The sequence below is a fragment of the Phaethon aethereus genome (assembly GCF_964289735.1).
Source record: "Phaethon aethereus genome assembly, chromosome: 3".
Taxonomy (NCBI): Eukaryota; Metazoa; Chordata; class Aves; order Phaethontiformes; family Phaethontidae; genus Phaethon; species Phaethon aethereus.
The window spans coordinates 73,586,673-73,658,761 of NC_138576.1; the positions used below are offsets into that span (position 1 = coordinate 73,586,673).

General features: G+C 42.9%; 1 protein-coding gene across 1 annotated transcript; it reads right to left on the reverse strand.

The window, feature by feature from the left end:
• Positions 1–5,265: 5,265 nt before the first annotated feature.
• On the reverse strand, positions 5,266–59,184 carry PPP1R14C (protein phosphatase 1 regulatory inhibitor subunit 14C; the record flags this gene model as incomplete). Its single annotated transcript, XM_081998142.1, has 4 exons — positions 5,266–5,340; positions 18,193–18,225; positions 19,574–19,657; positions 58,909–59,184. The coding sequence occupies 4 exons, from the start codon at positions 59,182–59,184 to the stop codon at positions 5,266–5,268; spliced, it is 468 nt and encodes a 155-aa protein (XP_081854268.1).
• Between the last annotated feature and the right edge of the window lie 12,905 nt (positions 59,185–72,089).

Genomic DNA, 72,089 nt, shown 5'->3' on the forward strand with positions numbered 1-72,089 from the left:
GACACACCTGAAGCCTACCTACTTAGCCTACCACAGGGGTAGTTCACTAAGTCAATTCTAGTGCCTTTGTCTCAAGCACCATCATGGCACACTGTCTGTAGTCCTGACACGGCTCTGACTCAGTACTGGTTGCTGGACAAGCCTGAAGCATCTGTTGAAGCTTTGTGAGGCTTCCTGCTGCTCACTGCAATAGTAGAGGCTGCACAAACAAACAGGAAGGCAGCCCCGACCCAAAGCCAGGTTCAGACGGAGCTGTGGGGAGACCTGCCTGCAGGGTCTGCACAGCCACCGCTGTCACAAAACGGCTTCTCTAACTAGGAGACAGCAGATACTGATGGGAGTTTCAGCATACTACCCCTACTGGGATTCCCTCTTTGCTATGTATCGGTATATTAAATAAGGGTTATTCCAATCTGGTTTTGCCTCAGGTCAAGCAACACCAAAGCGCAATCCTGTCATAGACCTGCATGCTCTAATTCTTCATCTACCTGATAGTACTCACCGCTCCACCTCCCACAAGCCCCAGTATGACTATGGGCTACAGGAGGGGACACAGACCCATCCACAAAGCCAGGGCAAGAGTCAAAGCCTTGCTGACACCGATGTAGGATCCTCCTGCAGGAGGCAGGAAGACTTCTTGTGCTGTTGTGCCCCTCTGACCCCTAGAAGGGGTGGTCAGACAAGTCCTGAAGTGGATCGTCCTCTACACTTTGATAACGAGTTATGTGCTTCAAGTCCAACCCAGTATTATATAGTTGGTCAGACTGAAACCTCTGCTAAGTGCTATCCCAGGATATTTTTGATTTTGAAGTTAGAACATAAAGAAGTTCAACTAAAATACCAATGTGGTGAGAGAAGACATTTGAGTTTACTACCAAACAATACCTGTTAACTGCACCTCCAAAAGAAGTCTCAGTCTTAGATACATTGTAAAAAACTAAGTTTTCAGGTAGCTCAGTTTCTTTAATTTTAAACAGCTAATGTCAATTTTTGTTGGAAAACAGAGAGGTCTGTAAGTAGTGTAAGCTAATAGTTCAGAGAATTTGGTCATCATTCTACTGAATAAAGCAAATAAAATCCCATTGGCATCAGGTAAGATTATTATAAATAGCAATTTCAAAGCTTCAGAAACATTCTGTATTTAAGTTCAACTGTTTGTTCAGAATGAGACCTGTATCATCTTCTAGTTTCCAAGCAACAGGCTCTCTGTTGATGTGGCCCACAATTTTTTTTTTTTTTTTTTTTACCCTGGAGATGCATGTTTGTATTAAGGCTATCTTAAATCAGCAAAGTCATCATAGAAATAGATTGCACACTAATTCCAATTTCACATACGCTATTATACTTACCAGGGTAAAGTGCTAAAGACTCTTTACCAAGACTCGGTGTCAAAGAGTTTGAAGCACACAAAAGGAACACTTTTGCTCCTTTTTTTGCAGGCGATATTTTGCTCCCGCTTTTCTTGGTCATGTTCTCTGAGAATAGGGAAAGCCTTCCTCTCACGTTTTCCCCAGGTGTTCCCTGCATGAACAGCAACTTTAGGAGTAAAACCCACTACAGGAATAATGGGAGGAAGGGGCAAAACCAAGGCTGGCAGTAGAATGGCTCGTCTCCTTTCTTCTTGTGCCGCAGGAATATACTAACCTGTTGCTGCAGCCTGGTAAGGCACACTAAATATGATTACAAGCACTTTCCTCCTCTAAGCCAACTAGAAGGGCAACCACAGGAGACATCACATTGTCAGTTCCTGCTGTAAAACACACAAAGGCTAATTATGCCATGAAGCAGACCTGAAAAACACAGGCTCTTGCAGGCAATCTTTGTACACTGGAGAGGCACTTCAATACCAAAACAAAAACCTCAGCTTCACTACATATTTATAAGAAGCAACTTCAGTTCCTTTCATTAGCCACTTAAAAAGCCCAGAGGAAGCTCTCATTGCAGCCAGACTTGGCCCTTCTCAGGAAAGCTGTCCAGCCAAGGCAGCGAAGAGCCTGGACTGTAAGATTTAATTTCAAGTTGTTTCAGTTACAGTGTACTATTGATATCCCCCTTGAATATTGCTCAGAGCCAAGAACACCCACACTGCATAAAGACATAAAGCACAATGAAATCTTAAATGAATGGGACTATTCTCCCCTCACTTACACCAAGGCCAAGAGTATCTCCATTAAGTAAAAAGCAGCAAGAATAAGACCCTTTAAGACTCCAGTAGAATCAGGCCAGCTGCAGACAAAAGCTCTTTAGAGTTTGGTTTTGCTCACTGACACTTGTAAAATAGCAAAACATGTAAAGCTGGAGGAGAGAGATCCCTTCACAGAAGTGACTGTCCCAGCCACATACGACAAGAAAATAGTAAGGACTGTCCCAGTCTCCGTTGTTTCCAAGTATATTACCAAACCAACTGGTTTTAGAAGGTGCTCCGCCCCCCCCCCCCCCCCCCAGCTACTTCAGTGCAAGACAAACAGGACAAAAGATGCAAATGTGTGATGCACACAGTTGGGCAGGCATGTTTTAGCCATGTAACATGAGGGAAAAAAATTTGTGGAGTAGCATTTTGTTGTAGGAGGTGATAGAACTTCTGCAGTTGCCATTACGTGACATTTCTGGTTTTGCACACCATTACTATAAGGGAAGAAAAAAGTTATATTCAAAATAAGTGAAACCACAAAATACATGTGTGGATGTGGAAATTACTAGAACCTTTATGTTCAGACCTGGGGTTGTTTCTAAATATCAACTGCAAAACGCAGGCAGCTTGTAACCACCTCAGAAGTTGAAAAGGTGCATTGCACACTCTCAGTTGTTTCAGCCCCTGTGTTACATGCGCATGAATAAATGTAGTCGGGGAACCGTACTCATGAGGAGACAGCACTTCAGACACCAGCTCAGAATTGAACATCACTAACAAGTCTCAAATCTAAAAGTTGGTTGGGTTTTTTTTTTTTCTCTCTCATTTTGGACATAATAGATAAGTGTATCTTGGTGCTCATAAAAGGCTCCCAATGGTTTACAAATCAAAGGCTTTCCAGAAAACGGCTTGTGAAAGTACCTGCCCAAGCATCAGAAGTTTGCTAGTAACTAAGACTTCTTTACTAACACCACTGATTACTGTCTCCAGAGCCATGTGAAAAATCTGAAGGCCCCTTACCTCAGGAGTTAAGGAAGCTTTTCCTGTAACTCTCTCCTTTAAATGGTGATGTTAATAGAAACTTGGTCATTTAGATCTAGCTACATCAGATCCTCTACAAGCAGCACAGGCCAAGAAGAGACAATCACCTTGTGGCAAGAGAGGTCATTCACAGGGGCCTCTTTCAGAACCAAAGACATCTCACTGATAATGCTGACAATGATAGTGGGAAATCCCAGCACAAAGACAGATGAAATCACAAGCTCCCCCCAATTTCCCTCGAGCACAGATTTCACCTCACAACTTTAAAAAAGTTTGCTGGAAGACTCCTTAGGAAACCAGAGCTGAATTGCACCTTCAGCAAGGTATAAGATTTAAATTTAAGATGCTGCAGGCAAACCAACCAAGTCTTTTCTTAGGCCTGCTGGAATTTCTTGAAAATCCAGAGACACGCACAAAAGAAGAAAGGTAGAGTGCCTCCTGCTGAAAGACCCCCTTCTGCCACACCTTCAGCAGAGAACTGACAGTCACCCCGTCACCCAGTGGGTGCCCTCCCCTACACCCACCTCCAGTAGAAGGCAAAACAGGAAGCAGCAAAATTTATCCAAAAGATAAATTATTTCCAGGCTTCCGCCCCGCTTTTTTTAAATCCCTCAGGGCACAGGGAAGGAAGACATCATCTGCAGAAGACTTTCAAAAGTGAAGCTGTGCACCAGGTTACAGGAGTTTGAGTGACACCAGGCAAGGGCCAAGTGATACTGGGCACATTAAAAGCCAGTTAGGGTGTGTATAGCTGGGTTCTGATGTACTTACCACCTCACAGGCCTCTTTTGTTGACGAGCAAGTCCATTTACCAACTTACTCAGCAACAGTACTCTTGTAAAGTGTACATGTAACAAGTCACAAGTTGTTCCATTTATTTGAGTAAATATCTGGTAAATAAAATCATCGGTAAACATTACAAAATTAAATACATTAAAAAAGCTTGCCAGTACACATAAAATTCACAAACATGTACTTCTTTTGAAAAATAAAATATGTTCAGAGCACCCTTGATATAAAATGCCTGACTAGTGTCACCTACCAGCGTGTGGTAGCTTATTGAATATTTCAGTTAGGACATTTTCCAAGAGGGAGCAGGGATCTCTTCTGTTCTTGCTTTTACAAGTAAGAGAGCCCACGTTAAGAAGTCTCCCCACTTCTCAGGGCAGAGCCATAAACAAAGACTATAATATTCTTTGCCTACCTTAATAGGAGAGGAATCTGCATTCAGTGAAGATCACATCATTAAATGCAGGACAGTACTTGTAATTCATTTTGGTAGCACTGCCTTCCCTCCACTGTGAAGCAGCTTTTAAATGGTGACAGACATTTCTCCAGATATCACTGCAGGCCCTTATTCAGTACAGGATAGCACAGTTCCAAGACACCATGAGGTGAGAGGAAATGATCTGGCAAAGCAAAGTCAATCAAATAACTTTAAGTCTACAAATTAAGCCCTTAAAATTCCCAATTCTCATATGCCACAGCCTAAACAAGGAGATATGATTAAATTCTTCACTGGGCAGCTTTAAGGGTATTAGAAAAGTGGCAGTACTCATTTTAGTAATCTAAATTGGTACCTTCTGGTAGCAAATTTGCAATAACCACCATTTAAATAATTTACTGTAACAAACTTTTCCTTCCATCCATGTGAAACAGTATTCACAACCAACTTCATAATTTATGTACAGACAAGCACAAGAAACTTGACATCCATGAGTTAAATGTACAACCAACTTAAAAAATGTTATCCAACTAGTAGCAAGGAGAAGTCTCCTAGCTTTGTAAATTTACAAGATCTTCTGGTTTACCACATAGGCTTGCTGCCCCTCATCACTAACTCTTGGATTCTTCACTTGCTTGCATAATCCTCAAGTGAAAGTTGAGCAGCATCCAAGTTGTTGATATTCTTGATTAAAAAAAATTGACACTTAAAAAAGAACCCTTAAAACACACAAAAGAAATTTCTTGAGTCAAAACTGAGTAAAATCAAAAAAGTTGTGGAGAAAGACAGCTATTTTAATAAAGGTCTTGTATTCAGAGTCCCATTTCCTTTGCCATGTCTTTTACAGAGTGCTACTACTTTGAGTTATTTATATACTCTTCTTTTGAGGGGGACTGAGTTTCCTCATTCCTCTTATCCGAGTTAGCAGCTCTTTGATAAATTCCTAGAGAAAAAAGATTAGAAAACATAAGTAATTTTTATGATCCCATAAAACCGTCATTTTGAGTAAAAAAAATAATCAAGGCAGACTATACATTTTTATTTAAGCTTTTGCTGCTAACCTGGAATTTCTCTGGCCTGATCTCCAGGAACCTTATACCCATACTCTCAGCACACAGAGGAGGTGCAAACAACTAGCTTTTCTTCTGCATGAGTGTTCAGGCACAGTTGCTAGCTGTCTTTCAGGCTTTTACTACACAGGGCCTTCTACCAACTGTTGAATCAAGCAAAATCTATGGCTGGATACAATGCAAATAGTCAAAGCAGACTTTCACAGTTTAAGCCTGCACAGAAATCAGCATTCTTGCCAAAAGAGGCGTTTCTCTCGCCACTCTCCACGCTGGCACTAGCATTTTGGTTGGCTGCATACTCAGCTGGAACAGAGAGCTGATCTGGCTAAAAACTCATCTGTTTTTCCTCTTGCCCTGCTACTTTCAAGCTGGCTCAGCTCTGATCAGGCTCACCACTCAGCTCCACAGCAACACTTATGCCAGTCTGAGGCAAGGCAGGAACAAGGAGACAGAGGAAGCACCACTGGCTTATGCTGGGTGAAACTGGTTGTGGAGCTCAGTGAATGACACTATTCGAGAGAAAAAAAAATATTAATGGACCAAGTCTTTATTCACTGTGATATTTTCCCCAGCTTCAGCAAATTTTCTGTTTTTAAATTGTGGGAGAAAAGAAGCTTACAGTTGCACCATTATCTGAAATCCTTCTGGTATACAATTTCTTGCAGTAACTGCAGATGCATTAAGAGCTAAACCACCCCCTTACTGTCACATTGGGAGAACAATGTTTACCCACAGTACTATGTATACACCTACAAAAAGGTTCTTATCATGAAATCATTTAGTTATAAACATGGAATGTAATTATGGATTTAGTCAGTCAGGTTGATGTGAAAGGACAAAAAGCATGACTTCCTAGCTAAATGCTTGAGGCTAAAAATTCCAGTGAAAAAGGTCACCACCCAAATCACAATACGGTACCTTTCAAAAAAGCCACACTGAAACATGTATTATTCAGATGCTACATTGTGCATAAGGAAAGTCTAAGTGTGTATTTCAACTTGAAGATGTCAGTTTTTTGTTGTGGGACCGCAATCTTGGCAGGTATCACCCCCACTGAGCAATTTCCTTTCCTGACAGTTTATGCACAGTAGTACTGCATGGTTATTGCACCATGGTTATTGTTACACCATCGCTGCTGTTAGTTGAAGCCACAGCTAAAGGCAGAGCAGCATACACATCAGTGAGGGCTACAAATGCTCACTGACAACCTTTTATATTCTAGCCTCCACTCCTGAACTAACTAGATCAAGGCCAGCACAGGAACACATCTATGCGTATCAACATTGCGCCTCCCATCTGGCCAGACAGCTATCCTAAATCAATGATCAGAACGGCAGAGTTGTTAAGACCCCAAATCCTCCCCCTCCATCCTCAAGAAGCTGTCTTCTTCCACATGGGCATAAGCCACTGCAACAATATCCACTCTAAACTTGTCAAGTGTACAGTACTTATCCATTCAGAAGTTAGAAAAAGGGAGACGGGTTTACTCTAAAAATTCATAGCTTTCAATGCACTATGCATTGGTTCTGCATTATCCTTTCACCATTGTAAAGACTTGCCAGAATGCAACTCTAATGCGGCATGGTGCTGTTCAAAACGTATAAATACACGTCAGGATTTTTTATTATCAAACTTGAATGAAGATCTGCAGTGAAATCATAGAAATAAACTCTCTAAAGTGATCTTAAAAGATTTTTACTTGGGATTAATGCAATTAGTATTGCCTTTCAAGAGCTCTTCCCATAAAAAGCTATACTCCCATGCCAAAACATCAGACTAAGACAGCTTTGGGAAGGAACGGGCTGAAGTTCAGTTCTTCCCTTTGTAAGACTTTATTAGTTGCCTGTTAAAGCCACAAATACTCTACACCATCTTCACTCACCATCAAGGCTACAACAAGTCCGTGCAACTGGAAACTGTCCAACTGCGTCACAGAAGTTGAAAGTAAGAGCATTAGGGGAAGGGGCATCTGCAGAGTGGACAGGGCAATCTATGGTACCGTGACTACACCCATCTGGGATATCCCTGTTTGAGAGGCACCTCTGCCATTTCTCTGTCCATTTCCCCCCCTCCCCCCCCAAATCAGAAGAGTTTGGAGCAAGTTTCCCTTGGATATGAAACACAGCCAGGGGTCAGCTGATTTTCAATATGACATTACAGCAAGGGAGGGGAGTTCCTTCTCTTATATGCCGAAGTGGTACCACAATCACCTTCTTTTGCAAAACAAGCTGTTTGCTTGAAGTTTTCAAGCAAGTTTCACACCACCTAGAAACTTCTTAGTGTTGCCAAAATAAACCAAGCTGTAGGGGCAGCCCCATAAACAGGTCTGAGGTAGTTGAGGCTATTCTTAAGGAAGAGGAAGGGAGCTGTATTCACTTGAAGTACATACAATAATTGCAAATACTCTGCTCCTCAGGAACTATTTTTCTTGTAATAAGGGTCTGCAGTACCAAATAGTAAAACCCAACAAGAGCATTTGGTATGTGGCAGACATTTTACATAACGCAGTAGCGCTGTTAAGCACATCCCACGGGTGTGCAAACCACAGCACTGGTTCAGTACGTTTCTGATTTAAGTATCATTTTACATCTGACACTTGCATGGACCTGGTTGTCATTAACTCAGTTGTGCTCCAGTGCTTCTGCCTTTCTCGTTTTGCAGCTCCCCATCAAGGAAAGGCAGCATTCTAGAAAAGATGCACATTTTCCCTCTTAGACACAGGAAAGGAGACTTCAAAGCATTTCAATAAGCCTTTGCTTTATAACTAACCAACTCAGCTTTATGACGGTAATACCCATTTGTTTTCTTTAAACACCACTCAAAAATTGTAGTTTTATTCCTTGTGGACATTTGATTTGAGGCTTAATATCCACATCTATCTCAATCTCATACACAAAAATAATTTTACACAGAGTGTTTTATTGAAATCCCCTCTAGGAGATATGCTGAAGTTTAGCATCATGCATTTGAAAGCTGATCACGTACCAATCTATGTTAAAAGTAGTTCTGTAACACAGGTTGGATACCTACTTATATATACTTATATAATACTTACTTAATTCACAGGTTGGAAAACATTTAGCAATTCTTGAATCTTTAGCCAAATTACTTATGAATTATTCCTTGGAGGGCTACAGCCAGAAATGCACAGGCCACATCTACTTTTAATAGAAGAAAAAAGTCTCATACCAGCACTTTGGGCCTCAGTAAACAAAAACAAAGCAAAAATGTACACAAATTCAGTTTAAATTCTTTTTACAGATTTTTCTGCAAGGAGACCACCTTTAAATGCAGTTTTGTTACAAGTATTGAGAGTCCTGTTAGTGTATAATACAAAATCATTGTTTCTAGAAGATGTCTTCAATTCTAAAGACAAATTTAGATGAGATACAGAGACTAAATCTATAGTCCATTTGAACTCATCTATATTCAGCCTTCGGCATTTGTCTTCTCCCTTTTCTAACAGCTTTGCTTGAATCAAAGGCATTCAATTCAGCAAAAGCATTCATCTAACACAGAACAAAAAAATCAAGATGACAAACAAAGGTGAAATGATAATTCAGGAAAGGGGAGCAAATCACTTCACCTCTCTGCTTTGGAGGTGTGATTCATTGTTTTAATGAGGTCATTTGACAGACAATGAATGCCAGGCTTCCTAGTCAAGTCTTCCAATTAATTCTGGAGACTAATTAGACTCTGTCTCCCCAGATTTCTCTTCTACAAGCAGTACACATGTAGTAGGACTAGTTCTTAAACCAAAATTTAGGGTTTCTAGTCCTCCTGCTTCATTAGAGCATGAAATGAATCCTAAAACAGCTTTCTGCCACAGCTTTACTTTCCTGCAGCCAAGTCAAAAATCAAGATTCCCTTGACTGTTTGCCCAAGGCTATTTCCCAGAGAGAGCCTGATTGGTTGCATGTAAAAAAGTGAAGTCAACCTGGAGAGCAATCCCCACAGCTACTTGGGGAAGAAACTAAACAATAGCTCAAAAATGTCATCTGAATGGGAAGAAAAAGAAAAAATAAAGAGGGAACCCTACTGCCAAACACCTTCCCTTCCACACAGGCTCAAACCTGAAGCTGAGTACACAGGACAAAAGGAACTGATGAGGCACACATGCTTTGGGAGAGCGGGGCCAGAAGCTGCTTTCTATTAGGCAAGAACTGGTGCAGCATCTCTGTAGACTCACTGAATACTCCCCATCAGCACAGCCTCTCCAGTGAGGCCACGGCACCATCAGTGTCCAGGGAAGGACAATACGCAGCAATTTAGCTTCTCGGTGAGCCCTGTATAAGGCATTGATGACACACCACAAAGCTTAGCTATAGTCAAGGCACGCGGCCCAGTTATTCTCCAATTCAGCAGCATGTAAACAAGCACAGCTTATTCTTGTCAAATCACCATTTTCTCCTCTATTCTTATAATATTGCTATGAGTATTTGTAAGTTGTATTCATGAGTACTTGCAGAAATGAAAACATGCAAGTCTAATTGCCCCCAACACTGTAGTACAATATAGGGCAGATCTCAGCAGGCCTATAAACAGTTTTAGTTCACTGAGTTCAGAATGGTCAAATGGATGAACAAGAAATCACGTTTTTCTAGAAATGCCTGTCTGCACGGCTTTTAAATATGCATGTTTCTTAACTTTTTTCTCTACAAAGCACCCTCATTGATTTCAAGTAATATGGACACATAATACAGTTACTGTGGCTTAATAATTTACCACCCATCAGCTGAGCTGCAATAAATGTCTACGAGCTCCTAGGCTCACCAGATGTAAGGCAGTACATTGCACTGAGGCTTTAGTACACATCTTTGGTTACTATTGCTTTGAATGGGTATCCTATGTATCACTGCCTTGCGATTATATTAAAAAAAACAAATAGTAACAGTAACATGAAATAATTCATAACATAATACGACCAAAAAAATATATGATCTTTCAAAACTTTATAGGGGTTCCATTTCAGAAGGGTTGAGCTTTCTATTCATGTCTGTATACTAAATACATACATTATCTGAAGACATACCCAAAATGTACCAGGCAAAATCATGGAGTAGATCCTCCTGGAAACTATGCTAAAGCACATGGAAAATAAGGAGGCAATGGGCAACAGCCAACATGGCTTCACTAAGGGCAAATCATGCCTGACAACTTTGGTGGCCTTCTATGACGGGGTTACAGCATTTATGGATAAGGGAAGAGCAACTAACACCATCTACCTGGACTTGTGTGAGGCATTTGATACTGTCCCGCACAATGTACTTGTCTCTAAACTGGAGAGACATGGATTTGATGGATGGACCACTCTGGTGGATGGATGGTCCATCCATCAAATATCCATTCTAGATACAGAATTAACTAGACAGTCACACTCAAAGAGCTGCGGTCAACGGCTCAATGTCCAGGTGGAGACCAGTGACAAATGGCATTCCTCAGGGGTTGGTATTAGGATCAGTGCTGTTTAACATCTTTGTCATCAACATGGATAGTGGGATCAAGTGCACCCTCAGCAAGTTTGCCAAGGACACCAAGCTGTTTGGTGCTGTCGACATGCTGTAGGGAAGGGATGCCATCCAGAGGGACCTTGACAGGCTTGAGGTGGGCCTGTGCAAACCTCATGAAGTTCAACAGGGCCAAGTGCAAGGTGCTGCACATGGATCAGTGCAATCCCAAGCACAAATACAGGCTGGGCACAGAATTAATTGAGAACAGCCCTGAGAAAAGCTTGGGCGTATTGGCTGATGAGAAGCTCAATGTGACCCAGCAGAAAGCCAACCATATTTTGGGATGCATGATTTTCCCCCTCCTCTCTGTTCTCATAAGACCCCATGTGAGGCACTGCATTCAGCTCTGGGCCTGCCTGCAACATAAGGAGGAGATGGACCAGTTGGAGCAAGTCCAGAGGAAGGCCATGAAGATGATCAGAAGGATGGAATATCTCTCCTATGAAGACAGGCTGGGATCACTGGGGTTGTTCAGCCTGGAGAAAAGAAGGTTCCAGGGAGACCTTATAGCAGCTTTCCAGTACTTGAAGGGGGACTTACCAGAAAGCTGGAGAGGGACTTTTTACAAAGGCACATAGTGATAGGACAAGGGGTAATGGCTTTAAGCTGAAAGAGGGTAGATTTAGATTAGATACAAGGAAGAAATTCTTCACTATGAGGGTGATGAGGCACTGGAACAGGTTGCCTAGAGAAGTTGTGGATGCCCCATCCCTGGAAGTGTTCCAGGCCAGGTTGGATGGGGCTTTGAGCAACCTGATCTAACAGAAGTTGTCCCTGCCCATGGCAGGGGAGTTGGACTAGATGATCTTTGAGGTCTCTTCCAACCCAAACCACTCTGATAGTTTTTAGTTGTATAAACCACAGTGCCTGGACCACTCTAAAAAGCTGCATCACAAGCCTGTCATTTACTCCAACTTGGATTTAAACTTAAGAAAAATAGAGATGCATTTGCTTAACTATGTTTCCCTGAAATTGTTAAAAGCTGCTGAAGTAGTCCAGCCACTAAAGTAACTCAAGTAGTCAGTGACTTAAATTTCTGCCCAAATTCTCCAGAGACTATGCACAACAATTTAACATAGTTTGTTTGGAAATCATATTGAAAAATGTAATTAAAAGTTCCCAGCAAAACAGCTTTCTTTCATGAGGCAATCTCCTTTTTCTCCCATTTTGCACTGAGTGAAGAATTATACTAACAAGATGGTCTGGATAGATTTAATCCTGTCTGAGTGGGAGAGATCTCCAGCCCATTCACCTGAAACTTCATATAATTTCTATGAGAAAAGAAAGAAGCAAAGAAATCCCAAATCTAATTTATCCGTTTCTCTTCAAAGATTAGTTATCTGCAGACATTGTGTAGCTGAACTGCATCTTTCAGAGTCAGTAAACATAAAAATTGCCCGCTCACTGGATTTCTCTCCCATAGTAGTTTAAGAGTCTCCTTGTCATGTCTCCTGTCATCACTTTGGCATTCCCACCAGCAGAAGCTCTAATTCGCATCAGCCACAAATATTTCAGATTTTCTCCAAAGGCTAATCTAGATGGGTGGTCTTGCTGCTACCAATAGCAGAGATACAATAGCACATATTTAGCCAGCCTCCTTCAAAGTATATGTCTTGACAAAACCTCATTGATTTCATGCCCACAACAGTCTTCCTGTTCTAAATAAGAGTGTATTGTCAAGTATCAAAACCCTACCAGCAAGATTACAGATTATATTTAAACTCCTTTGTTACTTTCAAAGCTAACATGAGACTCAAAACTCTGTGACCTACATTAAGGTTCTCTATCTCACAGACAGAATTAAGACAAAAACATGACAAAGGTCTGAGTGGATTTTCCAGACACATGGTACTGAGTAAAGCATTGGCTGCTCTGGCACGTGGGTGATGCAGGAGGATGCTGCTGCTCCCTGCCCCTTTTCAACCACAAAAGTTCAGATCCCAGATTTGGTTATGGCACCTATTTTGCCGACAGCATACCCTTGAAAGTTTGTGCAGTCCTAGAAATGAATTGCTGTTCTCTCACATCAAGCCTTGTCTTATGTCAAGACTACATAATATGTATCACTTTTGAACTAAGTATGATAGTAACAGAGGAGAGAAGGGGAAGCAGAGAAAGTATAAACTGCCTGAAGAATACTTCTAGCACTGTTTAATTTTGCATGGTGGAAAGACCATCATGTGTCAAAGCACTGTCCACATTTGAGATCCTAAAGCCTACACCTCAAGTCAGGCAGCTACTCAACTTCTCTTCAACAAACGCAACTTAACTACATGGAGCAAGGAGATTGTGGCTCAAGCAAAAGGATATAAAGTATAAATACAAGTCACATATTGCAGTGATTAACAGCAATAAACACATATAATTTACAGTTTGCTAATTACCAAAGGTATCTCTTAGCCACTTTTTTTAAATTATGTTCATAGAAACAGCCAAGTTGGCAAATTGTGCCCAGCAATTATTTTTAGGGTTTTTTTACCCAAACCTTAACATTTACATTTTACAAAGCTAACTTTCAATGACCAAATGACACAGTCACATTGCATATGAATCTTGATTAGCAAATCAAGATTTTAAGTATCATTAACATAAACTTAAATAGCACCCAAAAATCATAACTGACTGTATGTACTTTCCTGATTAACCTTTAGTTGTTTGGGTAAACTCCATGACTCTACAACAAGGTTCCCCCATTAAACATGTTTCCATACAAATTAAAACAGCCATAACTGCTACCTTGGAAGAGCTTTTAAAATTTTAGACCAGTCTAGCTAATTTCCCTTAGAAGAAAGGTTTCAAAGCAGTTCCTCATAAGTTACTGTCAGCTACCATCTTTGGCCAATTTATTAAAGAGGCTGAAAATTCCTTCCACCTTTCAAGTGACCTGGATAACTCCGCTTTCCTCTGATGAAAAGTCAATCTAGAATACATGCAAAAATCCCTCAGTCTTTTCTTAGTCTAAGTGGAAGACTGACTTAGGATATACATTTGTTTTTTGGGTGTTTTTTTTTTTGTTTTTTTTTTTTTTTAGACAGCTGGGATAAGAGCTTCAAGTTATTAAGCTTTCTGCCTGTACTATTTTTCCTTATGTTCTTGTCATGGCTAACCCCAGCTGGCAACTAAGTACCACACAGTCACTCACTCCTTCCCCCCTGGTGGTATGGAGGAGAGACTCAGAAGAATAAAAGTGAGAAAACTCATGGTTGAGATCAAGACAGTTTAATGGGTAAAACAAAAGCTGTGCACACAAACAAAGCAAAATAAGAAATTCATTTACCACTTCCCAATGGCAGGCAGGTGTTCAGCCATCTCCAGGAAAGCAGGGCTCCATCATGCATAACAGCTACTTGGGAAGACAACTGCCCTAAATCTGAACATCACCCACTTTCTTCTTCTTTCCTCAGCTTTATATACTGAGCATGACATCATAGGGTATGGAATATCCCTTTGGTCAGTTGGGGTCAGCTGTATCTCCTCCCCCCAGTGTGGGGCATGAACCCACAACCCTGAGATTAAGAGTCTCATGCTCTACTGACTGAGCTAGCCAGGCACAAATCCAAAACATAACCACATACTAGCTACTATGAAGAAAATTAACTCTATCCCAGCCAAAATCAGCACAGTTCTGAATAGTGAAGACTTCATATTACATAGGTTTTTCCCCAGTTAGGGATTACTGCCTTTTGCAAACTGTGTAACTCTCGATGCTCAAATCCCCAAGTGCACTTTGACTGTATTTGCTTGGCCAGGAGACATTTCCATCAGCTCACATCCATTCTCTACAAATCTTCTAGAAATCCTTTCACAAGCCAATTACCTCAGTAATTTTGATGGTCTGCAAATATGAAAGGATTGCAGATTTTCTAGACAAGGTGTGCAACCTCATATAGCAAGTTTAAGCTGACTTAAAGGCTCTTCTTAGTCCACACATGGCAGGTTAAAAAAAAAAAATCACTATTTTTAAGTGGCTTAAGTTAGCATTCGTGCAGTATTACTGGGCTTATGCTATAGATGAAGAAAAGCTGCTGTTGTGAAAACAGTCCTGGGAAATTACTCTCATTTTGGCCACTAGCCTCTTAAGTACTCCTCTCAACTTGGCTATCTCAAAAGATTGTCAAGGAAGATGGATGTTCTCCCAGGTAAAGAAGCTGCTTCCATCCCATCAGCAGAGGGCTGACAAGTCAAGTCACAAGTTCAGTATTAAAATCTCACCTTGATCCAAGTGCCTTGAGGACAGTCAAGCACATGTCCAGGATATTGCTTCCTGCAAACTGCCATGCCAACTTAATTTACCAGCACAGCAAGTATTTCCTGCAGTTCTATGATCAAGGTTTCCAGTGGAAAACTCACTAACATCTGTCACGTTCCCTTATCAGAACTCTGAAACTTGTCCTTGCATTAAGTGTCAAGCTTCAGAGCTAAGAAAAATAATTCATATTACATGTTAAATGAAGGAGGAAGAAGGGTAATTCAATTCTCTGCCTTCCTCATCCAGCTTCAGGTAACATGGAGATAAGAGGTCAGCATGCAAGTGGCTACTGAACTCTTGGCAACCTGTTCCTACCACCCACTCGTGACCCCCACTTTCTCTCACTAGCCTGTGACAAGAACCACGTCAGGCTCCGCATGCTGTATCAGTTGTCACACCTATCTTACAAAGAACAACTAAGGTTCAACAGCACTTGCTGAAAGACGTCTGGAAGAGGCTGACAGGGTCATCTGTAGTGTAGCATTACTGCAGTGATACATCTGAAGACTTTATTTTTTTTGGCCTGGCATCTCCATAATGGGAGATGTGTTATCTGCTGTAAAGAAACCAAGGTACACCACAGATGAAGCTATACAAGTGTTACCACGCAAGTCTTTCTGGGTCAATTCCCTGCACTGTCAAAAACTTAGTACTAGCAACTGTAGTAGCAGTTCTGGAGAATTCTCTTTATCTACCACAGAAATCAATAAAAACGGAAAAGCCCTGAAGAATGTATCTGATGGACAGGGAAGTGTCTATTTAACCATACCACTGGTTCTTCCTGACAGCCTGACTATCCTTAAGTAGTGTAAGTGGCAACAGCTGCAGATGTTGGAGAAACCAAGCCATAGGCAGCCTTGTTTCAAAAAAAAAAACCAACCCCCCACACACCTGGCTTCTAGTCACACACAGCTGAAAGGTCCCCAACTAGCAGAATCCTGTAAGTGACCCACTCTATTAAATACTGCACAGCAGCCACTGGTGAGAAAGCACTGACCCACAACCTAGACTTTTTTTTTTTAAGAGTCCAAGTTTTTGTGACAGTATTTACTCTTCCTAGTAATCACACATTATTGTAGGAGAAGTGGGCTATATTGGCACTGGACACATTAATGGATATTCAAGTTGAAAGTTGAATATGCTTAACTAAATCCTGCTAGTTCAGGTTATCCCATGATTGTATTCAAATCCATTCATAAAAACAATTAGCTGAGCTGCATATATACATAACAGTTCCCAGAATAAACAAGTTTACTGTCAGAGATAAAACCTCCATACCAGGGAAGATTATGGAGCTGTTGGTCTTGACAGTGCTCACAGGGCATGTGCAGGACAACCAAGGGATCAGGCCCAGCCAGCATGGGTTCATGAAAGGCAGGTCCTGCTTGACCAACCTGATCTCCTTCTATGGCCAGGTGACCCACCTAGTGGATGAGGGAAAGGCTGTGGATGTTGTCTACTTGGACTTTAGTAAAGCCTTTGACAGCGTCTCCCACAGCATTCTCCTGGAGAAACTGGCAACTCATGGCTTAGACAGGTTTAATCTTCGCTGGGTAAAGAACCGGCTGGACAGCCAAGCCCAGAGAGTTGTGGTGAACGGCATTAAATCTGGCTGGGGGCCAGTCACAACCGATGTTCCCCAGGGCTCGGCTCTGGGGCCGGTCTTGTTCAATATCTTTACTGATGATCTGGATGAGAGGATCAAGTGCTCCCTCAGTAAGTTTGCAGATGACATCAAGTTTGGTGGGAGTGTTGATCTGCTGGAGGGTAGGAGGGCTCTGCAGAGGGATCTGGACAGGCTGGATCGATGGGCAGCGGTCAACTGTATGAGGTTTAATAAGGCCAAGTGCAGGGTCCTGCACTTCGGCCACAACAACCCCATGCAACGCTACAGGCTTGGGGAGGAGTGGCTGGAGAGCTGCCTGGTGGAAAGGGACCTGGAGGTGCTGGTTGACAGCCGGCTGAACACGAGCCAGCAGTGTGCCCAGGTGGCCAAGAAGGCCAACAATGTCCTGGCCTGTGTCAGAAATAGTGTGGCCAGCAGGAGTAGGGAAGTGATTGTGCCTCTGTACTCAAAACTGGTGAGGCCGCACCTTGAATCCTGTGTTCGGTTTTGGGCCCCTCACTACAAGAAGGATCCTGAGGTGCTGGAGCGTGTCCAAAGAAGGGCAACAAAGCTGGTGAGGGGTCTGGAGCACAAGTCTTATGAGGAGCGGCTGAGGGAACTGGGGTTGTTCAGCCTGGAGGAGGCTGAGAGGAGACCTTATCACTCTCTACAACTACCTGAAAGGGGGTTGGTCTCTTCTCCCAAGTAACTAGTGATAGGATGAGAGGAAACGGCCTCAAGTTGCACCAGGGAAGGTTTAGATTGGATATTAGGAAAAATTTCTTCACTGAGAGGGTGGTCAGGCATTGGAACAGGCTGCCCAGGGAGGTGGTGGAGTCACCATCATTGGAAGTATTCAAAAAACATGTGGATGTGGCGCTTCAGGACATGGTTTAGGGGACACAATGGCGCTGGATTAATGGTTGGACTTGATGATCTTGAAGGTCCTTTCCAACCTTAGTGATTCTGTGAAAACTGAATGGCTTCACATGGAAGTCCATCTCAAGTTGATTTTTTCACGCAAATATAGTAGAGTTTTAACTATATGGTGAGAATTGTGTTTAGTTTTCTCTTAACGTGACAGCTTTAAGCATCAGTAAAGTCAAAGACATTACAGAAAACAATATTGATACTTCAGCTGGAATGATCAGCAGTTCTCTCCACAGGGCCCAGTCCTGTTCTGCTGACTGTAGTCAAGTGACAGGCACAAACATCTCCAGGATATAAAGCCCCAAGCCCATCAGCTCCCTGTTAGTATTCCTAGATTTACTCTATCACAAGTATAAAAAAAGTTACTTTAGCCTGAATATAACTACACTTTCCACACATGAATAGTATTTAAGAAAAGTCTTTTTTTTACCTCTGTTGGTTTGTAGCAATCTACAAGAGTTTCCTAGAAGCAAAATATGAAAGCGTCAGTTCCAATACAGAATAACAGTGAACATAAATAAGTCTACAGTATGAAACCTAGCAAGGGAGTAGGGAAAGAAAAGGAGTCAGAACCAGGAATTACTGGATGAAGATGCTATTTGAAAACAGAGCATTACAGCAAGTCACTCTTGCTCCTTAAGTCAGTCAGGATTTGCAACAGGGGAGAAATGAGGGCTTCTTTCTCCAGCTTGGAAGTTACAAAATTCTTCCCCAAGAAAAACTGAGAAGAGAATCCAAGAACATTTCTCCCAGCAAATACACATGTGAAAGGTAGTTTTCTGTGAGGGCACCACTGCCTTTGTAATGCAGAAATACAGACCGCATTTGTAGCAGGGTGGCTGCAGCAGCTAGTTTAGGCAGAAGCAGCAAAGCTATTTTATGAATGCTGAGTAAACAGCCTGGGGCCATGCCCCACATCTCTGGGACTGGGCAGTGGACACTGAGAAAAGGGTGCCAATAGGCACTGCAAACACCAGGTTAGTCACCTCCCAGAAGTGAGCTGAGGGCAAACCACTGCTCTGGGACAGGTTTCCTTTTCCTTTAGTGCATCTGAAAAGATTATAAACAGAGACCCTCATATTGGTTTTATATCTTGATTTAGATATATGTATCTCTATTAAAATGATGATGTTTCTTTTCTTCTCCCTCTCATTCTTCCATTCATTAACTTTTACCTCAAGCAGGATTCAGAGAATTAGAGAGCTGGTTTGAATTGTATGATTTCAGCAGACAGCTTCTGAGTTTCCCTACTAATTCCTGTTGCTGACCATCTTATCCTTCCCTCAAGCTTTTAGACAAGTTACCCCAAGGTAACTCAATGGGTTCCAGTTTCTAGCTAATATAGAGAAACAGTTTCCACTATCCTAATGACATGGGAGGATTTCTGGCCTGTATATGCACGCATGTATATTTCTGCTGCTGCAGTGAATCACAGAGGCTATATAGTCATCATAACTGACTCTCAGCCACATAATTTTTCTATGTTACTGTTCATTATTTTTCTGTTTTCTGTTCTTTATTTTATATACTTGTAAAAATTCAAATGAGTCTAATCTGTCTCAGCATATCTCCCTATATTACTTGATTCTTTGAACTTTTATTTAGTCCTGTTATCACCTACCTTCCAAAAATTTTTTTATCCTAAAGGATTTTGATTACCTTTGTACAGTCTAGTAGGTTATGCTAAACTCAGACCTAGGAACTTCTTAGTTCTAATTCTACACTTACAGTGGATTCAATTAAACATAAGATATGGAGCCAGGTGCATTAATTCAGCCACGTTCCAATTTAAAATTAGAAAATAGTATTACCTGTAATTTGAGAGCTCTCTCCTCTTCATTGGCTGCATCAAGAAGGTCATCAATGTCAATTTCTACATCTGGCATCTCTTCTTCCTGAAAGGGAAAAATTCCCACTTAGTCCATAGAAACATCCTGTAACTAACCTCAAAAGCAGCCTAGTGATAGCACACATAACCCCATCTGCCTGCAGCCAGACAGGAAGGAAATCAGTAAGGGACAGCAGCTTGATTCCTTGCTCCCAGGCCAGAAGGTGGCCAAGCCCCAGCCACACAGGAGGTGACAGCTCTTAATCAACCCTTCCCTCATAGCCAGGACTTGTGTTATTAACCCATGCCCAGCAGCACAAGTCATGCTATTCTCACGGTACTGGGCAAGAGGATGATGAAGAGGAAGTAGATAAAAGCTGCAGCAAGCCATGAAATTGTTTTGAGAACATTCTTGATTGGACTGCTTATTGTGTTATACTATCAAAGACCTTGCTTAAAGTTGGCTTACAAGGATGACATACATGCCCCATTAGAAGAGATCAGATTTTCAGTACCTCCAGTAAAGTACGAAGTCTAAGGCATAGAGTATTTTAGAGGTGGGGTTTTTTTGGGGTGGTTTTTTTTTTTTGAAACCTCCTCCACCCATACACTTCTTCCTTTGCATCATCAGCACATCAGACACATTGTTCCCCGAGTCAGAGCAGCAGTCCACACATTTTGGAGCACCCATGAGCTCTGGAATCCCAAGGAGAATTCATCATCCACAGATATCACCGTTTATTGTATTTGCTATTATGGAAAAAAAATATTTGGCTGGCCATTTTTTGCATTTTTTCATGATAAAAGGCACTTTGAAATGGTAAAGCAGCACCTCACTGCACACACACAGCACTCTAGTCTCAGCCTCTGCCTGATGCAAAGTCCCACCCTCACAGTGGCCTCAGTGCCACAGATACATTGCTCCTCTGTTGCCCCTGCTTCATCCAAGCCAAGGCACAGGCACTGCAACTCTGTCCTCTCCCACAAGTACACTGTCATCAACCAGCTCACTGGCACTGCACCACTGTGGCGGCACCTGAATGAAAGCAGGGACCTGAAAGCATCCAAAGGGGAGGGTGGATTTGAGAGTCAGTATGAAGCAACAAGACTGCTATCCCCAAAAGCGGCTCTATTCTTATACCCCGTCAACTCTTTTTCAAGATCCTTTAAAGCAGCATTTTGACAAAAACGTGGTGGTTCCAGCAATTTGCAAAGGTTTTCAACAACTGTGAATAATTTAACAGCTCCAATAGAAACTGCCAAAGGTAACACCAAAATTAATCTTCCACTGGATAAGAGTCCAAACATTAGCAAGGAAGTTAACAAACTAGCTCAAGTCAATCTAACTAAAGTTTAGTATTAAAGTGCCAAACAACTACCTATACCAGAAGCTCCAGCTAAAATGCCAACAATTCAACATTTGAGTGTGAGGAGGAAGGACAGAAGTACAATGATTGAGTTCCCCATTCCCCACATCTTAAGAAAAGCATGTAGAAACACGATAGCACAGCCATGCAGGCTGTTAGACCCAATGAATAAAAATACACGAAGCACATCCTTTGCCAAGTTAGCAGGTTCACCCCTTTTTCAGCATGCATTTTAGTCAGAAAGAAGTGTGGGCATTTGCAGAGATGAATCATAAAAATACTAGTTACTGTAACAATCTGGCAAGAAGGGAGTTTCTAACCCAACCTAATCAACAGACTCATTAGCCATTTAAACAACGGGGGAAGAGGAGAGAAAAGGCAGCTTCCACAGACTATAAAGATATTCAGTAAAAGCCATCAAAATTGGAAAGGATAAAAATTAATCCATAACAGTGATGCATTCAGTAGCTTACTAGCCCAACTCTACACTAATTCACAGATCCCACTAAGAACCAGAAATTCCCCAAATAGACAGTAAACCTCCTGAACATTTTATCTAAGCAGCTCTTTAGAAATACTGTTAAGCTAGGGTGCCTGGAGGTACTGTTAATACCATAAACTTATCAAAATATGCATCCATGGACCTGCATAGATGACAGTTGAGTATCCGTGCTCAGAAGTGCTGTTCAGCACATGGAATATTTTGTCAGACACACCATTTTGGACTCTTGCCTGTCAGAATGGCATTCTGGCAAACACACAACACTGAAAGGTGACAGTGAGGGGCAATTCCCCAGAAGGTATATAACGCTTTTTTGTAATCACACTTCTTTAAAGCTGAGTGCTCCTGAAAGGTTAGTTCTACTCTGATTGGTACCAGTCATGCTGGAGAAGTCCTTGCTTCTATCCCTCTTCACTCTTACCTTCTTCAAATCAAGTTTCTCCTACATCTTCAAGGTTCACACTGTCATCAGTCCAGAGGGCAACTGCACCAGTAATGCACTGACGCTCTGGTATAAGAGGTAACACAGCTCTTTTGTTAGGAAAGCCCTAACAAAAAATAAGTTAGGAATACTTCAGAAGCAAGGGATTATAGTTGTCTGACATATTGGCATTCAGTTAAGTTACATTTTCTGTAAAAGAGCATGTGTATCTTCATCACTTCACAGCATATTTGAACTCTGATACATAATATAAATGGAGGGGGGAAGCTCAAAAAAGGTAACTCTTGCTCTTATTTTTGTCTGAATGAACGAACATAATCAAAGCATTTCCCCCCCTATCTGAACTACTGTGCCTGCATGACCTCAAGAGTTTTATGTTAGGCATGAAAAACATGTGCTTAGGTCAGGAGCCTGACCACTCCACAACAGCTGTAGTGACAGAGGGAAGGAAGAAACAGTCATGTCTTCTGTTTGCCTGATTTTATTGATGAGATAAGTGTGGCTGATCCTACTACAATTAAGCAGCTAGATCCAGATTAGGCTGGGGCAAGCCTGAAAGGCACTGTGCATAGCTGAAGTCCAAAAATATCACCGAAGTTAGCTTCCATGCTATTTAATGCAACTTAAATTCAACCTTGCATTGAAGACAGCCCTGTGGTTATTTAGGCTGCATGAATTCTTTACAGGCTACTAGCAAAAGACCTTGTGACACAGACACGCATTAAGTAGTAAATAGCTGTAGCAGTTTAAGACATTACAACCTCTCCAATTTTTTGCTATTTAGCCTCTGGCAGAGGTAATTACAGCCCCAACACTGAATGGAACAGAAACAGGTGAGCAGCTCTTAGTGAGACCAGGGAAAAGGTCTGACAGCCTCTGAAGCCATCTCCCACAGCTGCCAACCAAAGGGCTGGGTTTTGCAGGGGCAGCAGAAGAACACTTGCACACTCTACTCTGCTGACCCTGAGGACAGCACCTCCAGCACAGCAAAAGCAGGTCTGACATTACAAGCATTTACTAATTAAACCTTTGTCTGAGGCTTTACAATCTAAAGGGCAATAGTTGCCCTATGGATAACTTCCCACTATAAACCAGACTCTCTCATTACCCTGCTATCCCTCATCCTCACTGCCCATTCACTGTGCATCATCTCATTCACAGTACTGGGAAATGATGTAATAGGGGGTTTTGGTTTTTTTACTTAAAATCTAAAGTTTGGGAGAGAAAGAAGTTAAGAAAAGTTAAAGCCATCATTTGTATAGTGAGTTTGGAAGCAACCTGAAAGGAGAGCAAGAGAAAGATGAAGGAAAAGGAGGGAAATATGACCATACAATTCAGGCATATGAAAGTTTCAGACTGTATGAATTAGGGATTTCTCTCAGAAGTCCTAGAAGAGGGCCAGTGTAAGGGATCAAAACCAAACTAGAAAATAGGACCAGTTCTTCTACAAGTATCCATTTAACATATGAAAATACTTATTTTTTTAAAAAGAGGCATCTGCTAGACATCCAATACAGTTAGCTCTAAACAAGTTAATCTGCAGGTATGGCTGGTACTGCACAATGATTTAAGTATCAAGATGATAAATAGAAGTGCCATAAATTACCAGGACTAGAAGTCATTATGAATGGGTTGCACTTATTACAGGTAAAGAAATTACTACCGAATAGGCATTTGTATGAAACAAAAGAAAGACCCATGTGTTCCTCGTCTCAAAGCATTCAGTTGTTTTGGGGGACTTATGGGCCAGGGCAAAAAGTAGATAAAAATGAGAATAAAAAGAATAGTTTAAATGATCAAAAATTATGAAGCCAGAATCAAAGAAAGCTCTTCGACTTAAAGCTAATCCTAGTTAAATGGAGAGTCAAAATACAACACCTAAAATAAAGCTGTTTGCAATACAAAAAGGCTGCTAGTGTCTATTATAGGTATGAGAAACAGCAGATTAGGAAAGGATGTTAAAGACAGCAGGAGGAAACTCAGAAGTGCCAGGGTTGGGGACACTTGCAGTAGGAACAAGAATCCTCAGAGGTACAACCCAATTACTAAATGACCATGTTTTCTCCAATCCTGAAATACTAACAGCAATAATGCCATAACAGCCATGATGATCTAATGTTAGACATGCAAAAGAAAAATTCTCTCATTTCTGTTGGTCCAGGTAAAGTGGTTCACGCAGCAGTGAATATTAGTTTGCACAGCTGATAATCAGTGAACACATTTAGGAAATGCTCCTCCCAGTATGATACAATCCTTATCGTGCAGTTAGATACTATTTTCTCACCAGACACTTCTCTCATTGAGATTTCATACTCAGCTGACTGGTTGCTAAAGGCAACACAGAGCACAAAGCCTCACACCCCTGAACACATGCCATCCAGTCTTGGCTTCAACCAAGAGTTAGAAAAGCCTGTGTTGCACCATGACTGTTCTAACCAGCGCAGTAGCCTCTTCTACCAACACCAAGTCTACCTTTCTTCATCACTTGTTCATTAAATAAAAATGCAGAGACATTACAGGCACAGTTACTAGGTTTGTCCACTCATTTTGAGTCAATGATCCTACTGTTTCTGAATAATCATAACTTATCTGTGGCATTGGGGCTATTTACAGAAACCTTCTCCTGTGCTGAGCCTGTCTTCAAGCCTGACCTCACATGTTAAATACCTCCTATGTTAACCTCCAGTTAAATACCCAGAAAGGAAGGGACACCAAGTGTCTACCTGTCAACAGAATGGCTTACACAAATCACCCAGTATCTCACAGGAACACCAAGTGCACCTGTATCTACATAACATGGTATGAATAGCTGGATAAAAGTCAAGGACATGGTGTTTTATCTATATGGTCTAGATCTGGTCTACCCTCACCACTGGAGGTAGCAAGGAGACTTGTGCTCATAGCCTTGGCACACACCACTAGAGGGAGTTAACACTTTATAAACACAGCAAGGGCCCTTGAAGTTGCTGGTAGAATATGGAAAAGTCTGAGACCTAGATTCAGTTCTCAGGTCTGCAGAACAGCAGTCTAACTTTTGTCCTCAAGTACCCATTTCCCTCTGCTCCTGTTCTTAAAAACTTAGTCTTCAGCTCCCTGCCAAGATGAACTGCAAGAGCCCAGCCCCTCCTAGTTCCCAGTAAAGGAAGCTTGTTCACCTAAGACAATCTTTGAGCTTATTGCCAAACTTTAACAAGTTTGGGCACATGACAAGTACAAGTGAAAGAGGAGGGAGACACTTGATTAAATTGAGAACACTTTCATAAACTGGCCACAGGCATCTCCAACAAAGCAAGTCTGCTCCCTCCTAAAGAGGAGACCAGTTGGAGATTCATGTCTGAAGCCAGGGAACAGGGAGCACTCTCAAGCTCCCAGGTCTAAAGTGTAACCTAACAGCATCCCAGATCCCTGTCAGTATGCAACTTAGGTGTGTGCTGCCTCCAACCAGACACACACTATGAGAAAAAGCACAAGATTACATGTTTAAAAGTGTAACACCATGCTCCTTGGACAATTGGAAGAGCATGCCCATCCCACCACCTAGCCAGCCTTCACTGAAACGGCGTGATTACAAATTCCTTCTCCTTCCCCCCTTATCCCAGCACAAGCAAACACACCCTTCTAAACACATCCACTTCAAAATACAGAAACAGATTTGCAAAAATAACCTTATTTAAATTAAGTCAGTAATGTCTGGAAGGACAACACTGACTGGGTGGAAAATGTAACAGTGACTAGATTCCTTCGCATTTTCCAGGCTAGTATTTTCTGTACAAGATGTACATTCAATGTATCAGGATGTCCATACACATCACTTGAAGCAGCTCATCAACAAATTACTCAAAAACACAAGTCCTGTGAGCTAAAGCTTCAAAGAGCAGGGAGGTCACTCTTGACTACCAATGAGCAAAGGGAAAAGAGGAGACTGAAGCTTCTTTAGCTTTAGATCAATAGCTCATTCATTATTCCTGGTGAAGAACTACATAGCTTTCACAGTATTGTCAACTGCAAATATTTGAAAAAAGCACACAGGGCTGCAAAACTGTACTGTCACAAGGTGACAGTAACATGTTGGTCTAACTCATCTACACGAGCCAACTAGAGTATGCTCTCCAGTATGGAATCAAAGGGAAAAAGAGCCTAGGGGTGAGAAGGGCTTTTACTCACATTTCATAAAAGCCATTTGCAAGCATTTTGGTGAAAAATACAATTCCTTTTTATTGGCTTGGTAAGATGTCCTAAACTTAACCCTAGTTAAAAAAAACACTAGCCCATGGTATCTCTGAAGCAAATGTTTTCCTTGGTCAAAATGCAAAAAACAGAGGAGAGGGATCCTGTGATAATGTCTCCTTAATGGCTGGTACTTTTAGGAGTTTTGAATATTCAGGATCACTTACTCCTTTCTGAAGGCTATGAACGGGTGTAAAGTTAGCAAAGAGAGACACAGAGGAAGAGACACACAGCTGAAGTATAAGGGCAGTTTCTAAGTAGCTTGGCCTCCTCCATATCCAGCACCATCCCCATTATCATTTCCTGTTATACAAGTACCAGACCAGTTTGAGCAGTACGTGCCTTACAGGCAAGATTTAGACAGCCTCCACAATGACAAGTTTAGAGATTTTTAAATTATAAAGGGATGCAGACAAACAACAGGGACATGCTCCCTCCGAGTTACATTATCTGACAACATAACTTGTCAAGCAGTACTATTGCAAGCTGCCTGGAAAGCACAAATCATGAGTCACAGGTTTTGGGGTTTGGTTTTGGGCAGTGGGAGGGAGGGAGGAATTCAGGACAGAAAGATGCCAAGCAGGACAATCCCTGTATATCACCCTAGGCAAACTGGGACACTAATCCTGTATGTTAGTGTTGCTTATCGATAGCCAAGAAGAGCTCCAACTTCCTTACTTAGAAATGATTATAAAGAAAACAACGTCATGCAAAACAAATTTAAAACAACTTCTGGGAATCACTTAAGTATAAGGGCATCTTAATGTCCACATATGTGCCAGGAGTTAGGTACAGCTGCAGCTTCAGAATTCAAATGGGAATGAAAAAATATATTAACAGGGCAATGACCACACAGCACACACAAAACCACTTAAAATTCTAGTTATGAACCTCATTAAAGTAATTAACAACAACTGATATTTTCAATAAGCAGGGGAGGAGCACCCACTCAAGCCAAGTTCTTCCATCTCATTACCTAAGCTGGCTCTTTCTCTTTCCTCAACCCATTGTTTCAAGCTGGCACTGCCACAGATTGGCCTCTCCTCCTGGCTCTCAAGTGACTGTAGAGCAGATGAAGTGGACAGATGCTATTCCAGTAACAAGTTCCATTCAAAGAGTCAGCCCCTCTAAAGCAGTAAACACAGCCCGAATTTTTATTCTAAAATAGAGCACAAGTACACCAAAATAGCAACAGCACAATCCTGGCATTTCGGCAATACAAAAAGAAATAATTCTGTTGTGCCCTTACTTCAGTGGGGGTGCCTCTATCAGCATGGAGGCATCAGGTTTATGAGCAGAGATAAGAACATCATCCTTCAATGCAATTCCTATGAAAGTCCTCTTTATGGGCAAGCCTTTGTGAAAGAGGCTAGGGAAAGGACCTCCACACCCAGAGCACAGGTCCCCACCCAGTTTCTCTGAATATCTTCACCCTCCCCCAGAACAGAAGCCTGCCTGCATTGACACCCAACACAGAGGCAGCTGCTGTCTTTGCAGTTTTCCCTTTCCTTCCATTAGGAGGCTGGAGAGCAGAGAGACAATGGCAACACACCATGATTTCCTCTGGACAAACTCCTTACAGGTACAGGCTGCCCAAATGCTAAATTCAAGTCAGCTGCTTAGGTCCTACATCAGAACCTTGTTAGCACGTATAACGTTTTTTCCCCACTAAAGGGTTGGTGGAAAAGACAGACAGCCAACTGTGTCAAAGAGTTGGAAGAGGGGAAAGGGTTAAGTTAAAGCACAGTGAGACAGGTGTAAGTACTGACAAACCATTCACTGGAGTGAAGTTACTCCAGGAAAGGGAGGCAGGGCCAATTTCAGAGGACAACTCAATATATAGAGGCTATGCAACTAAAAGTTTTGGAATTGAAGCAATAGAAAAGCTGGACCACTCTCCTACTACTGTTTTCTGCTGCACCACAGACAGATACTGCACGTCACATCTAAACTGCCTTAGTGCCACACAGTTATGCCAACACAAGGCTTGGAATAAAACATGGTACCACTTAGCATACAACAAAAGAGCAAGCAGTTGAAAAATCATTAACATGTTTACCTGAAGCTAGCACTTTATAAGTTTAGTAGCTTGTAATAAACAAAGCATCAAAATTCCCACAAACTGTTTCAATGTAGATTCTGGCCTACCTACACACAAGGGGATAGCAAGGGGATTTTCAAATGGAGATGAGGGGCTCTCTATAATCAGTAAAGGCTAACCAGCCATTAAAATTCACTGTATACTTCTACATCAATGTGACCACTACTGTCAGAGATGCCTCTGTGTTTATATATACACCATATGAGAATGCCACGGTAACCTCAGTCAAATACTCTAAAACTGTCTCTGCAGAGGAGAAACCTTGATCCTCTCTTTCCACAGGTCTGTTCCGCTTGCTAGCAGGGCCACAAAGCTGCTATTGAAAGAATAATGTGTTAGGAGTGCTAAACTGGAGTTTTACTGCACTTCAAACTCTGCCAACTCAGTTGAGGCTGGGCTTACCTAGCAGACACGCTGCCTACTGTCAGTCACCAACACACCTGTCAAGTTTTCTTGGCTGGAAGGAAGACTTTCTGTGCTCTTTCAGAAGGCCATGCCTTTTTACTTAGACACCCTTAGAGCCAGCATGGGCTGGCTGCCACATTTCACTGGCTGCACTCTCCTACCAGCAGCAGGGAGGTAACTCTGTATGTACAGATGCAGCCAGCAACTCCATAAACAGCACTGGAGGCTTGTGCAGGCGCCTCAGCCAATAAAGATAAATAAGATCCTTTCACTTTTCTCTCCATTTCTGTTCAAGATTTTTTTTCCCCCCCTTAGTTTTTTTTTTTAGTTCTATGAGAACTAAGGAAATAGTTTGCAAAGAATCAACAGGAGTAACTTTTCCTCTAATTAGCTGCTAAATGTGCTTTAATAAAAGTAAAAAAATGCATACACACTACTTAGGATTTTTTTTTTAAGCAAATTCATTTCTTGGTATCCTAGTATCTTATGTTGTAAGAACAAGTTTTCCAAAGAGCTTATTATATAGGTGACTGAAAATACTTATCCTGGGTCCTGGACTTGCTATTTTTAGTTTGGCATTTATCTGTCGCTTGAATGGGTGCCTGAAATACTAGTCAGGGGTCACACTTGCAGTGCCAACTCTGATCTGTCCATACACAGTAGTTCTTCTATGAGCAGCTGTTTAGGAAGCACTTGCTCAGATGTCCTGCCACAAAGCATCCAACAGTGAGAAACCAAAATAGGTTCTGACTAGGAACAGAACAGCTTCTAGGAATCCCAGGCTGGCCAAAAAGCACAGTTTGGCAAGCCTTGCTTGGTTTATGGTCTCATCATTCATTTAAATACTTCCATTGGTTCATTTGGGAAATGGAAGCTTACAGTCACATACAACCTGTTATTTACTCTTATTTTACCATATAGGTATTTGTTAACTTCAGAAAAATTATGACAGCCCTTAAAAATCAGAAGCTTTTAACTATGACACTGATGCAGCTGCCCAGTACAACAGAAACACGGCCACTTCTCTTGAATAGGCAGAATACCTCTTTGTGATTTCCACTCCTGGCTGGGAAATCCTTGCCTAGTCTACAAGGAAAAGTCATCATGATACCAATGCAGATGCAGCTAAGTTGAAAAAGGTCTCTTTCCCCAACGTTCTTCTACAGACAAAATAGCACAAGTCAGTAAGGAATAGACATTAAAAGCTCTGTTTCTCTACCACTTGACAATTTATTGTCTCCCCTGAAAAGTTTGTATCAATGGAAAACAGAGCAAATGAGCAAGTGCTGGAAGGTGACAACTGAACATGAAGTTCAGACACCTATACCAATGGCAGAGAATAAAGTATTAATTCCTTTCAAAGTAGGGATTTTCAATGGAAGCATTCAGTTTGCTGTCTTGCATGGAAGCGTTGTTTTCCCGACTTGTTTGTTAACTGGGATTTCTGTCTTGCAACATCAACCTTCCTTCACACTTGCAAAAGCACTGTTTCACTACCTGACATATGTGCTCACAGGTCCTATGTCATCTCATCCCATTTTAGTTATCATCTAATTGCCAGTAAGTTTTAGCTCGCTCTTTTCCAAAATCCTTCTATTATATCCGAAGGTAGCACATTTGAAAGGAATTTAGGCTTTAGCCTTCATTTTAGGACACCTCCATTTAAGGCTCTCAGTCTGGCAGAAATGTTTTCCTATTCATTTAGTTTCAAGTATATACATTCATTCTTTCCTGAGAGTCTCTGAAAAACAGGCTGTAAAGAAGCACTATATTTCCACATTAAGAGCACATCCTTGCAACCAAAGCACTGAACACAAGAGAAGAGTTCACTGCAAAGTCGTCCAAAGCACCACTAAAAGAAAAGCTTCCAGTAAACCCTTCTGAGTCCCAACTCCTCCCACATTCTTCTACCCATTTCACTATGAAGCCCCCTTTGGGCACGTTCATCTATCTCAAGGGAAGCCAACCTTTGCTGTCTGATGAAGAGTTGCACTCTAAACACAGCCAGCAACCTTACAAATGGTGTTGCCATCTTGAAAACGCAAACTGAGCAAGTATCATTTGACAGAGTCTGCAGATGATCTGCAACAACTGTTTTAAAAACAGGTATCTGCCTAACTGCCTTCCACGGCAGCCTGCAGATCAGGACCTCTCATTTCAGCTCCCAGGATCAGTGCACTTTTTCAACTGAATTCTCACTTTGCTGTGGTCAGCCTAAAACTTGTCCTCCTTCTACTTCAACTTCAATATTTATCATTCTTAAGCAGATGTCATAAATATACCTTTAAAATATTTTCCTCTATTTTTCACAGGGACACAAATATGCAAAGTCAGGACTTCTCAGCGATCTCTAATAATCTGCATTGTTGGAAATGGCCACAAGCTGAAAAAAAAAAGTGCTTCTCTTCCCAGTGGCATTCCAGAAAAATTAAAGAGTTATGGAGGATACGGATTTTTTTTTTTTAAGGAATAAAAGCTTTGTGGTTCCATAGCCTGAAGAGTCATTTAAGGCATACTGAGGGAGAAGAGTGTAGCATTAAGGCAAGATATTTGGTATAAGAGTAAAAAAAAAAAAAAAAAAAGAAGTCATTCAATGAAGCATCTAATTTACTCACAGCTTTACTTTTTAAATGCTGAAAAGCCCATCATCTTCCAGGACACACTATCTTACCAGCAGCAAACATGTGGCAGACCTTTTCACATTGGGTAACAAAAACTTGCAGTAAGCTACATGATTATGACAGCGTTAGCAAGCCCCAAACAGAATGGGTCTAAAGTGCTGAGGTGTCCCTCCGCTCCTCAGATACACAAGCAGGCAACATTTTCCAGCACAACCGTAAAAATTCCAGATGCTCATGCAACAGCTGCTAGACCTCACAAATCACTGTAGCTGAAAGATGATGCAGGCAAACAGCAAGTCCAGGACTGATGAGGGCCTTTAAATGAGATGAACCTATAGACTGGCAATATCAAGAACAGAGAAATTGCAATTGGGCTGAACTGAAGGGAGAGAACTCCAACAAGCTGCTGAAGGATGAACATTAATTTTTTGGCCCCCTTCTTAACAGCACAACTCCCACGTACATGCTAAAGAAAACAACTGCTTAACTTGTTTCCTATGACCAAAATACAGGTCTGGGAAGGGACTATTTTTGCAAAACTACATCAAGCCTAGCCCTTCATTACTGGGTTTGGAGCCCTGGCAGAAGCGCTATAATCCTTGGGATTTCAAGTTAACAAAAGAGTGATAGGCTACTCTTATACAATTAACACAGTAGAGGGAAAAAAAAAAAGGGTGAGGAGGGGAAGAAGGTTTTAAGGGGAGTGCAATTTTCTCAAGTACCCCTTAAATGCCAGAAGGAGCCACCTTCAATTATCAGAGATACCAAAGCTTCCCAGGAAGGAGAGAACTCACATGCATACTCAAGATCCTATTTCGTAATTTCCTGGCTCTGTAGGACAGCACACACCAGGACCACCTGGGATCCAAAGCACTTTGGTGTAAATCAGAGATACTCTGCAACTCCTGGAAGTCCAGAACACAATCAGAGAAATGCTTCTGGTTAGCACAGTTTCCAGAGGCCAAAACAGGGTGGTGGTAGCAGGGGTTTTGTCTGCAGCCAACTAGACAGAACCCAAATGAGTGCAGCAGCCTTTCAGTTTTCTTCTGAAGCTATTTATCTACTATGCAAAACATTTCCAGGAGCTCAGGTATATTAAAAATACAGCCAAACAGTAGCTTCATTCAGTTTGATGTTATACTGAATTGCAATACTATTTCATGTTACACCATCCAACAGCATACTATATACACAGTGTACACATATATATACACTAGCCCTTCAGAAGCATGTTAATAGACCACAAATATGCACCTACATACACATACTTATGAACAGTTACCTGTTGTTACAGAAAGTTACCAGAAGAATCTGTACACAGATTTCTGTGATGAAAATATAGGTAGCAAGGCCTTGAAGAAGCACAGCCTGCTGCAGCACAGCAGAGCATATTAACAAGCCATCTGTTCATTATAACAAGTTCAACAGGATTCAGCTACTAGCTGCAGAGATGCTACCTACAGCACATCCCTTGATCAAGCAGACAGTGGCTGGATATTGCCAAAGTCTTGCCACATCCCTTCCAGAGAACATGTTATACGTTTCCACCACCAACCCAGTCTGGATTTAAAAAGTGCTTTCCCAGGAGGCTGTGCCTTTGAGCAGAATTAGTCACACTAACAAGCAGCCCAGAGTCAGGTTCCTCCAGCTAGAAATATGTAGACATAACCAACGCTATTTGCTTAAAGCTCTCAACTTCTGCTCTCACCTTTGAGAAAGACACATTGTATTCCCAGGAGCACAAGCACAGAAGAAATCTGTTCTCAGAAGAGATACTGCCTCTTGAAAGAGAAAGAACAACATTTATCTCTAGTCCTTTGCAAGCAAGATGACTAGTCTTTCAGTCTCTTGCCCCCTCCCCTTGCTGTGTTTCTCCCTTCAAACAGAGAAATTATGAAACAGCTGTTGCTTTTGCCAGCTTTGTGAGAGGCAAAGAGCAGCAGTCAGAAGTAGCAGCAGGGGAACAAGCCTGTAATATACTCCAGGTCCCATCTGTTGAGAACGGTAACAGAAGATAGAGGGCAAGGAGACAGATAGGGACTCCAACACACAGTCGAACAGCTCTGTTCTCACCACCTATCTTATGTTCTTTAGCTCAATATCCAGTGACTGCAGCAAAGGAAAGGACAAAACTCTTCAGGTTAAATGTACAACATCAATTTAGTATCCTGATAGCGTTCACAAGCAAGTCAATTAATACACTGTGCAGCCAGTATTTTGGCTTAGTTGTTACTGTGCCATGTGGCAAACTAGACAAAGCAGATGGTCAATAAGCTCTGTTAAACTGTCAGGGCCAGCTATTATGAAGAGACACAAAACAGCTCTCTACTAGTTCCAAAATTTTTAAGCTAAGTACCAGCAGCCTCAGTTCAGTTCCTTCTTGTAGAAAAGCTGGCATCAAAAGAATCAAGATTAAACTAGTAACTTTCCCAGGGCTCCAATCCCGAAGTTTAGAGCACTCCAGGTCCCATCCTAAAGAAGCTCAAATTCATTAAAAGGTGCAAAAATGTGAGAATAGCCAGTATCATCTGCGCTATGCTAAGAAACCACTGACTTGTGAGATCAGCTGTTTTGTATCTTAAAAAAAAAAAGTGTAGCACTTAAGTCAGGAGAGCTAGGATCAGAGTCCAATATTAACTCTCAACCTTTGAATTTCAAACAGGGAGACCAGCACAGAATGAGTCTTAAAAGGATGAATCAGTTCACAAGTCAAATTTCAAACTACTTTCTGCTCTTCATCAAAAAAGTTGTTTCAGAGTTTGAGTGTGATGAGAGCCTCAGACGCTGTACCTCGCATGTACCTGCATAGTACTTTGATCCTCACAACAAAGACTTTTTGAACAAATAACCAAGCAGAGTTGAAGCCTGATGCAGCAAACAGCACTAGCTTTGCCAGGTTAGAGGACAAGGTTTCTAGCAGGGTGCACAGCTACACCTTGTTTTGTTCTACTAAAATCCACCTCTTCCTGCTCAAGTAGCCTCTCTGCCTGCTGACCAAGAGACATTCATGCTTTGTTTTGAGACATCTCCAGAAACAGGTGTTCACAACATGTGCAAAAACATGCCTCTGTCTCCCCTACCACCTCCCATGACAGCAGGCTTTCCTTCAAGGCCTTCAGGTGGTAGAGTTTAACTCCTGTGTTTCACCCAAGGAAAAGCATACCATGTGGTTTCAGAACAGAGCACTGTTATGACAGCCCTAATCCCAGCTGCAGCAAACTCAGGCGACAAAATGTGACATACATGCAGCCCTGCAGAGCTGTGGAACCCTCTTTCACAGAAGACCTCTACGGAGCTCTTCTGGAATGAAGCATCAAATAAGGAGACTGGTACTTCTAAACCGCCCAAGCAAGTTTCCTTGAGGGAGATGGGAAGTTTTGCTTTCCCAAATAAAAGTAGCTGAACCTTTACACCAGGAGACTAACAACTAACTTCTATTAGACTCTAGTACAAAAAAACCAACATCTTAAACCTAGACAACCAAGTTATGAATGTCTTTCCTTAGCACAAGGTAAGAGTGAAGTTTTATCATATTTTAAGGCAAACTGACTATTCAAAGGCTCATGCATCTACGTCCATAGTCTTCAGTCCCACCTACATATGCTATCATATTGACTATCACAATGACAGCATGTTTTGCTCCCAGAGCCATAAGGAACCCAAGTAATGCCTATGTGTACTGCTCCCTGGCCATATAATGGCTAAGCACAAGATGTGCTTAGCACTACATCTAAAGTAGCTAGAGTTTGCTTAGGATTTAAAAGTTTTTAGCCCAGTTCTCTGTAAAACCCCCTGAGGAGAGGCTAGAATATTAAGTGTGTCTTTCAGGCCCCAGAACACATGGAATAGTGTTGCAAAAATACTGTAATAAGTTGGTTTGATGATGATATTTCTTTCTGCATTTTAACATTTATATTTACAATAATTTAAAGTCTTCCTTAACAGACAAACTGCAAAGTTTACTAGAGAGTCTTGAGAGGGCATCCAGTGAGCTGACGCCCCCATTTCTGCAAGGTCATGAAAGGCAAGTTCTTGAAATGTCCTAGAAAGCTACCTTTGTGTTCACAAGCAAAATATTACCAGTTAAACCTTCTGCCACCCAGAACCTTTTCAGGGTCCAAAATGGCCCTCACCTTTAGCACACTACTTTGAGGCCAGCCACCTCAAATGAGAGCTTTAGACTACCTTTTGGTAGTCTAAAAAAAAAAAAATCTAAAAGTCCAAAACAGCTTTTGTATGGATCCTACACCAGCTCGAGTGCATTAGTCACCATCACTAGACACCTCAGCACCACATTTTTCAGGCAGTACTGTATCTCATTTGTGTTTGCAACTAAACGCCTATTCACAGTGGCGCTCTAAGCTTCATTGCTTGGTCTTGCAAAAGTTCCTGCAACACCCACCAAAATAATTTTAATCATAAGATCGCTGGCATCATTCAGAAGCTGCTGGCAAGAGAAATTCAGGAGTCAAGACAGATCAACTTTGTCTAAATTATCTCATTGTTTGTGTAATACAGGTTCAAAATTTCTGTATCTTGAATTCAGCCAATACAATACATTTACAGCAAGCTTGAGCAAGCATCAGGTAAGGCTGTAACAGCATGGGTTTCCTCCTTCTGGACAACATTGGCTAGTTTCTAGCCTCTGGCAGACTTTCAAAGAACTATTCAAAGAATTTACCTGAACTCACACTTCAGCTACTCATTCCTCTAAGTTTCATTGTCCTTCTTCTATCTCGCATCTTGAGAGCACTTGGAGGTTAGCCTTCTCTTCATCTTCCCTGCTTTCAAACATGTTGATCATGTGACAATCAAAATTCAGGCACATTAAACCAATTAGCATGTAAAGAGTGGCACCTAACTCAAGAGCAGCCATCTTCCAGAATGTGACCTTCATGTGATTAAAATCATTTGTGTTGGGCAACATTTTAAAGCAAAGCTACAAAAATTACTCTTTTTTTAACCAAGGCCCTAGGACTTACAAGTTGGGACTTCTCTCACCTGGCTTTCTATGTCTACCAACCATCTACAGTAAACAACAGGAGACTATAAAGGCAGTGTCAGGCAATTATAGCATAGAAGTCTGTCTCATGGCACAAATCTTACTGATGGTATCTCTCTACCTGCATGGAAGACCTGTATCCTCCTGTTATGGGAGTAGCTGGAGCTCACTGCTATTGTTTTTGATCCTGAAGGCGACATACAGCATTATCCTAGTCCAGGAAAGCTGGAGCCAATGCCCTTATTCAGATCTTGAGAAAGTTAACCTGTGTACCTCAGTAAAGGCTGAGTCAGGACATAAGACTAAGGACAGACTGTCTTAAAGTCTGGCTGATTGTGTTACTCATACCGCTTCACCAAAAGAGACATGTTACAAATTAAAATTAATGTCATTTAGTTTTTCCATCTGTTACACTGTATTTTAAGACTAAACTTTTTCCTAACAGATCAAATGAAGCACATCAAAAGTTTTAAAGATGGGCACTACCAACTGGCTATTTTGACCACCCAACAAATGTTAATTTCAGTGAAAAAGAAAAAAAAAAAACCCAAACAAACCATAGCCTGCCTCAAGTTAAGCATTTAACTTGGACAGATTTTAATTCATTTATTCAACATAGTGCAGCAGCCTTTTCTGTAGAAAATTTTCTACTTCCAGATATCAAGAAAAGGAAGTAATACAACCTGAGCATCTTTTCTGTTCCAGTTCTTAAAACATAATTTAGCTTTCTCATTAGACAACTCTGACTAAGGTGTGCTTTTTTGCATTCTTCTTACATTACTCCACCTTTGAAATCAAAGATAGGATTGAAAATGCAGGAGAAAATTTCAAGCAGTTAAACGTTGCAACTTAAAATAAAATGGCATATGTAAAGAACAGCAGTGTTCTTGCTGACACACTGCACTTGCATATACATTCAAATCCAGAGTCTTTGGGTGGCAGTGAAGTATAAGAAACATAAGATCATTATTCCCTAAAGCATAGATAAGGAACTAACTCCAAGGGATCCAAGATAAAGTCCTTCAGCAGAGCTCCTTCTCAGATAGATGATCCAGGTCTGCAAAACACCTGCATATAAACCAAGTATCTGCAGCAGCCTATCTTCATTCTAGGAAGAAAGCGATAGCCATAAGTAACCACACACTTTCTGCAAACAGAAACCCCATTGAGACTGGCCTTACAGTCACAGTACAGAACTGATGCCATCAAAAGGAATCCAGAAGCACTCCTGTGCATCTTTAAAGTACCACTTGTGTACTAGTCTAGAACAGCCAGTTCAAAGGAACTTTGAATTTAAAGTATAATACTGTGTTAAACAAGTTATTTTTAGCTTGCTACTTTTCTTACAAATATTCAAAGTCTAAGATTTGAGGCCCTTGTAGAGATCAGCCTGGACACAAAGATGTTAATGAGGAAGACTCCTATAATCTTTGTTCCTCCGTATTCTTACAGGTCTCTTTCCATTTCCACCTACAGATTTCCTCAAATGGGAGATATTCCAGGAACACCAGAGATGATAATCAAGTCTTCAGACATGAAACTGCATGAACATGCATGCAGAAGCAGGTGGAAGGAAGGGAATAAGATCAAAGTCAGGCACTCCCTTTCCCTCCCTGGGAAAAAAAGATAAGAGAGGAAGCTCCATGCTGCTCGTGTCTCATATTTCTGTTGTTTCCCACTTTAAAAGATTTCAGTCATCAATAGTTTTCAGCACAAACTACATGCAATGCAACCTGAAACAGCTGACTTCCACCAGACTTCCTGTAGAAGTAACTATAGAGTGATCACCTAGCTCCCAGGGTAACATACAGGACCACTGAGGTCTGGGGAGCTATTTTTAGGTGAGTTGTTTTGTTCTTTGTTATTTTACATTGTGGCACACAAGAGAGCAATGACCACCAACGAAATGGCACATCAGCAAAGTAAATTCAGGGGATGACAGGTGGCTTGAAAATAAGTTTCACAAAGTGACTTGTTACTAATAGGTAATTGTCTTTAATTAAAAGGTGGACATCGTGTCCCATAAACTAAAAAATAAAATAAAAGATGGCATTATGATCTGCTAAGAGTAGCTGATCTATGTCTGATCTGTCGGAGACCAACATAGGAGCTACACACCACATTTGTGGTTGGATTCCTCATGTCTGTTCTTACACAGAGCAGAAAGTGACACAGGTTAGGGAGCACCAGAGCTAAGGAAGTATGTTTCCTGTAATTCATGTCTTTATTCTCAGGTACCCAAATAAAGCTCTTCCCTTATTAATACACAGGAAGTTCTAACAGCTTACCTGCGTGGACTCACTACTATCTAACAACGGATGAAGATCTTCCCTTCAGTAAAGATACTCACAAGGTCGAAGTTCTGTGAAAATAGGCAGCTAATTTCTACAGTTATCCTGCTACGATATCATTATCCCGCTACGATATCATTATCCCTCTGGCCAATTTCAAGCTAGTGTTATAAGAGTTAGCACAGCAGAAGACACATACACATGGATTTTCTGACAAACACTTTTACTTAACAATGGAAACAAATACACTCCATGCCTTTAAAATACAATCAACCCTGTTCTAGTGTCAGTCCAAACTGGTATTGGCCAGAGAAGCAGCTTTCAGGGTTTGTATTTGAATGAGTTTGGAAAGAGTGCTTATGTCTATAAAAATAACCTGCTCAGCTTTTAAGTACCTTGTAGCACCAGTTCAGAAGACTTTTTGCAGTGGAAGAGGACCCTCTTAGAATAGGCAGTGGTAAATCAGTGCTCAGGTAGCCTCCAAACCCTTCCCCCTCCCCCAAAATTAAGAGCCTGAGCTTTAAAGGACTCCCCACGCAGCATCACAATTGCATGCAATCGCTCTTTGTCCAACCCACATTATCAGATTTCTTTAAAACTCTGTTTAAGCATTCTAAAACATGTTAGCAGACCACATTAGCCATAGGCTGCAAGGAATGCACATTTATTTAATATTTTCTCTTACCAATGAACAAGGAAACAAAACAAGGGAAGAGTCAGCATAATCGAAGTGGCAGGTCAATTTTGAAAAATCACTTCAGGCTACAGCTAATAAAAAAAATACCCAACTCCAAATTAAAAGTTTGGATGAGTAGTCCGACACCTTCAAATGCTAAAAAACACTAGTGCTTTTCCAAGAGCTGGTCAGGGAGAATGAGCATGCCAAAATACAGAAGCAGCATGAGAATTTTCTCATGCAGTAATTGGCCTGAATCCAACCTCCTGGATAGGCTTTTTCCTCTAACTAAGGGGGAGATGGGCTGCATTCATATGCAACCTCCAAAGGCAAGCTTTGCTCCAGCAAGCCCAAGCCAAAGCATTCCCAACCTAGCTTAGAAGAGGCACTGGCTGGCACACAGAGTCACACCAGTCAGCACAACATGGTATCATCAGCTCCTTCCCACCAGCCTTCACTTGGTGCTAGCCTTCTTAATTATTCAAATGGCCAGTGAAAGCAGAGTTTAAAGTTCACCTGATCACTTTCAGGATGTGTCCAGAATGAGTACATGGTTAGACATCACAAATTCCTCCAGGAACAGCAAGCAGCTGCAGTTTCTACCCCTGCACAGTGAACTTTACTGTCAGAGCAACGGCTTAAGAAATGTCTGACTCCTTCCTGTGACAGACATCATGGACAGCTTGGGCCATTTAAGAGGTCTCCATCTGCTGGCTCAAAAACAACATAAAGGATTGGGGGACAGAGAACTGTTTTCTGAAAATAAAGAAGAGAAAAGTTGAGATGTTTCTAAAGTAGCTATATCCGGACACTGCTTGAGGACCACACTTTCTCATTATTGCCCAAAAGGTACCAAATAGCTACTTTTAATCCTTCTCAAATTCTGCCAAACCCAGATGGTTTGGAAGAGAGAAGATGGAGCAACCCCCTCAAATCCATCTTCACAGCTTGGAGAAGGTACATGTAAAGGACATTGTACCCACATTCCTCACACAGGCAGCTTAGATAAAGCACAAAGGCTCAGTCCAGTTCTGCACACATAGTGCCAAGCACAGGAGTCAGGACTGTAATAAATCCTACATTCGTAATAAGCAGTGCTACCTTCCGTAACAAGAGTTCACAGGATAAAATCTACTGAGTATGGAAGGGTGCAGCAGCCATTACCTGGTTGTTTCAGCACGGCAGAATACAGGCATCCAGGGGACATTTTATGACCAGGAAAGAGTCTAACCCAAGCTTTTTAACTGGCCTATGGAATAGAGAGTTAAAAGAAGGTGGCAGAATCCATTGCAAGCCACTAAAATCAAACATATCCAATATTCCTTTAAAATTCACATTACCTACAGTTGCAAGCAGGAGGTCAGCTATGCCAGAAGTACTCTTATGTGTATTCCACTTCAAAAATACTGAAGATCCTTCATACAATGCCTTTGACATCTACCACTGAATAAAAACAAGCCAAGTCATAAGACCCTTTGTAACACAAAAATATTCAAAACCAAAATACACAAACTTGCAACACCATTTTCCAATCCAAAGGGATTAAACAGTTATGTACTTAATTAGAAAAATTAGGACATCTTGTTTCTATGCAGACAAGAACTCATTTCCTGCTGTGGTTTCAGGTGTAGCTCTGGATGACTACTTATGCAAAGACAGTAAGGAAAGCAGGTTAATTTAAGTTCCTACATGTTGTTAAATAAACAAAAAGTACACACAGAGGAAAAAAGAAGTACTTTTATCATTTGAAAATAATCCAGGATGTATGCACTCAAATAGGGAATATGCATATGAAATCCTGAAATACTTCAGATAGAGCCAAAGGAGAAATAACAGCTGGTTGAGCTTCCAATCTATGAGAAAGATTCCAAATATACAGAAAGACAAGTGAGGGTAAATTAAAGTTGCAGTTAAAAATTACTCATCCCTTGGTAAACGCAGCTTGGTGGCTTATGTTATATACACGTTCAACCTGGCAATCTGGCTCAGGTGATAAGAGTTGTTTTGAGCACTGAGCCAAAGCTTTATATCAAAGCATCTTCACATTGCCCTAGCAGCCAAGGCAATGGTATCTGTCTTGCTTGACTTTTTTTTTATTCATAAGAAACTACTCTGGCCTTCTTTTAACGCTTTGTTTTATAGCAAGTCAGCTTTGGCCTTTACTCATGCATTACTCTTAATGAGCTGCAACCCACACAAGTAGTCCACCATGCACTTGGTGCTCCACTCCCAGCCACGCTGGCCTATCTGGAGCTACAGGCAAAAACCCCACTGCAGCTTACTCGTGGGCTGGTACTCTTCCACCTTTTGATGGTTATAGCCCTTTGATTACAGCCCTAAAGCTATTTCAGTCATTTGACACTTTCCCACAACATCTTTCTCCCTTCCCCCTCTAAACATGCCCCAAGGACAGCCAAGTTCCCACAGTTCACTGGGAAATAAAGAGCAGCTCAGTTTACTGCACCAAAAAAAGCTATGAGAATATAATACAGGCAGTCCTAGCAACGGGCATATGGGGCTGAAGTGCCTAGGTACATACAGCAAACCATGCTGCTTATGAGTGCACCAGGCCTGGGAGCCTAGGTTAGTCCATCTGCTCTGCATCTGGCTGTGTTTTACATGCAAGGCTATCTTGCACACAGAAGAAACATGCCAACTGAACACCAAACTCATTCATACGCTATAAGACTATTACCCAGGGCTTGCAGAAGTTTACGATTCACAAGGAAGTCTGCTCTAGAAAAGAGCGAAGAGCTGTACATTTCAGAAACAGGAATTACAGATAGTGAAGAAAGGTAGCCTTGCAATTAAACTAGATGAATGAGACCCACAACCCTACAGTCAGATCTCACCACAAAGTACGTGTGTGTGACGTTGGGCAAGTCATAATGTGATAATTTCCACCTGACATGAAGGAAATACTTTGCTAGCCCTTCCTTCTGAAGCTTTGTTCATTAACCTTTGAGCACTTGAAACTGACTGTGCTTCAGAATTAAAGCAATGTAAATATTTACCTGTGAAATGGAAACAATAAAATTCTGTGAGCAAGAGTTGAATTAAAACTAACCTCGGTTTTAAAACCTGTCTTCCAGTTGCTTGACTGTCCTCAATTGCACAGCCTCAATGTTACATTAACAGGCTTCTTCCCTTTTAATGGCATGTAATTTTTCTTGAGATGTGTGTTTAAAACTGGCAGTTAAATGGATCATTAGGATTGGAAACGTTCATCCCTTTGGAGATGAATAGGCTGGAACAGGGCAAGTTTCTGTTTTCAAAGCTGTCATTAGCCTGCTGATAGTTTCTTTAAGGCACCGTTAACACAGCAGCAGCCAAGACTGGCTTACATTGCTGCAAAGAAACTATTATCTAAAAAGTTTAGTCCTTTTTCCCTTACCTACATGAACCTTTGCAGAAATCTTTGCAGGTCAGGCAGTACTCTGAATGTTATGAAGATACAACCAGAAAAGTCATGCATTCCAATACTTCCTTTTATCATGTGTTATCTGCCACCACACTTCCACAAGAGAGTGATAGGAGGGGGCTGCATGGCTGACTTCCGGAGGAATATTGGATCAGATGTAGTACTTGAGCTCTTACAGTCTTTTCTCTTTTAAGACCTCCAGTCAGCCCCCAGTCCCTAACAGGGCTGCAGTCCAGGCCCCCAGCAGCACCCCTCTCCAGGTACTTCACCTGCCCCTCCGCACAGCATTCATGGGCTCTGGGCTTCATCTGCCCTCTCATCTTCCTTCCACTACTCTGCCTTGTTCAGCTATTTCATCCTCAGCACTGAGAGTGCGAGGCAAGCCAAATTTTTCAGCATATCAAGTGGTTGTGATATGAGGAAATTAAGATAAAAAACATCATTCCAGAAACTGACATTTAAATGTGTTTCATGGCTGAACAGAGGCACTTCAAAAAAGGTAGTCTTTACAGAAAAGCTAAATTAATAGTGTAACACACACCTTCACATCACGGTCCACACGGCCACTCTGGTTATAACACAGCTGCACCAACATCTTCAAACACTCATTCTGACACACACGTTAACATAAATCACAGCCCCATGTTACAGCCCATTTTCCAGGCCTGGAGTTCACCCCACAAGGCCAAACTTCCCCCATTTGCCCCCCTGACAGCCTTAAGAAACACCCAGGACTAAAGGCTTTTACAAGAAGGTACCATAAAGCATGCTCCGCTCACAGGCAAGCCAGGCACAGAAGACAAACTCACTTGAATGCCAGGGCACCACCAGCCCTAACTGTCCCTGCTCAGACCCCCGGGGTTCCCCATGGCCCAGGACACCATGTCAGCACCCGGGGCCATCAGCCGCTGCCCCAGCAATGCCGCAGCAGGGCCGGTCTCCAGCTCCCCACAGCCCTGCCCAGCCATAGGCCCAGCTGAGCCAGTCCCACCCACAGGCCCATGGCCCAGCCCGGCCTCAGCCCATCCCCAGGGAGGTGCCCCGTGCCTGGGGCTGCCCCATGCCCCCAGCTGCCCGATTCTGGCTTGAGGGGTGGGACAGGCCCTGGCTACCAGGCCCTGCCTGGCCCAGGCAGCCTGCACGGTACAGGTGCGGTACACGCACACTGGATGGCTGGCAGCGGGGCGCAGGCCCCGTGAGACCCCTGCACAAAGCAGAGGGCGAAGAGCAAGGTCTCACCCGGTACCGTTTCTACAGCCAGCGGCAGAGGCATCCCCAGCTGAGCTCAAGCAAGAAACACCTCCCGCCCAGCACCGGGGAGCCAGCTGCAGGGCTGCTGAAGACCTTCATCCCTCCTCAGGTTTTCCTTCCTTCGCTGCCAGCAGCCCTACTGCCCTGCAGCCATGCTTTGACCAGAATTCAACTTCAGCATCGCTGCTGCTCCATACTGAGCATTACGGGATTGTGGGGAGGGATCATAAGTTAGGAGGGAACAGATGATGCTCCTTTTCCCCCAGCTTCCACTCCACTTCTCATTTCCTGCAGCACCTGAAACACCAAGCCAGAGTAACACCAAACAGGCATGGCTTTGCACATATTAATGCCCCTCCTACAACACACACCCTCTGCTTGCTATTATTCTTCCCCTTCTCCTTACCCTACAGCAAGCAAAGGCTCCTGACACCTACAGCAGCAGAGCTGAAAGCCAACCGCTCTGTGCGCAGCTCCTCTGCTACACCACAGCTGGCTTCCCTTTTTGCCTTAGTCTGTGTGGTTTGTCTTTTGGGGCAAAAAAATCCCCAGGCTAGGTTTTAATGCATCTTCCCTCACATTGATTTGCTGACGACTTGAAAAGGGAAAAAAAAAACACCCACCAAATCAGAAGCCTGGATGACTGCTAAAATAAACAACCATACAGGATGGAGTCAACATGAAAAACAAGCCAGTGTGGGAGGACAGAGTCAGACATACTCTAACTTCACTGCTTTTATGCTTAACACTGCAGCTGTGAAAATCAGAAGGGAAGAAACCTGCTTTTTCGAGGCATAGCCAGTCTGTTGCAAGTGTTTCAGAAGCACATCCCTAGTACTCCTGTTCAGCACTGTGGAAATAATTGCATGTATAGTTCAGGTTTTGCCTTTTCGTAAAGATTTTTTTTTAAGTCAAAAGGATGAGAAAATAGTGGTAGTCTGGAATAACAGCACATGCCATAATGTGACAGGGTGAACAGGTCACTTTGAGACTAATGTTGAAAGACCATCATTTTCTAACACTGTTTGTACCATAGCTGGAATACTAAAATTAAGTAAGTGTTAAGCTGGGCTTGGCGAGTGGAAAATTGCTTCTATTAAAAATTTGCCGAGTGCAGAACATCAACTCAATGCTGTCCATTAATTTCATTTTTGCTCTAGCCTGTACCTCAGACATTTGGACCTGGTGGTTCCTGCTCCATGAGAAACTCCTTATGGCCATAAACATTTTATCTTACTGAACACCTGTCAGCCCAGGAAAGTCTGAGGAAAAGCTATTTACAAAGACCACTTCACCCCTTGGTAATAGGCTTGGAGTGAGGTGGCGACTGCACAAGTGTACCTGAAGACGCTTGCCCAGATCTGATGCACAAGTTACAAAAACATTGGACAAATTCTTCAGAAGCTTTTGGGTACATCATGTGCCTTCAGAGTTACATGTACAGGCATCCTCACTTAATTGTAGAAATGCCAGCAGTTGTTGATAGTGATCATATTACTTCTCCCTCCAATCCACTTCCAGTGGTCTCTCCAATCCTGGCACTGCTTTAAACATCAAACACATTTTCCTAAAATACAGAATTCCAGCACCCACTTGTCCAAAAAGCAGTCTCTAGAGCAAGAGAACCAAACTTATAACAAACTACTGTCAATCTCACTGTCCCTACACCACCTGACTTCTGAAGTTTTCTCTTCTACTACTGTGCATATTTCTGAGAGTCTTTAACGAAGAAGAGAAAGACAGAAGGGGACAAGCTGGATCAGGGACTTGGGGGCACAGGAAGAAAGCAGAGTACTGAATAATTACTTACACTTATCAAATTGGCACCTTCAATTGCCCATACTCCTGCTGCTAGAAGCGAGCCAGCAGAGTTTAGACAAGGAGACATATACCCACATACCTGGATCGGAAGTACTCACTAGTGAAAGAAATAACATGGTAAAACAGAGACAAAGCAGGCAGTCTACCATACATTTTTTATATGCATTCTACCACCTCTACCTTACTTCTGCCTCTCCAGGTCTGCCCAACTTTCCACTTTCTCCTTTGCTTCTCCAATCTCTTCCTACCCGGCCCTAATAACCCAACACTTCCCATTGGTTCAGAGGCTGCAGATATCCTTCTACCACCTATTAGAGATGGAAGGAAGCAAGCTCTAGAGGAATATTTTTTTCTCCACTAGTCAAAGACATGGTGTTTAGGACAGCACAGAACTTTACCTCCACTTGCTGGCAGTGGAGAAGTAGGTGGAAGAAGGGTGGGAAAACCCCCATCTCCTCAGAGCCCGACCAACAACTGCAGCCTATGCACTTTCTAGGACAAGGGTTCCCAAAAGAGTTCCCAACCATTCTGATCCTCACAAGCACTTAAGTTTCAGAGCAGTTCTGAAGGCAGGGGATGTGTCCTTGTGGTATGCATCCTAAGACGGTAAATCACCCCAGAGCCACAGGCAGTAAAAGCAGAGATGTAGCCAGCAGGTGGAGGTGTGGGCAAGACATAAGGTGGAGCAGCAAGTTCTCTGGGATTCATGCCATTGCTACTAAATCATGGAAAACAAGCAACACAAGAAATACAAGACCAAATACCATAAGATTCTGAATTTTGAGAACTCTACACCTCATGGTCCCCATAACTGATAATAAAAGCCAATTCCCTGTTATGATGGCGGCAGCTCTCCATCATCTTTATCACAACACAGAATAAAATCAATTGGTGAGAATACCTGATTACAGGGAAAAGACTTTAGGACACCAAAATACCTGTCTCCCCCAAAAGAACTGCCAATAATAATACAGCACATGAGGCATTCCATTTGGCCATAAGGTTAATTTAAAAAAAAAAAACAAAACAAAAACAAAAAACACACCTCTGCTCATTATGCAGAGAAAGTAAAGAATCTTGCACTCCGCAACTGCAGTGCCATTAGTAAGCATAGGGGAAGAACTGACATCCTGTCATAAGGTTGAGACTTCATTTAGCCTTCTTTAGTACTAACACTGGTATTTTACTGTTTTCATAACTGAACTGTCAAAACAACTTCAGTTTATCCAAAAATATCCATAACATGCTGATTAAGGAATTGTTGTCTAATTTGTGTATCTCTACAGAAGTCTAAAGGAATCACTAGAGTGTGAAATTGCTGAATGAAGAGGAGGCATTGATCACAAACTACACTGAGCAGAGCAGTAGAGAAGCATTCAAAACTTCCTAACCATACCCATGACATAGATCCAATCAGCAAGACATTTGTTAAAAGTCAAGTGCTGTCTCCAAAGCAAATGCCTTGTGTTCTTGATATAAAAATAGGACATGCTAAGTCTATGCTTGGTTGTCACTTCTGTTAAACACCACACTCCAAAGTAGATAGGAAGAACACGTCATGTTTTTCGTCATCATCCACTTTCACACAGGGCAGAAATAGTTTGGAATTAGCAAACACATGTTGTACACTAAGTCACTGTTACATAGTCATCCTTGAGAGGCACAGCAAGTTAAGCCATCAGGAGCTATCTAAATGGTGGTACTTTGAGGATTACGCCAGTGGAATGACTTTCCACATCGCAGTCACAAGATATGCCCACCTCTGCCTGATTCACGGTAGCAGGTCACTCTCCACCCCGAGGTAAAAGAAGTCCAGTTGACTGCTTCCCTGCAATTTGTACATAATGTTGCATCTGGAAAGAACACAATAGTTTGGTAACAGCTAGGCATATACTGTGTTGTTGCACCACACAGAGGGCAATGGTGAACCAGAAGGGCTGAAGAAAGGACTTACTGTCTAAGAAAGTAAGTGCTTGTGAGAGCAAGCTACATTACATGGAAGCAAAGTTTGTGCTCTGAGCTCCACAGCTAGACAACACAGGAGGAACATGCAGGGCATTTTCTACAGTTAAAGGTTACCATGCCTCATCCTTCCACTTCCATGCTAATACAGCTTTACTTGGAAAGCACATACCATTCTTGGAACTGACTTTCTAGCCTCTGGAAAAAACGTTTCCCTTCCAGAAAGGAGTAAAACTCATACAGCACTAGCTTAAGATTCTTAAGTGCTGACCTAGCACTTCAGAGGAGCCCCAAGATTCAGCAACAGCTTTATCCTTCACTCACACACCATGGTGGTGCGACGCTCTCCTAGCGTGACCCCTGATGACTAGGGCCACTCCATACTAGGTCAAATTTGACAGATAGACTGCTTTCCTTTAAAAGAGTGGAGGTGAAAAAGGCCCAAGGGCTACACTTTAAGAAGACATTGCAACCAAACAGGATCAACACCAGGTCCTCTGCACTCTGGGGATTTAGGCTAAACAGCAGTGCAATTAAGTAGGTTTGCCTCTTGGGGCACTTCAAGGATTAATTACTCCATCAGACCGCCTGACAGAACACAAGGAAAGAGCACATGAGATACTGAAGCCTCTAAATGGCTCTCCTAACCACAGCTTCAGCAGCCCTGTAAAAATAATGTTAGTCTCCCATATTGATTTTCTCTACGCTGAGAAGCTGTGTGTAAATTGACTTCTGCAATAAAAGTCATACAGCATGGGTACATCAAGCATCTGATACACGGTCTTCTCACCACATTTTTGTCTTACCAGCCAATTAAAGTGTTATTGGTTGGAATAAGAGACAGCTTTCAAATGCCAATATTTCTTTAGTCAGAAGCATTAGGTCATGTCAGATTTGACATGGGAGACAAGAAGTCTGTCTTCAGTGGGGGCGGGGGCTGTAAATGTTTTATTCAGTGGTACCAAAACAAGTGCTCTTGCATCCTGCAGATTCTAGAGTAACTTCATCTTCTTGGTGAAGAAGTTTAGTTGGTAAGAGATCTGGAGAGCTTTCTGTAGTCTGTAGCAAGTCATCCCTTCAAGTGGTAGCTGGGTGTAGCAGTACGCTCTACAGTGACGACTGCTAGACCTCCCCCTCCTCCAATGCACTAATTTTGAGTAGCAGGCAGGGGACTGGCAGTCAATGCATTTTGGCCCTCGGCCACTGATATCAAAACACATCAGCAGGAGTTCTAGCACGCTTTAAAGCTGACACTCCTCTTCCCCAGGGGCCAGAGACACCACTTCGCTTCCCAGGCCAGACAGAAGAGTGCCTGCACGATCTTTAAAATGAGTTCACTGAACAGCTTCAGATCTATGAAGCAGGATAATCTGCTGTGGCTATCCCACTGAGGATGACAAACCCTGGGAGAAGGGAGCTAAAAGCTGTTCAGGACCCCTGTTTGATTCCAGGGCTGCTTCTCACTGTCAATTCCCCAAAATGTGTTTTGGCACATGGTCCTGCCTCCTTCCACTTGCTACATCCAAGGCACTGCAAACTACTAACCCAGAGTAAGAGCTAGCAATTACAGTATTAAATGTAGTCATTACATATTTTAAGTTGAAATCCGAGATAAACTTAAAAAAATGAACAAGAGAAAGTGTTCAGAGATCTACTAAAAAGAAAAACAAAGTGGAGAGATTGCTTAGGTGTTTTTTTTACAAGAGAAGTCCTGTGAAAGCCTCTGCTGCAGGTAACCTGAGACAAGACAGCCGGCAGATTACAGTGGAGGCTTCACCTTGCTTCCTCATACAAATTTATGCTTTGGTTATCAGAATTACTTCAAAACACTACAGCAAATCTTCTGTGTAAGAGTTTGGTCTTGATAAACAAATAGCAGCTGGACACCCATAAGCTAGTCAATTAAATCTTAGCTAAGCAGACTGGTAAAGTAGTACTAGTGACAGCTAAAGTAAGACCTGAGATGTTTCTGGCTGCCAGTGAGCTAGTTCCCACCAGTCCTCCTCCCCACATTAGTTCCTGTACTCAGAGTGCATTCAGCTTTCAATATTAAGAGGAGGAATTCAACCATAATCCAAATTTAGGGAGTTTTGTTAATTTTCTTAGAAAGAAGACTAAGCAGTTTTGCTTCAGTGCACCTGAAGCAGGAATACACAGTTTGACAGTAAGTCTAAAATGGCATGATTACTACCAGCATAACAAAAACAAGACCACCCAAGAATTTATTCCAGAACATCTGGACTTCTTTTCTGTCAAAAAAAAAAAAATGCAGTATGTGCTTCAGGTATTATCTTTTAATATGTAAAGCAACCAGCTGTAAAAGCTCAAGGCATTCTTTGTGTTTAAAGTAAATGTGCCAAAACGTTATATATTAGTCACCCAAAATAGAACAAATGATTTGTATCACACTAAAGTTAATTTAGATATCTGCTTCAAAGAAGTTATCATTCAAGTGCTAAAATAAGTTAGGATCTTGAGCAGCTAACATCATGTATTTTCCAAGTATTGCTAAATTAATTCCACGAAATATTAGTGAGCACCCTTCTCCCAGAGTCTGCAGACATCTACTCAAAAAAATGATTTTGTTATAAGGCAGTAACTGACCTACAGCAGAATCACTGTCTTGGTACTTCCACCCCTCTGCTGTGGTCATCACTTGGGCCTGATGATTCCCAGGAGTCAGGGCCAACAGTAAACTGCATTTATAACCTATTTAAACTTCACCCAGAGTAAAAGCCCACGCAAGCCTAACCCAAGCAAGTGGTGGTCTTTTTCTCTATGTCTTTCTATATTTTCATGAAGGGGGTGGGAAAGAGCCTAGTGCTTATAAGGTTTAAAAGGTATATTTAAATCTATGAAGTAACATGGAAAGAAACATCATATAACTGAGTCACTCCATCAAAAAATAGTATAAAAAAATGCAAAGAGCTTATCTGCAAATGAGAAAGCAGACCCTGTGACCTAGGTGATCCTGTCCAATTCTCTGTTCTAGAAAGTAATCCTACTAAGACAGTCTGATAAGGAGATTTTCATTAGGCATTGATTGTGCCATCATTTGGCACATAAACGCACCACTTGTGTTATGAAGTCTAATACACAGGACCAAAGTGTGCGATCCCCTTGTTGGCAGCACGCTCAGAATGGTGAGCTCTTCTCAGTCACCACTGAAAGCATCACCTCTAGACTAGCACCACTCCACAAGCTAGCCACGTACTTACCAGTAGGCCACCTTAATGCTATCTTGGGTACTAGTTTTGCCTCACACACTGAACAGTATTACATTGAATTAAATAAGCTACCAGCATGCTTATAATTAAAGACCTATAGTACCTGTTACAATTTTTCTCTAGGTTTAGATCCACTAGATCTGTGCTACTGATAAGTATCACGTGGATTGAAAAGATACAAGATGCCTTCTGGGGCTGTGATCTGCATGTTCCCCAAAAGTAGTTTAAGATACCATGTTGAACTGGTTCCTAGAATAGGTATCATGCTCCCTGGGGGGGAAGGGGTGGAAATAGGTAACAGTTCTGCTATTCAAATGCGATCCTCAATTAAATACTTATCACTTCAAAGAAGATTTGATTTGTTTCAGTCTGTACCTCTGCCCAAACGATTCCTTGTTCCAAGAAGATCTTTAACAGGCTAAATTTATTCTACCTTTGAAATATAGTCATACTACTGCTGCACGGACTGCATACAATTAAGATTTTATCCCCCCCTTCTCCAACATTAATAACTTCTAGAAATCTTGACTTCCATGTGTCACACAGGGGGACAGCAAAAGAAACTGCCAATGTTTTAATACAGGCAGCCGAAAGTTGTGGTGACACTGATGAATGGCCATGTCTAACCTACTCAATTTGTGCTGTCATATAGAAGTTTCTGGAGTTAGATGTAGGGAAGAGAAATAGAAAGGGAAGGGAAAAATGAGAATTTAGCTTTGTTATACTGCAGGCAAGACACAAGGCAGCTGGAAGAATGGATTGATATTGCTGCTGCTTTATCACCTGTGGTGAGAAGAGACAAGATGACCATAATTCAGACTGAATCAGGTTAGACATGGGCTAACATTTTTTTCATCAGCATCTCCTGTACTCTGAGAACTGCTTCACACACATTATGTACAGTAATATGCACTATAAAATTGTTCAGGGTTTTTTTTTTTGTTGGATCTGGGGCCAAGTACAGTGTCTTTCAAGTGGCTGGCCATAAACCAGTCTAAAGGGAGAACTACGAGAATACAAACAGGAGCTCAGGCAGGCTTTGCAAGGCATGAACTAACAGAGAATTAGTCTCGTGACAAGCCTAAACTATCACACAACTTGTGAAATAAAGTCTTACTTCAAGTAGAATGTCTTTTTTATTTAGATATAACACCTATTTAGAAACATTCCCTACTCCTTTTAAAAGGGGCAGCTGTGCCATGAAATACATATTTTCCTCCTTTAAACAGGGTTATTTTTGTTTCAGGCTTTTGCTGCCATAGCACAGTTTAGACCAGCTAATGCAAAGCTATGATAATAATGGGAGAGATCCCGCTCTGTCAGAATCCAGGGATACAAGGGACCAACCTTGCACAAGTCAGCCCAGCATCTTCGAAGTGCAACATAACCAGCTCTCAGCTATCTGTGGATAGATCATCCATGTTGTAGTTTAATTGTGCTACAAGTACAGACACATCCAACCTAGACTCACATCCAAAAGCAATGTAGACGAGCGTGTGATGAGCCTGAGTGGGAGAAAGGGGTAGATTAATGACTGATTCCCCTTCCTCCCCCTTCAGCTGTATGTTCACTTCATGATTCGCACCATAATTTACAATTTTTTTTTTTTTAATCCACGTTTTTTCCATCGTATCCATCTTCTCTCTTCCATCCTCTCCCTGCCCTTGTTACCCTGGATAATCAGGCACTGACTCTGTGTAAAGCAATTTGCCTATAGGCAGAAGAGCCTTCGTAGCCACAACAGTTAGAAGCTACCGTTTATAAGTACAATTATAAAAATGTAAGTGACGTAAACAATCAGCTATTTCTTTGCCTTGTATTAAAACCACCACACCTACCACTTCAGCAAAGAGACCAGTTGAATCTTGAACAGGGAGGGAAAGGACAAAAGATTTGCTATGGAAGAGCTGATGGAAGATGAAGACTTATGTTACGAAGCTTCTAAATTAGAAGTAAAGAATATTGCTGCTACTTAAGATAAAACAATGAACCATGACCAGTGCAGGAATGACATCCAGACTATACAAAGCTCAAGTAGCAGAAAAATAATTTACTTGAACTCCTTTGAGAGGTAGTACAAATTTTGCATGTAAAAAGGAGAAAAGTAGCTGAATGGTGGTACATTTCCTACTAGATTAGGGTCTTTAGAACCCAAGATCAGAGTTAAAACAGCACACTTAGAGACAAAAGGCTCTGGCCTCACTGCCATCAGGTGCTTGGCACCCTCACAGGTACTTAAGCCCGCTCCTCTTGAAAGCGGCAACATGCATTTTATAGGCCATTTTGGCCTTCCTATTTTCTACTCTTGGGATTCAAATGCCTTTCAGTGGTTACTACATGATATAAGGAAGCCTTTGCTACACCAGTGTTGCCTGTGTCCTTTCTAGGTGTCTGATCACAGCAACCCTTCAACTGACACGGGTATGTTGAGCAGCATCCCTGCCCTCAGAGTGCTCCAAAGGTCATGCATGAACATTAACAACAACGTAGAGCTCTGGTATCAGTAGTAGTTATCCACAAGAAATAATCTAAATACATTTCTAAGCAATTTGATGGACCTCCCAAGTATTTTACTCCAATGCATCTAGACTGTAATACTCGATTTCCTGAAGAAAGAAATCCTTTATTATGCTTCCTACTGACTTGCACTTTTGAGGAGTGACGTTCTCTAATTCTCAGACCCCTCTCAGTCTTTTTCCACTTTTGAGCCATTTAGAAAGGAGTCAACACACAATTACCATTTGTGAGATCTTAGTCCAAGTTTGAAGAAGTCTATTCAAAGAGTCCAGCAGTCAGCAAAAGTTTCTTCAGTGTTTTATCCAGTGGATTTCCTTACCAAACACCTTTCTGAGAAATGAATAATGAATTTCAGGCATTACCTCACCATAGCCTGAGGAATAAGTAGTACCTGATCATACCATCTGGTCCACATCACTACATGGCAGCCTTAGCAGCATGCTGACCAGGCAGTTTTGGAAAGGACAGCATGTTTGGGGTGTCTGGGGCGGGGGTAGTGTTTGTCCCTGAAGCCCTTGCACCATTTTATTCACCATTCTTCCAAACCCAGAGCAAAACAGATCACTGGTAACCACGGCAGCTGCTTCAGACACATAAGATCTGTGGGGTGCACAGAGCCACAGACCCACAAGTGCCTGGGCTGGAGAAAGTGGTCCATACTGTGATGAAGGTCAGTGCCCCATATAAATACAGTCCCAAGTAGTAGGGAGAGAAACAGCTGCAAACAAGTCCATCAAGCCACAAGAAATGTGTATTTGGATGCAAATGCACAAAGGAACTGATACCCTGTGCAGCTATCTAGTTATTCATGCTATATATGCAGCACCACCCTTGGTAGACCACCAAAACCCATCAGTCTGCAACTAGATTCAGTACTGAAAAAGTATTTTGAAAATATAGTGAAGACAACCAATTTGTTCAGACCTCAAGGTTAAGTGACTACAACTTCTCTTGCAAAAATCCATCCTTTTCAGAAAGCCTGACAAGACAAGACAGCTCACCTTCTCCACACACCTCAGTCTACTTCTTACACCTTCCCACTAGCTGTACCACTGCAGCCAAAACATTTGTACAGCAGGAGAGGAAAGGGAAGGCTAAGAAGTTTTTACTTCTGTGACCTTTCTCTCCAGCCTAGATAAGGGCCTTCCTTTTGTCTTCTCCTGTCTAGCACCAGCTACTTTTTAAATTGCAGTGCATACAGACCGACAGACTCTCTGATGCTGTATTAGAGACAAGCTGTCACTGTTAGCATATCCCAGCAGCTTCAGAAATACAGCCAAAGAGGGTGTTCTCCAGCACTGTAGTCACAGAGCACCGAGGGGAAGGAAGCTCAATCCATACAGGACCAAGTTAAATTGCTCCCTTCCCTCCCATACCCCACCAACACCTTTTTTTTTTAAACTAATAGCTACAGATCAGCCCCACCAACATGAAAGCCCTTATCCATTTCAGAGCTTCATGCCACTCTTATCATTGCAGTACCCCTATCAGGAGGTGGAAGACAATCTTACATATGACAATTTTCAGACTGGCCTAGCTTTGTCCTCTTAAAGGAAATGCTTACAGGGCTTTTATGGGCAGCTCTTCCAGCTGTATTTTCTTTTACACTGAATTTTTAAACAGAATTCTAGGGTATTTTTCTCTAGAGTGGAAAAGGGGTAAGCTTGGGCATAATTCCGTTACTTCCAGACCAACATCATATCCTTTGCCAAGCACCAATTTCATACATGAGTAGACATACTCTAATAAAATAGTTCATTACACAACTAAGCTCAGCTATATCTCACATTAGAAGGTAAGTCTTATATTCAGCTTTTAGAGTACAAAAATCTAAAGGTTTATTTGATTTGTACATGCAAGTCTCTACATTAAAAAATACTCAGTAGCACGTAGCACAAGCAAAAAATCTTTCTTCATTGTTTACTAATACTGTGCAAAATCTGCGTGCCCTCAATGCGCTCACTCCATCAGCATTCTGCCATTTATAGCAAATGCAGTAATTGTAGGTAGACAGGACCCCTGAGCACAGTAATTCACCTGCAAAGTTGAATGGTTTCTGGGGACAAATCCAGTGGTCTTTTTTTCCATATATAAAGTTGCACAAGTTTGGCAGGTGCACACAATGTAGATCATCCATCTGGAAAACTAGACTGTCATCATGTTCATGCTGAGCTACAAGTTGCAAACCATTAGGGAATGAATAGTGATGATGTAAGTTGTTCTGTGCAGCATTATTTAGCAATTCCTAACCAATAATGGACTTAGCCCAAAACATGAAGCATCTGGGGAGAAACTATTTTTGGAAACAAGATACCTAATAAAGGTCAACACTGAAGTCAGTTCAAGTCCTGCAATTAAGGCACTGCATTTTCAGTATACCAATCTGTGACCACAACCTTAGTTTCAGCATTCATGGAAACCAGAACAAACAGGTTATAAAACTTTTTTTAAATGAAGCAGCTCCAGCAGGAAACAGCCAGACTGACACCCATCTGAAGCACTTCATCTGACTATAGCCTGACAGGCTCTGGTGTCAAACAAATCCCACTTAGGGGTCTCTGGTCCTACTGAAGTTTTCTACCTTGGTAACCCTTTACCATTCAGACCAGCTTTTACCCCTAAAGTCTGAATCACATGACAGTAACCTTTCTAAACCTCATCTTTGTATCATGGATCTGTGGTCAGCATTAAAAAAATAGTCTCAAAGAGCTCTTTCTAAACCACTTCCCCCCAACTCCATTATGCTGCTTGACATGCAATTTTTAAAACTAAAACTGTATTACTAAAAACAAGATCCTCCACAAAAAGAACAGAAACAAACCTGTCTCATTATTTCCCAACCTTGTCTCCTAAACTTTGTCACCAAGCCAAGATAGGCTTACAGCTGACCTAACTTGCAAGTACTGAGAGACTATGAAGACATGTTTAGCTTTGAATAAAGGGAGTCTTTCTGCAAATATCCACTTACTGATGAATCTCAGCACAGTTTAATAGAAAACATTATTTCAAAATGGAGAAGAGTGAGCAGGCACTACATTTATGCAGCCTCAGAGACACACCCAGGTCTTCTTGCAGACTTTCAGTGCGCTACAGAGCAAGCACCTTCTACTTATTCCTGCTCTTCCCAGGAATGGAGTGCATTGCCCCTTAGACACAGAGCTCTGAACCAGAATAGAGAGAAAGACTGACACGGGTTAGCTCTTCCAGGATTAGCAATTCAACGGCTATTTCTGACATTCTAGAAAATTTCACATTGTTTCAGAAGTTAAGTGTCATCGTATCAGGAAGTTACGGTACATCTTCCACAGAAGTTAAAGCGAGCAATTCCCAACCCCCCAACCTGCCTTCAGACAGGGTTATTAACTGTCTGCATAGGTGATTAAGTTTCAGCCTGAGAGCTACATCTGTAAGCCTAAAAGTAATTCAAGCAAAACATCTTGCATTAAATTGCTATCGTCTTTAATCGCTACACTCATCATGCATCTTCAACTTTGTTCTGATAGCATATTAATTGCTTGACCTTTTCACTACTGTCACCCATGCTGACACCGGATAGCATTCATGCCTAACAGCAAAGAGCAGAAGAAGACTTAAATATTTTGCCCTCAACCTTCAAAGCTAAAAAACATTTTCAGCTGTCATGTCAAACCTCCCCCCCAAAGTCACCTTAGAAACCAAATTGTCAAAAAAGTTCTCTTTATGCAGCCATATATGGTCCCCATCTTAATGGGGTGGCAACCACAACAAGGAAAAGAATGAAAACACCTTCTTTCCTCCAGCAAGCCAGTTACTTGAATACTGTGGAAAACAGCAATAATTCCCCCGGGACCCTGGTTTGGTCCCATGTGTCACATCCTTTCTTACAGGCAGGACAACTACACCTGTACATCAAAAGCGTGCAGCACACAGCCCAAACAGGCCTGGTGGTTTTGAACAATGCGAGTCAAACCAGAGGCAACAGAGCCAGCAGGCCAGCTGCTACCCACCTTCCCAGGTCGTGCGGGCACAAAATCATCAGTTCACGCAGAGTGGTACGTACTTCTGAGCTCAAAGGAATCCTTGCAGCCTACAGGCTACGTGCCCTAACAGATCATGAGGCTGGAGAGGCAAGTCACACCACGATAGAGAGTAACAACTGCCTATTTTTAACCAGAGTTTGCATCTGTATCCATCCTTCCCTTAGTTCCTGGCTGTAAATAGTCATGGAGGTTTAACTTGTCATATGCACGTTTTTCTGTGAGGGCAAGTCCTCCTGACAAATTTGCTGATAAACTGGTTTTGAGATGAAAGGAGGTTTCTTTAAACATTTGTGTTATGTAGGTGCTAGATATTCAGGCCGGGTTATTTGGGCCCTCGCATCCACACCTCAGGGACTGCCAGGCTCTCGCCTCCCTAGCTCCAGAACACCCGGGAGCCCTGGGGCCAGATGCTGGCTCCAGAGATGCTAACTGCAAAATTCACATTTGGCTTCGACAAATCTCACTTCTGAGGTCTCTAATAAAAAAGTGAATTAGACTACTGATGGGAAAAGCATGTGCAAACCTCAGTTTAGCCTTAATACCTTGATCCTTTGTAACAGCAAATGTTTGAGGTGGCAGGGAGGTAGGACACCCTGGGGACTAGAAGGTCTACATTTCTGACGACGCTCTGAGAAAGCCAAGTACTGGTACTTCCTTTACTTACAACATCGTCATCGCTATAGGGAAGGCGACAGCTACGATTCTTTTGAATAATCTTGAAAAAACCCTCCTGTTCACCTGCCCTCTACAGAAGAAAATTCATTCTGGCAACGCTCGCTTTTTGTTGCGAGTACCACAACAGCAGCTTCAATAACTACAAATTAGCTACACCCCGCCCCCCCGCGCCTGAATCTTTGATTCTCACTCTCATGATCTCCCCGCCGCCCACTGAAACTCCCTGGCTCGCGCCTGCCAGACCACGCAAAACCCCGGGCTGGCAGGGACCGTACCGCACAGGAGCCCTTCCTCCGCCACAGCGGCCTCCGCGCACCTCCTTCCTCCTCCCGCTGCCCCCCAGCACACCGCACTCCCCCCGGCCGCACGGCCAGCTCTCGCCTAACGGGGCCGGCACCCCACGGCCCGGCCCGCCCTGGGGGCCTGCAGGGGCAGGGGCCCCCGGCCGAACACCGCCCCGGGCCTGCCGCGCCGCGCCCCCCCGCCCCGGGGGGGGAGAGGGGCGCCCCGCGCGCCGCCGCCTGGTCCCCGAAGGGCGGTCTCCTCCCGTTCACAACGGGGCGGGGGGGTATGGGGCCGTTTCTGCGGGACAGCGGACACGTTCCTCCCTCCCGCGCGGCGGGACACGGCGGGCCGGGAATGCTGCCTGGAGGTGGCGGTGACAGTTCTCCCCTGCCCGCAGCCGAAACGCGACTCGGGGCGGGAGGAGGATGCCGGCGGCGAGAGAGGCAGCGGCGGGCAGGGGGGACTGCGGCGGCCGCGCCGGGGACCCCGCCGCCCCGGCCCCGCACCTCGCAGCCGTAGAGCTGCCCCAGCTGCTCCACGATCCACTCCTCCAGCACCAGCCGCTTCCGCAGCTCCTTCCGATCGTATTTCACCGTCACTTTCCCCTGTTGGTGACGCCGCTGCTGGACCTGCGCCGCCGCCACCGAGTCCTCCCGGGAGGAGCCGCCGGAGGAGCCGCCGCTACCGCCCCCGCCGCGGGGGCTCTGGAAGAAAACGCGGTTCCCGCCGCCGCCGCCCGCTGCCGCCGCCGCCGCCTCGCTGCCCCCGGTCACCACCGACATGCTCCGCTCCGCCGCGGCTCCCGCCGAGCCGAAAGGCGCGCGCCCGCCCGCCGCTACCGCCGGGCCGCAGCAGCCGCCGGTTGCGTGTGTGTCGCGCTCCCCCGCACCTGCCGTTTAAAGCCTCTCACGGCACCGCGGCGCAGCCGGCCCCGCCGCCGGGGGGCGGGGCCTCAACCGCCGGGGGGCGGGGACAGCCGAGGGGCGGGCCGGCGCGGCACGGCACGGCACCGCGCGGCGCGGCGCGGCACGGCAGGGCAGCGCGTGGCGCGCCGCCCCGGCCCGCCCCGCCGACCCAGCACGGCGGCCGGGCCCCGCCGCGGCCCGTGTGCGGAGCGGCCCGAGGGGGCCGCGCTGCTGGCGGTGGAGCCCCTGGGCCGCCCCGGTGCCGGTGCGTGCGGCTGCTTCTCCTCGCTGTCACCGGAGCCGGAGCGGCATGTGCCGGCGGCGGCAAGGCCCTGCCCGGGGCTGCCCAGGCACCTCGGCCGCTTCGTGATGCTGCTTTGGTGTTTTTTTTAAGGAAATGCAGTATTGCCCCGACGTGCCCACGGCGTTTATGAATACTGCGTGTCTGCAGCACTAAAACGCTGAAGGCGATCGTTTTCTTCTCTTCCCCCGGCGCCGGGGGTGGTGGGATGAACGGTTTGAGGGCAGCCACCTCGAATAGAAGGGGAATATTTGGAGCTGTCAGCAGTTAGGGTAACAATTACCCTAATTGCCAAAGGGCGTTAGTGTTTCCAGCAGCTTTGCGTCTCCCAAGTGGCACCGAGTGAAGCCGCTGGTGGTCCATGGCGCACACCAAAATGCGCCCATGGCTGCAAGTAAGCAGCCAACGTGACGCAGGCGCCCATTAGGGGCCCTGCACTGTCCCCCTGAGCAAAGAGGGGCAGAAGCCAACCCCCTGCACGGGGAGAGCAGGGACTGGAAGTGCCCGGTGTCCCAAAGCTGGGGGATGGCTGTGGGGACCATCCCCGGCACACGCTGACCTGGGGCAGGATGTCTCGAGTCAGCAGAGGGGAAGGGGTACGGATGGCTGGCCACGGTTACACCTGGGCATATCCACCTCACTCAAATCCAAGTCAAACCTCATCTTGTGCCACTAAAGAGATCATAATCTAACACAATCAAGAGATAAAAATCTTATTACTGGCCTTAAATGCCATGATAGATTTCAGATTTTCATCTAAAAATGCGCCAGTTCTTCAAAGCAAAGCGTATAAAGTTAAACTCCTTATCTGTGTGGAGGGACCACATGATTTTCAGAGATACTGAGCAAGTAGGCATCAGCACAGATCACGCTTGAAGCTCGGGTTGCAGGCAGAGCTTGAGAGAAAGCCACATCTCCCAAGGCTGAGCTTGGGCAAGGAGGATGTCATATCTGCTGGGCAGTCGTCTCTGCCGTTACCCAAGCAAATGGTGACTTCCAGCTGCAGCTGGGTAGTGTTGCCTGATGGCTCTTACAAATCTGGGCTTGGGTAAATGCAGTAGGAAAATAGCATCGTCAACAACTTGTTCTTAGAGAAACCAAAAAGACACAGAGGAGTTTTTGAAAGAGGGGAGTGGCTGTCTTTTAAACTTTTGTGTTTGGACTGGCCTATAATTTGGGTCTTCAGATCTGCACATCATGTTGGAAGTCTGGAGCTGACGTTCTCAACCACAAAACTGTTTAGAGCAGAAATATTTTCATCTTTATAGACTGATTTTGTTTTTGGTTGCTGAAAAAAAAATGGATTAATGCAAAAGAAGGTAAATATTGCACGAGAGGCTTTTAAAAGCCATACTAAGCATCATACTTGCCGTTCTGTGGGATATAAAGGAGGAACACCCAAACTGACACCGTAAAAGGATATTTCCTAGAGCCATAAGAATGCTGAGGTGTTTCACACTGGACCTAAGCTGGCTGGAAAATACTGAGATTTTTGTTGCCTGCTGTAGCAAACATCAGGTATACAGGTGGCTAAAATATTCTCATTGACTCTGAGTATGAGCATGCAGAAAGTCTCTGCTGAAGGACTTTTTCAATACTATTATTAATAGGTTATTATAATCACTGCAGACATTTAAAAGCTGGCACCCGCTATTCAAATAGCACTTCCTCAACACTCTTAAAGTACAAAATGAGGTAGAGGGGATTAAAAAGCATGTCCTCAGAGGTTATAATCTCAAAGTTACAATTCTAGCATAATGTGTAGTGGTTGGTAAATGTGGGTGGATGAGAAACTGGTAGAACTGCCAGCATTGTCATAAGGCAGTTTTATGTGCCACTGGTTTTTCATTCCGTTTTTCAAGCAAGTGCAATCTTCAGGAAGCCAGGGCAAAAAGTGCTGCCAGGAATCTTCCCTGCAACGATTTTGCTTCATTTGAAAGGAAGTTCTAGTTGTTTAAAAGTCAAAGTTGAGCAAAAACGTTTAGATCTGCTAACATCCTGGGAATGAGCAACGCGGCCCTGTGTGGGCACAATCTCTACTCCGGAGTGGCTGGAGGCGTATGAGAGCATTTCTTGGAGTGAGACGTTTCCTCGCAAACGCTGCTGCATACCACAACGGAACCATTAATGCTTACACCCATAACAAAGACAAGAGTTATGGTGGCAGAGAGAGGAACAATCCTTCCCAACCCTTCAGCCCCTGTTGCAGACCTACCTGGAGGAAGGAATTCAGGGCATAAGAGATCAGGCTTCATAGGTAAGGGTCTTCCAGCAGCTAAATCAAAATCACAGCGCTGCATTTCATCTAAAGCTAATCAATAGTAATCTAAAGCTCATCATCTAAAGCTGATCAATAAAACCAAAGAGGAGATAAAATACACCACCACTGAAACACTGTGCTCTCTCAGTGTGATCATGTCCAGGTCTCTCTCACAAGAACATTTTATCAGCTGACGGGTGTCCTGGTTTCGGCTGGGATAGAGTTAATTTTCTTCACAGAAGCTAGTGTGAGGCTATGTTTTGGATGTGGGATGAGAACCACAACAACAGAATAAGTAAAGAACAGACAACATGAATTAGGAAACACCAAAGGCAGAGGAACATTTGCATCACTGGCACTTCCTGATGTTTCTTTCCCAAAGAGTGGATGTGGAAATCTCTTGTGAATAGCAGCGACATGAAGCTATACCCACTTCCCATGCAGGTATTGCAGGGTCCTAACCTGTTTTCCAGTCAAAGAAAAAGAATATCTGGGCTAATTTTTCAGGAGGTTTATGCAGTGACCCTTGATGGCTCAAGGCCCTGAGCATTAACTACCTGTTCACCTTTAGTAACCCTCTTTGATAGCAGGTATATTCTCTTTCTAAACAATTGACACTTCCAACAGTGCTGACCACAAATGTCAGTGTTGACTCATTTCTGTGGCTAAAAGGTTCTTCTCTAGACAAGCGTGCTATTTAGGAAACAAAGTTTAGGCTTATTATCTTCAGTGGTAGTCTAAAAACCCATTTTCCTATGCTGGTCAAAACCAAAACCCCTTTCTTATGCCACTCTCCACAAGTTTTCCTTCCCTGGACGCTGCTCAAAGGAAGGACCCCTATAGCTTGCCTCCTCTCCATGGCTTTCTGCTGTTTCATGGCAGCTTTGCTTAGATGTTTCCATGCTCTTTTCCAAACAACTTTGGAAATAAAAAGTTGCTGAACTCTGAAATAAACCAGTAAGCGTCATGAAATTTCATTCAGTTCAGTACCTGTTATTTTTCTGAGGCATTTGCTCTTTAAGGGATTCATGTGCATGTAATTTTGGCAGTTTCTGCGTCATGTGATGATGTGCTCAGGAAGAAATTAGAGTCAAGTGGAAGACTCATAGGCTGGCCATTAGTTGCAGATTTTCAGCAACCCAGAATTGTTTAAAATTGCAAAGTACACACCAGTTGGTGATTTTATTTCCTTGTTGAAATGCACATTAGCCTTTACATGTCCTCAGAATCATAGGAGCTGTTTCATACTTGTATTTCTTGGCTTGCTAGCAAAATACTTGAGTTCGGAGTTGCCGGGGAATCTCCTACCTATGTAATGATAGACTCCGTTATTTTTGCAATACTAGACAGTCTTTGTCTACCGGCTACGCCGCCATTTCAGAGCTCTGCGTGGCATCTTGTTGGTGAGCTGTGAGGCATACTAGTGAAATTCAGCGTCGCAGGGCTTCTCTTTTGCACCATTGTTGGACACTGCCATCATCCAGATAGTCTGTCTTGTGGCTGGTGACTGCATCTGAGGAGTGTGGTGACACTGTCTGGAGTTTTTTAATGTTATTTCTGTGCAAGAAAAGTGTTTCATCAATGATGAGCCCTGACACCCCACTCAGCTTGGAGGAGGTTTCACCCCTGTGGGTACTGGGATTACGCCTGTGCATTGCCTTGTCTGGATCAGTGTTGCCATCCTCCGCATCAATAAGCAAAAGCAGTTTGGGGGAATACTGCCATAGTTCATAAACCACTGCAGGACTAAGCTTTGCTTTCATCACAGCAGTAGCCCGTGTGTGTCAGACAGTGTATGAGTGCCATTTTTGTGTCTTCTGTTTGAATTTAGCTTAGGGCTATGAGCTGTTAATGGGTTCTGTGTCTCTAAGTGATTTTCTACTTTGCATGTCCTAATTAATGTCCATCCCTCTGACTGGTAACTTCCTTATCTCCCCAGACATATTATGATTTTGTTTTCATTTTCGACTGCTTTTCATCTGTTTGTGATATTGATGTTCCATATTCCAAAGACCATGTGTTTGCGTCAATCTATCATCCTCAGCACTGCAGACTTTTTGTTCTTGCAGCCATCCTTTTGATGCTCCAAACCCCTGCGTCTTCAGTTTGTTTTGCCTTTACTAAAAAGCTCCTCAGAATCTGGCTCTTACAAATGTTTGTTACCAAGGGCTGCTTTTTCCTCTTCGTCCTTTCTTGTAGAGACCACTGCCTCATTGCTCAACACCCAGCTGTAATACCCATGGTCAAAGCAGTAATTCTAATACTAGTCATTGATAAAATAATGACATAAAGCAAATATTTGTTACGTTGGAGTGTTTGCTCTGGTCCCTCTTGCCTATGATATAATCTGTTTATAGCTTGAGACTGTCTGACTGAAACTTTGGAAGACTTGCATTTCAAGAGGAGATTGTTGGGTACTTGTGAGTTACACAGGCCAAGCAGTTACATTCAGGTACAAGGCAAATGCTACATGAGAGGGAGAAAAAATAGAAGGAAAAACAAACTTGTACACATACATCCATTATTTCCTACAAAGTAAACGGGCACAGTGACAGCCTCTTCCTGTCTTAGAGCAGAGATCCAAGCACGGGATGTGACTGTAGCCTCGTTTCTTCCCTATACCAGTAGTGGCTGGAGATTGCGATGCCCTGACGTCTGCCAGCGGTGGCCATTCCTCTTCAGTGGAATTCCTCCAAACCCTCGCCTTACACACATCGTGGAGGACCACATGACGCGTCTATGTAGCCACTCCCAGATGAGAAGGCTAATTAGAACCCCTGTATACTTGCTGTCCATAGGAGCCTCCTCTCCTGCTCCCAGCCCTGCCTCTGGCTGCCCAGCTGGTGTCCTCAGGGAGAAACCTGCTCTTTGGGCTCCTCCTGGGTGCACGTCTTGGCAGTCTGCATGGGACCCAGGTGCCAGTCGGCCCTGGCTCCCCCAGCTGCTCTTGCAGCGGCAGTGGTGAGAAAGGATACCAGGTCCTTTAGAGCAGGAGGCCTCTCTGGAAGGGCTCCAGTTTGCTAAAGTAGGCAATCTGGGTGCCCGCGATTGAGTCTCAGAAAGCAGCCAGAAATTCAGAGCACTCCCAAGTATCAAGTACAACTTCTCTGAGCATCTCTGGTGTGCGCCGCTCAGTCGTGTTAGGATACGCAGGTTGTGCTGTCATGGTACTTTGGGTGGAGGATATGTAGCAACTAAAGAAGAAGTAGGTAACCTCTGTCTACTTGCACTTGCCCTCAGTAACGTCAGCAATTCCTGGTACAAATAACCTATGATTGTTCATCTGAGCGCTACCACCCAAACTGTCAGTTTTATTTAGAAAGATGTGGACAGCCTTCCTTTTTTCTGGAAGAGATTAGTGGGGAGATAGGGAATCAATAAAGCAAAAGATTTGGAAAAAACCCCAACAAAACAACAGCAAAACAAACCATGAAGCAGGGCTGGACAATTAACATCCCTCAGCCTCTAGTAATATTGATTGTTGTTTTGCCCTTGAATGCCACTCGGCTTACATAGAAGTATTAACCCCTTGGTAAAATACAAAGGGAGAAAATGAGTAACACAGATAAAGTATTTATATTAGTCCATAAAAAGAGACAAACAAAAACATTAAAAGAAAGTATAGGTTAGAGAGTGAGACACTCACAATATCTAGATTAATAATATTCTGGATCAGTCGTCTCCCAGACTGGTACCTGTCACCTCTGCTCCACAGTCCATTTCACTTGCACTCAAGAAATAATGAAGAATGATAATAAGTTATTCTGTATAGCTTGGCCAGCCTGTAGAGGAGGGATGTAGTGAGTTTTTACCCATTTTGCTTGGCAATCAGTGGTGAATGATAGCACTCAGGTGCTTGGATCTGGGAAGAAAAAAATCCAGAAAAAAATAAAAGCTAAGACAGAAAGCAATCACTTGGCAATTTGGGTGGCAATAGTCCGGCTTTGCCTCGTCCCAGCATCCCTGCACCTGAAAGCATTCTGCAGAAGAATGTATGCAGAGTGAGCGCGTGACCGTATAAAACCTGGCGTGGATGTGTAGCTAAAGCCTGGTGCCGTTCTTGGTCATTGTACAAGAAAGGGATGCTAAACTTCCCAAGTCCTTAGTTACCTCCTTTGGGAAAGCAGGAACCATACTGGGCTGTTTAGCATGGAAAGAGCGGGTGGTCTCTCTGGCTATAACAAGAGATGTCAAGAGCACAAGAACTGTTAAAAGCGTTAAGTAATTGATGCCATCCCAGTGCATGTTCTTTCAAGCTAAAAGCTGTTTTGATGGAGGAAGCGTAAACACTCAAGAGGGCTAGTTGGTGAAAGCTATCAGCTATGGTTTGAATAGAGAACAAAATGAGGAGCAAAGTAGAACAAGCTCTGCTGCTCAGGTGCCTTCTAGAAGATTGTTACAAGAGTGCTGAGCACACTTCTCAAACCTTTAGGAAATTCCAAGTTGCCACCGAAAATCTAGTAAACTAAGAATGTGGAGGATGCAGGTGTTGAAGAAAGAAGGTCAGCAAAATACAGAGCAGCAAAAAACCCAGTTCATCATTTTTATATGTATATCAGAGAATGCAGTTCAATAAAAGAAATGCAAATGCTCCATATTCATCTGGAGTGGTCAGCTGCACAAACACATCATTGGAAAATGCAAGTTTGACAGCAGTTCTACCAACAAGGACCAAGGGGATCTGTATCACAGACTGAAAATGGATCAGAAACATGCTGTGGTGAAGAAAGCTACATCACAGTGGGATGTATAAAGAAGAGTGACATACACAGGAGACACGAAGTAACTTTACTGTGTGATATTCTGTGAGTGAGGCCCCTGTTAAGAGTGTGAGACTCCAGAAGAGATTGGACCTATTGGCCAGAAATTGGCGAAAAGCAACTGGAATGATTAAAGGTCTGAAAGACATGCCCTTTCTGTAATAACCCACAGGGAAAGACTAAAGGAACCAGAAATATTTAGTTTATAAAATGCAGAAGTGTCAATAAAGCTGAGGGAAATAATATGCTCTCGACCTCATGTGGTGAGCACAGGGAATAATGAACTTAAACTGAAGCAAAGGAGATTTTGATTAAACGTGATGAAAATATTTCCAGCGGTAGGGATAAAGAAATGGCAAAATACGCTTGCTGCCTAGGGAGGCTGTGGAATCCACTTCTTCACAGGTTTTTCACAAAGAGAAAGGCAAATATTTATTGTTTGTTTATTTCTCTACAGGGAGAGTTTATCCAGCCCGAAGGCAAGGAGATGAACTAGGAGCCTCTCAGGCTACACCTATCCCCATAAGCTGGCCAGGGCCAGGAGCAGGCTCAAGCCCTGGTACCCAACTGCTCGCTAAGCTAGTGGTGCTGTTCCCATTGGAGCTCAGCCCTGAACTGGCTGCTGTCCTGGGGACCTAATCTCCAAAGATTGTCCCCAACAGCCACTGTGGACAAGGCCATCCCATTCAGGGTGAAAAGTATTCAACTGCACCATGCTACTTGCCCCCAGGGCGAAAGAAAAGGTCATGGCCCTGCTTCTTGTAAAGATATGGCCTAAAAGTGCCCTCCGGTCCTAATTTCTGTGGGTATTTCTGTACCAACCTATTTTTAACAAGGAGAATCCAAAAGCCCTCTCTAAATATGTGCAATTTAAATGAATAAGCTTTTATTTGTACAGCAACCATCCAGCTCTGGGGCATTCATGCAATTTTGCTGCACTTAGCAGCTCTGTATAAATAACATATGAAGAGAAATATTCCATGTGTAAGCATAAGATCTTCATAAATACAAAATAGTTATAATAACCCATCGCAATATTACCAAGATGAAAGTCCAATTATCCTAAGTTCTTTTACAAATCTGTAGCAAGAGACGCTCTATGTCCTAAACTTTGCACAGTATGGCTTGAGACAACAGAGCAGAGGTTAAAAACAGGTGGTCATGTAAGGCATCTGGTTACATAAAGGACAATTTTTTAAAGTGTAAAAATGAGATGGTCTGCAGTAATTTTCAGTATAAGGCACAATTTAGCATTTTCTCCCCCACTTAGGCTTAAGTCATTTTCCAGGAGGTTCAGCTCGGTAAGGTTTATACAATGATAAGACGGCTTCAAAATTTAATTTTCTTGTATGAATATGCATATTAGTTAATCTGTTAAACGCCTGTCTAGATTGCCTCCGTTTAATGAGCTTCAAAGAATTGGATAGTACAGAGATGATTTATGAGCTTTTACCTACAGATACTGTCCTATATTTAACTTTCTAATTGCAATGGGAGGAGGGTGAAACACTGTCAGGTTCAATAAACACAAGTTACACTTTCTAGCTGCAGTCAACTTTATTCTGTGATTCAGGCCTTGCGTGTTTCTAAGCATCACTGAGAGTTTGGGTATCGGCACTTCATAAAACTGTTTCCTAAAGTGAAATTCAGAGCAGTGTTACAAAATAGGCCCATATATTTCTTGCAGTAGTGAGAATACCATCTACATCGGGGTTATTTTCTTTTCCTTTCAAGCCACCATAAGAAAAACATCACAGGCATCAGCTAGTTAGTAACCTCTTAGTGCACTGACCTGTTTGATGTTCACAGGAGGGTTAGTCAATATATTAGCCTTAGATAGGGTCCCATTAGTAATTTATGCACTAATTTTATTACATAGCTCAATCTCCATCTGCCCCACAGCCTGCAAATGCCCCTCCGTCACACACTACTACATAAAAAGGTGAGTTATAAAAAAATAAAGTTATTAACTCTATTTATATTTTGGTCGTATGCAATGTGAAAGGCATGGTATTGAGATATGTTTGTAATATTTTGCAATTAAAAAGTGGTACTATGTTACTAGTTTTAAATATGGTATCCTAGCTAACGTTAAATTAATAATTAATCATTTAGGGCATTTCTAATGATTCCTATTGCTAAGCTCCTTTTGTACTGATTCTCAAAAACTCACTAGACTGACCTCAAAAAGAACCCCTGGCATTTGAAGAAATCAAATGTAGATATATGCTAGCTTTTCTAGGTTAGTACATTAGTAATTAATCTTTCAAGAACAGACAATAAAATGTCCCTGGTATGTTGTAAATAGGAAAAGATTGCAATTTGCCATGAATCATCCTGAGAATGGGAGAAGGAGCTTAATGAATCAAAGGAAAACCAGGCAGAAATTGAATTCAGTAAGATACACCTGCTAAATCATGTGTTTTCTGATGATAAGGCTGGATCTAAAGCAGCTGTTCTAGAAAATGTAAGGTGACTCTGAAAAAACTAGTGAGGCCGAGCAGATGAAAAGGATTGAACTGATGTTTGGTGCTATGTGGAATGGTCCTTCAGCTCAGGCATGCTCGTGTTGAATTATCTATCTATGCCTATTTTTTGGTATATAAGTTGCACTCACATTTTTTCTGGCTACAGTGTGTTTATATTCATCCACCTAAATTATTCCTGGAACGATACGTAGTACAGCTCTGTAGCACTAGGAAATGAGGCAATTACAGGTAAAGTTAATAAATCCACTTTGACTGACCTCCCCCCTGAGAGCTGACTCCCAAGCCCGTGCTCAGGCAGCTGCACTTTCCGCGCGGTGCGGGAGGCACCTCAGAAGAGCAACCCCAAACAAGCTTTCGCAGAAGGTGCCCGACCCGAGTCCGTGGCGGCGAGCCCCCCTCAGAACCGCCGCGGCGGATTCTGAAGAAGAGCCAGCAGCAGCGTAGCAGCGCCGCTGCGGCGCTTTATTTGGGGTCATGCACCCCGCTTCTCGCAGCGTGACTTCAGCAGGGGCTGGGGGGGCTGCGCTGGCGGGCACCGGGGTGGCTAAAGCAGTCTCCTGGGAGGAGGCTTTTTTTTAGGATGACTCTCAAGCGATCCTAGACTCAACCTCTCCAGCCTTCTGCCTGAGTTCCCTAACTATGAGGTTGCTATTTAGATGGCGGAAAGCAAACATTTACTCACTACATCTTCTTCGTAGTTGGTAACCCCCATCACACCCTAAACCACTCTTTCTGCCAGCAGTTTTCTTGAACAATACTATTAAACGGCCTTTCTACAGGTTTTTAAGTGAATAGAAGTATTGTAATCTTTCATGGCTGGAGCCAGTGTCTCCTGCCAGGCTTTCTCAGTTCTCATCCTTAGGATTTTGGGCCACAGGATTTGCCCGTAGGATTTTGGCCTATGGTCTGTTAGTGAAAAAAAAACCCAAACAACGCTTCCATGAAAAGACATATGCCTGATTTCAGCTCCAGTCTGACGTATCTGCTAGCAGAAGCACATCTCTGCATCATTCAAAAGAAGGCAGCACAGTGCTCGTCTGAGTTACATTTTTAGGAATCTCTTTTTAAAAAAGGTAAAAGGAAAAAAACAGGTGTTCCTTGTTGGCTGAAGGGAGGTGGAGAAATTAATTCTGAATTTATTCTGAATTGATAGTACTCTGCATTGCACCATGCCTGGATGAATATATTAGACTGTACAATATTATTATTATAAGAGACATGATATTAATGGCAGTAACTATTTTACCATTAAGTAATTCAGCAATACCCATCTGTTTGTTTACTAGCACTTTCACCTGGCTGATCTCCACCTTTCTGATATCGGCTATGAGATTTGTGAATCCTCTAGGTTCACAGGTTAACATGACAGGACATGTTTCTTTTTATGCCAAAGCATTTAAAGTATATTGTAATTTATTAATTAAATTTTAAAAAAATTAAAGCCCCTCTCCTCATAGCACAGCTAGGTTGTTATGTGTAAATTTCTTATGAGTACTGCCATTAAATGTTGTTCCTTAGAGCAGGGTCTTCTATATCATCAGTAATGTCAGCTGAAGTCTTTTCTCCTTTAGAGTTCCCATTAGCCGCAACAAATCTTTCTCTTGCTGCCTGTGCATACTCTGACTGCCATTTCAACACTGACTCATGACTGAGAAGAGATTAAGACTTTGACTTGACAGGTTATAATCCTCAGCCTGCAATGGGAATGTCTGCTGCCCACAGAGCAAAGCCATGCTCTGCTATCTTACAGCTGCCAGCCCATGCCTGAGGAGGCATGATGGCCCCGTCTGATGTAATTCAGCTTGTCCTGATTAGATGGGGAGAAAAAAAATACACAGATATCTAATTGAAGCATGGGAATTATTTTATTGGATTACTAATGCACTTCAAAAATCTGTGGTAACATTTATTAAGTAAGTCTTTGGTCACATATGTAACCTGGTTTACACAGGGTGAAGGTTGGAAACTGCATCCTGTGAAGTGGTTGGAGCTCCTCTTGACTGCTGAACAGGCAGTATTTTTCATGTTCTTTCCAAGTCATCCTTATGAATCACGAACATTTTCTGTCTCTGAAGCCGTATAATACTGCACAAATGCTGAGCATGGCGCCTGTTCTACGGAGCAGTGCCAGTGCTTTAATATGTATTCCAGTATATTGCATACATGGAAAAAAAACGTTAGCTTAAATAAAGTGTAGCAATACACTTACACAAAACACACCTCTCTTGTATTTTCTCGTGTGCTTAGTTTCCTACCATCTGCTTTGCACATAACGCTCATCGTGCAGCAGCTTCCAGGACTTTGGCATTCCTAGTGCAGAAGCCATGCTTCCTCCCTGTTACAATGCTAAGCTTTTATTTAATTTGAAAAAATAACATGCATAGGTTATACACAAAACTGAAACAGTCTAATTGAATAATAATGATTTCTATAGGAAACAGCTTAAAAAACCTGCTAGGGCTACATCATATCAAGTTGGCAGATACTAATCCTCAATTTATATTTAACTGCCGTTAATTGCCGTACTGAGGTAACGTAACCATCCAATTTAGAAAAATGCCAGAAAAGTCCTGAGGATCATTACAAAAACCCGGTTTTCCTTAATATGCTTAGGAACGTGGGACTGCGCGCTGTGTTTTGCTTCTTGGAGGGCGCAGCATGGAGGAAGACCAAAGCAGGTTTCTGGCAGTGATGCAACAGGAGGACCCTGCCTGGTGTCAGGGGACTCCTCGAGGCCACTCCGCGACCGAGGCCACGCTGGGTACAGGGCATGGGCCATGTCACCTCTCAGCAAGACACTTACGGAGCCGCGTCTCTGGTCCAGGTTGGTGTTATTTCAGTAAATACATCCAAGTGTTATTACCATTGTTACTATTATTATTGCTATTATTTTCTAATTTTACCTGCTGAGAGGGTAAAAATACTGATTTCATAATTTCTGCAGTTATACCTACGACTTGTTCTCCCACACT